Raw genomic sequence first — 71349 nt, 5'->3', positions numbered from 1 at the left:
TTGGTGCACAAATCCTTGCTGCCACTGGTAGAGATGGCAATAACAACATATACCCACTGGCATTTGGCATTGTTGGACAAGAGGACAAAGCAAACTGGTGCTGATTTCTACACCAACTGAAGATTTGTCTTGGAGGAGAAGTTGGACAGTATGGTCCATATACTATAATGTCAGACAGACAGAAGGTATGTCTATCCACCTTGCATTGCCTGCTAAATATGTGTTGACATGTGTATTACACAGTAGCTTAGCTGTTTAAATTGTGTGCACCAGGGGCTACTGTATGCAGTGAGTAAAGTTTTTCCTAACAGTAATCAAAGATTCTGCTTAAGACACATATATGCAAACTTCCAAAATGCTGGCTTTAGGGGGGAAGACCTTAAGAAGTGCATGGATAATGCCAGTTATGCATATAATGAGCACAAATTTAATAAAGCAATGGATGATCTCAAAGCTGAGAGTGAGCAAGCTTGGCAGTGGCTTAGTGCAATACCCAAGAATACCTGGGCTAGGCATGCATTTGACACAAATTGCAAGACTGACTTAGTTGTCAACAATTTGTCTGAGGTGTTCAACAAGTACATGCTAGATCATAGGAAAAAACAATAAGAACTATGTGTGATGGCATAAAGGATAAGCAGATGGTCAGCTGGCATAGGAATAGAGAGAGTGGAAAGGAGGCTAGATGGAAGATCACACCACATTACAGTGAGAAGTTGGAGAGTGAAAAGGAAAGGGCCAGGTACTGCAAACCCATTCAAGCAGGTGTTAACTTGTGGCAAGTAACTAGTGGGGAGCAAACACATGCTGTAAATTTGGAACTTGAAACCTGTGGTTGCAGAAAGTGGGACCTCAGTGGCATCCCATGTAACCATGCCATCTCAGCAATTAACAAGGCAAAAAGGTTTCCAGAGGACTTTGTAAGCAAATTTTTCAAGAAACCATATTACTTGGCAGCATATGAACCTATGATATATCCTGTCCCTGGTGAGCATGACTGGACAAAGACCCAAGGTCCAGACATAGAACCACCAGCATTTAAAATCAAGAAAGGAAGAAGGAAAGAGAAGAGGATAAAGGGAAAATTTGAAGTTCCAAAGCCAAAGTCCACCTCAAGAATGGGGACAATTACTTGTAGCAATTGTGGATTGCAAGGGCATAAATACACAAGTTGCCTTAAACAGTTGAAACCTGAGTTGGCCTTAAGAAAGAACAAACATGTGGTAAGCCCCTTTGAACTACTTCTTCAGTTTGTTGTTTCTGTAAATTACCTTGCTCCCTTGTGCATTTTTTACTTTTAGTATTATTAAGTGTGTTTCCTTTGAATTGTTTTCCAAGCCTGCTGCAAGGAATTCACAAGGAAGAGGTGTTGCTCCTACAGCTCCTGCAACAACACCTAGAGCTCCTGCAGCAACACCTAGAGCTCCTGCACCAACAACTAGAGCTCCTGCACCACCAACAACTACATCTTCTGCACCAACAACTAGAGCTCCTGCACCAACACCAAGAGATGCTCCAGCTGGAGGAAGAACTGGAAGTGGTGCTGGTAGAGGTGCTGGAAGAAGGTCTGGTGGTGGAAGAGGATCTGGAAGAGCATCTTCTAGTGCTCAATCTTCTGCTGGGAGAGGTGCTCATTCTTCAAGGCCTTTCTCTGCCCCAAGGCAGTATGGTGCCTCAACTTCTAGTGCTCCTCCACCAACTGATGGCACACACACTTGATGGATGGCTTGGTTCAATGCTAGTAGAGGTGGCAGACGGTGATGCAAACTCTAGTAACTTGTGCTGCTGCTACAATGTGCTTTATTTTGGTTTGATGCCACTGCAGCAACTTGTGTTGATGATACATTGTAGCAATATTTTGGTTTGATGCCACTGCAAGCAACTTGTGCTGATGATACATTGTGCTTTATTTTGCTTTGATGACACATCAACAACTTGTGCTCATGCAACATGTGTATTATTTAGAGTTTGATGCCACTAAAGCAACTTGTGCTGATGCCAATGGATATCTTGATGGTTCTGTTGGGGATAACTTAATGGTGCATGGATTTATGGCACTTGGGTGGATAACTTGATGGTTCATAGATTGATGCCATTTGGGTGGAATAGTTGATGGTTTATGTTCATTCGTTAATGTTATTGTTTTGCTATTTGGTCATGTGGATGAACCAACCTAAACCTAAGCAGATGGGTTTACAGTGCCTCGGGGTCGATGAAGCCACCTAAGCCTAACCATTAGGGTTTACGGTGACTCGGGGTCGATGAAGCCACATAAGCCTAACCATTAGTGTTTACGGTGACTCGGGGTCGATGAAGCCACCTAAGCCTAACCATTAGGGTTTACGGTGACTCAGGGTCGACGGGGCCACCTAAGCCTAACCATTAGGGTTTACGGTGACTCGGGGTCGATGAAGCCACCTAAGCCTAACCATTAGGGTTTACGGTGACTCGGGGTCGATGGGGCCACCTAAGCCTAACCATTAGGGTTTATGGTGACTCGGGGTCGACGGGGCCACCTAAGCCTAACCATTAGGGTTTACGGTGACTCGGGGTCGACGGGGGCACCTAAGCCTAACCATTAGGGTTTACGGTGACTCGGGGTCGACGGAGCCACCTAAGCCTAACCATTAGGGTTTACGGTGACTCGGGGTCGAGGAAGCCACCTAAGCCTAACCATTAGGGTTTACGGTGACTCGGGGTCGAGGAAGCCACCTAAGCCTAACCATTAGGGTTTACGGTGACTCGGGGTTGATGGAGCCACCTAAGCCTAACCATTAGGGTTTACGGTGACTCGGGGTCGAGGGAGCCACCTAAGCCTAACCATTAGGGTTTACGGTGACTCGGGGTCGAGGAAGCCACCTAAGCCTAACCATTAGGGTTTACGGTGACTCGGGGTCGACGGAGCCACCTAAGCCTAACCATTAGGGTTTACAGTGACTCGGGGTCGACGGAGCCACCTAAACCTAACCATTAGGGTTTACGGTGTCTCGGGGTCGACGGAGCCCCCTAAACCTAACCATTAGGTTTTATGGTGACTCGGGGTCGACGGAGCCACCTAAGCCTAACCATTAGGGTTTACGGTGTCTCGGGGTCGACAGAGCCACCTAAGCCTAACCATTAGGGTTTACGGTGACTCGGGGTCGATGAAGCCACCTAAGCCTAACCATTAGGGTTTACAGTGACTCGGGGTCGACGGAGCCACCTAAGCCTAACCATTAGGGTTTACGGTGACTCGGGGTCGACAGAGCCACCTAAACCTAACCATTAGGGTTTACGGTGACTCGGGGTCGACGGAGCCACCTAAACCTAACCATTAGGGTTTACGGTGACTCGGGGTCGACGGAGCCACCTAAACCTAACCATTAGGGTTTATGGTGACTCGGGGTCGACGGAGCCCCCTAAACCTAACCATTAGGGTTTATGGTGACTCGGGGTCGACGGAGCCACCTAAACCTAACCATTAGGGTTTATGGTGACTCGGGGTCGACGGAGCCACCTAAACCTAACCATTAGGGTTTACGGTGACTCGGGGTCGACAGATCCACCTAAACATAGGCTTCCAATGCATGATATAACATAACCATCTAATAATCCAGTGCTTACATAACCATCAAATAGTCTTCCAATGCTAACATAATCATCAAAACCTAGTGCATGAGAAATCATAATCTGAAGTCTAGCAAACATAACACAGAATATCTGATCCAGCAAACGTAACACACATAACACACAATACTTACTATAGTTCAACATATTATAAAGTACACAACCATTGTTCACAATACATAGTGGAGTTTAGATGCATAGTTCATCCTTTTCTCACAAAAGGATGAAAAGCATATCTACTACATACATACACAACCATAGTTCATCTTAGAGAAGTTCACATTTAGTAGAGCCATACACTACACAACCATCATGCCCAAAAGGTCAGCATTGCCCACTACTCTCATATTCATTTTCTTCACTTCTCTAAGATGGCCTGGATCCCCTTGATCTTCTCCTTCAGCTTCTCCTCTGCCTTAATCAGCTCAGCAATCTGAAGCTCTAGCTGCCCCTTCTCTTCACCATGCTTTTCCTTTCCCTTGAGCAAATCAGCAACCTGAAACTTCAACTCTAGCTTATCTTGGGTGAGCTTCTCCTCAGACTTTGTGAGCTCTGCATTCTTCAACTCCAAGTTCATCTTAGCTTCAGTAAGCAATTGCTTATCAGTAATATGCTTCAACTTCAGGTTCTGGATGACTGTAGCTTGATCTCTTGTCAGGTTCAGTAGCACATTATAATTCTGCTTAAACTTCTCAAACTCTGCATCTTTCTTTGCCATCTGTGCATTCATATCAGCCACCAGTTCACTTCTGCATTCATGCTGATATGTAATGGCAGACTACAGATGTCTGAAATCCACCACCCTATCCTCCTGGAAGCTCATAAGCTGATGCACATCTTGGACTAGCTTGTCATAGTTGGCCTCCAGGTTATTCTTCTCTTCTGTCAGATGGTGGATAGTTAAAGAACTTTCAAGATTATCATTCACCCTAGCACTCTTGCTATCTTCAACCATTGCCCACAGATTCAACAATGCATTTTGCATTGTTGGGGGCCACTGGTGATCAACCCATTCAACAAACCCACAATTCTGCCCTTCCTGCAAAAAGAAAGAAAAAAGATAAAAAATAAACAAGTTAGTGCATAACAAGTGCAAAGCAATAACACTGTTTTGTCCTTTCTACATTGGTAATAATAACAACACTAAGCTACATTGGTAATTGAGATGTACCTACCCACTAAATAACAGCATGCCAAATTACAACACTAGTCAGCTACAGATTTAAACTAGTTTTTGCTAATCACCTACAAAAGCAATCTCAAACTGCAAACTTGGTGAACTGCCAAAGCATTTGCAGTACATACTATCCATTCAACTGAATATTTGTAGCATTTACATACATAACAGCAGGTGCATCCCAACATAAAACTAATAGTTCAATCAATATTTAGTTCCAAACATGAGCAAAAGTAACAGCAACATAATTAAATAGTACCACTGTCATTCAACTACATAAAAATGCCACAATAACAACTTAAAACCTGTAGAAGTCTCAAACTGAATATTTCACATGTGGGCAAAAACAATCCCACTGCAAAATAACAGTACCACTGTCATTAAACTACACAAGCTACTGCTGTTGCAAAAGTGAATAATCAGCCCTAACATATTGACAGTAAAGATTCCACTACCAAGCTAAATATGCCCTAATAATCAGCCCTTTTACTAATGTGAACATACTATATAGCAGATCAGTTATCCTTGTGACATGTAAGTCTCCCTTTATCACTTTTTCTTGTAACTCATGTAAAAGTGATAAGGTTATGTATGTTAGCTTGGAACATGAGGGATGTGCGCATGAGGAATAATATGACATATAATATCCCACTATCAGCCTACAGTTCATACCGGCTCTGCACATGCTAAGAACCTTCTCCCTGTGTCTGTTCCTTCAAATGCGACAAGCCTCTCAGATGCCTTCCCGTGCTTCTCACATACCGACATTGTTTCCAGCTCAAGCCCGTGGTAAACTGGATCTTCAACGCTGAAAGGGACCTGCCGAAGCTCATACAAACAAAATGCCCAAATCAAAACCCAGCGAAATCAATCAAATCAAAAACCCCCAAATCTGTAACACTAACCCTAAACCTAGCTCAAGGAAAGTCACCTGGTTCAGCCCATCCATGGATGAGGTCGAGTGCATGTACGACAGGCTGGAAGTGTCGTCACTGGTTTCGTCTTCGAAAACCATGGCGGGCGGCGACAAGGGCGGCGAGAGAGGAGCGAGCAGAGAGGCACGAGCGAGGAGGAAGAGAGACAGAGCACGGGCCGGTCCGGTTCGAGCCGGACCGCACCTATCGAGCGAGCGGGTGGGTACCCATTCGCCAGCGTGGCAACTGACGCGTGGGTGTCGGTGTCAAAACCGGCGGATCTTGGGTAGGGGGGTCCCAAACTGTGCGTCTAGGCGGATGGTAACAGGAGGCAGGGGACACAATGTTTTACCTAGGTTCGGGCCCTCTTGATGGAGGTAAAACCCTACGTCCTGCTTGATTAATATTGATGATATGGGTAGTACAAGAGTAGATCTACCACGAGATCAGAGAGGCTAAACCCTAGAAGCTAGCCTATGGTATGATTGTTGTTCATCCTATGGACTAAAACCCTCCGGCTTATATAGACACTGAAGAGGGCTAGGGTTACACAGAGTCAGTTACAATGGTAGGAGATCTACATATCCATATCGCCAAGCTTGCCTTACATGCCAAGGAAAGTCCCTTCCGGACACGGGACGAAGTCTTCAATCTTGTATCTTCATAGTCCAGGAGTGCGGCCGAAGGTATAGTCCGGCTATCCGGACACCCCATAATCCAGGACTCCCTCAGTAGCCCCTGAACCAGGCTTCAATGACGACGAGTCCGGCGCGCAGATTGTCTTCGGCATTGCAAGGCGGGTTCCTCCTCCAAGTACTTCATAGAAGATTTTGAACACAAAGGTAGTGTACGACTCTGCAAAATAAGTTTCCACATATTGCCATAGAGAGAATAATATTTACACAAATCTAATCTGCTAACGTATTCCGTAGCATGACATCACACCACGGCCAAGTCTTTATTCGAATCGTTTTACTGTCCCACTTCAGCGCGTTTAGCGAGGCAGTTTCCTTGGCATGTCTTGTCAAAGCAGAGATCGTGTCCCCTTATTCCAGGATTCTCATCAATACGGGCGTGGGTAACCCAACCGTGCCCGTTGGTATGTTTTCTCGATCAAAGGCGAGTCCCAAACGGTCACGGGGAGGGCCCTTGGTATTCAACCTCTTATAAAGAGACCAAGGCCTTACTCCTTTTTTTCAATCTCAAACGAGTTCGCCCTTCGCCTCAAGTTCCAACACCCAATGCTCCATATTTCAGGCGCTTCGGACCTTCGACAATGTCCAGTTCCGACCTTCGAGGCCGATGGATGCCCTCCTCCGTCACGGAGGAGGACGTGCTGAACTTGAGAGAGGTCAGGTTCTTGACCGGCGAAATCTCGCATAGGCTGCCTGCTCAAGGGCAGGTCATTCCCACTCCCAAGCCTGGTGAGAGTGTGGTGTTCATGTCTCACTTCCTTCGGGGGCTAGGCTTCCCGATGGATCCCTTCGTGAGGGGGCTCATGTTTTATTATGGGCTGGAATTTCACGACTTAGCTCCGGAGTCCATCCTCCATATTTCCTCATTCATTGTCATGTGTGAAGCCTTCCTCCGTATTACTCCTCACTTTGGACTATGGCTCAAGACCTTCAAAGTAGAGTCGAAGATGATCGAGGGACGACACGCGGAGTGCGGAGGTGCTTTTATAAGCAAGAATGCTAGTGCTCCATGGCCCGAGGGCTCTTTTCAAGGGTAGTCCAGCTTATGGCAACGAGAGCGGTTTTATATCACAGCTCCCAGGAGCACCAAGTGGGTGGCGCTGCCTGCTTTCCGCTAGGGTCCCCCGCCACGACTAGTGTCATGGGTCAATAAGGGGCTGGACTGGGGGTTGGCAAAGGACGTGGCCCTGTTGCAGGGCCGCATCCGAGATCTCCTAGAAAGAGACATCAGTCTGGTCGTGGTGACGCAGGTTATGTTAATTCGCCGAGTTCTGCCCTGCAAACGTCGTCCCCTCCACCTGTGGGTGTTCAACCCGGAGGTACCACGAGTTCTCCAACATTTTCTTGGCATGACGCCCATGGAGATGTACAAATTGTTCTTCGGACCACAAGTAGTGTGTCCGGATTCGACCGAGGACGCAGGTCTGAGCTGCAACCTCCCGGATACTCAAGTAAGTTTCCCTGTGCCCGGACTCGCAATCCGCATATTTATCATAAAATTGCCCTTAAAAGAGCTGTCCTTTAAACAGGAGTGGATAGCGAAAGCAAAGCTAATCAGGTGTCCGGCCCCCCTCCCCGAGACCACGCCGGGTCCCATGCTAGTCAGGATGTTGGAGGTTGTGCCTTCGGAGGAAAGCGAGGGAGGGGACAAGGAAGCTATAGCCTCCTCGAAGAAGGTTGTCCGGAAGGGAGGAATCAAAAATTCCTCTCCTCAGGGGAAGAAGAGGACCACCTCTGACGACCCGGAGACCATGGCCTCAAAGCAGGGGAAGAAATCTTCGTCAGAGGGTCCTTCGCCGGGGGATACTTCGGCCGAATTATGCCCTCAAGGGGATCAGTCCTCCACCGAGCCGTAAGTAGAGAGGAGTTTTTCTTTTTAAGAAATGAGAGAAATCCTTGCGTTATATCTGAGAAGAGTAATCGAAAATTTACCTTGTAGCTCGGACCTTAGCCCTTCTCAGAAGAGCTCGTCTTCGAGGGATCTTCTTCCGGAGATGATGGAGAGCGGAACGCCTCCCTCTGCCGTACCGCCTTGCGAGGCGGGCGATCCTGAGGTATCGTCGCGGAGGGTTTCTCCAAATTCGGCAGGGCCGAAAGGTAGTCATATGTCCCCCCAAAGCCCTCCGCGTCCAGCCTTCGAAAAGGGCCATCGGACGAGTCCGGCATCGTCTGGTGTGCGGTCCGAGGAGCTGAAGGATCTGCTAGGGCGAGCATCTATCTCAGAGGAGCATCGTGCATTGATGGGTACGGTGATTGAGAGGATTTCATCCGCGGAGAGCGGATTGCACGAGGCCGTCAGGAGTTTACTGACAGGTTTTGAGGTACGCGAAATAATGTACCCTTTTTGGACAGTTGCGCATAAATAAGATGTTCCCTGTGTAGATAGTAGCCCCTGAGACTCTGTGCGTTGTCAAAAGTGACGGCGTGCAGAGGATCATATTCCCAGGTCTAATATGCCGCCTTCATACGTAGGTGGCGAAGTGTCCGGTGGCAAGCCGGACTGATGAATTTGCCGAGCTAAAGCGGCAACTTGACGTGGCAGATGCTGACATCGTGCTTGTCAACAAGCGGCTTGACGAGGCACAAGGTATGTAATTACTCCGGCGGCACCTGGTAAGAGGAGCTTTATGCCAGTATCTTACAATGTGTGCGCTTGATGCAGATGGTGCTACTGCCATGGAGAATCTTCGGGCGGAACTTTCCCGAGCCAAGGAGCAAGCCAGGAAAAGTGATGCGGCTGCCTTAAAGGCAATTGAAGAGCTAAAAGCCGAACAGGCTGCTCACTGCCGAAGCAAGAAGGAAATGGCCGAGATGGCCGTGAAGCTAAAGAACGCTGCTGACCGTTGCAAGCTTCTTGAAAAAGAAGATCAGGCGGAACAGAAGGACCTGGAGAAGGCCATTGCCGATGCCAAGGATGCTCGCTCTACGATGAGAGCTATGAAGGAGGAGCTGCGTCAGGCCGGAGAGATCGCGGCTGGAAAGCCCTTTATGCTGCGGAGGAAGTTCTGTGATCCTAAACACGCTCCGTTAGACCGGATGTGGAGTACGGCGGACACCTATCTGGATTTGGCAGCGAGTGCCGGAGATGCGGCCGAACACTTCCGAGATCAAGAAGATCGCGAAGTGGAAAAGCTCTTTTGGTCGCAGTTCCACAATCCGGAGCGTCCGCTGTCATTAGCCGATCGTTTGGCCGAATGGGCTGAGCTAAATAGGTTGTCCGGACTCGCCATGAAGTATGTCATGAGTCATCTGTGGCCAGAGAGGCCAGAGCCAAAAAGTTATTTCAACTTGGTGCAGCAACTCCTTGGTGCGGTGCCGCATATCAATGCAATGAAGAGGTCAGCGTGCATAGAGGGTGCGCGGATGACTCTTTCCCGTGTCAAGACATACTGGGCGGAAATGGAGGCCACTGCTGTTGCATCCCCAGACTCGGATGGAAGCCGAGTACCTGCCGAGCACTATTTTCAGGAAGTTCTGCAAGGCGCTCGTTTAATAGAGATGCAGTGCTCGAAGGATACTATATTCGAATAGCATATATTATTGTAAAACAATATTTTGATAAATTGTAGAAGCTTTTTATACTTGTGCCTGCAAGTATTATAATACCTCATGTGCGGCCGTTTAACATATATGTATATATAATCTGAAAGATGACAGTCGTCGGCTTCAGCCCCCACGCACATAATGCGGGGGTGTTCGCAGAAGGCGCATTTTCACACTTGATCCAACGTCTTGGTCCTACAAAGGAGGTGATAGCGCAGCGAACTAGGCAATCGGAATATGATGCTTTATCACTTTCACTTAGCCATAGGAGTTTGACAGTGAGGCTACTTATATAGCCCCTGGTGGCGCCTGCGCTCGCCCGAACTCGCGGCGTGTATGTGCCTGGCCGGGAAGCGGCCCTTCGTTAATGCGGAGGAATCCTAAAGATTCCGGTAAGTCATCGAGTGGTTGACCAGTCTCACGCTATATCATGATAGTCAGTTTTCGGCTTTCTCTACTGAGGTGCTCGCCTGGCCGAACCGGGGCACAATCGCAGTAGTTCTCCTGGTGCCGCCTTAGCCGATAGACCGGAACGTAAGGTAGCAAAACACAGGAGCCGGGCAAACCCAACATTTGACCAAAGACATGATTCGGAGCTGATGCATATAAGGCCAAACTCGCGACGCCGAACACTCCCTAAGATATTCGGTCTTTGTGAGGGCGGGCGAGATAACGACCTTAGTAATAAGCCCCTAGTGTCCAGGTACGCGCAAAACTTTGACGTGGCCACATGCCAAAACGCCAGGCTCCTCCTTGGTTATACCAAGAAACCAGGGGATGTGTATCAACAAAAGACAGTAAAAAAGGTTTACGCAGGGTCTTAATCTGAAAAGAATCCTTGGAACGGGTCCCTGCTGCACGTCTGCGCCTGTGTCTCCGTTGTGCCGTATCCTGGACGGGCGTAGCACGGTGTTCATCTGTAAAAGAGAGGAACTTAGTTAAAGAAAGATCGTGCCGAACATGAGTTATACTAAATAAACAAAGTATAAATCGAAATGGGTAAAACTGAGCTTTATTGTCTCTTGTTTTATATGCGCGGAGCCCCTAGTACAGGGGTATACGGCTATTAAGCCTTTATCAATTGTATATTTGTGCCGGACTCGTCTAGCCGTGTCCGTGGTCTTGACGACCTGTTTAGGTGCTTTGGCTGGTGAAGCTGCTTTATTGTGGGGCTGTCAAGGCAGCCGCATTGTCTTCCACGCGGGAGGAACACTCAATGTTTTCCCTTTAATGAGATGATGCCTCGTGGACCGGGCATCTTAAGCGTGAGAGATGCATAATGCGGTATTTCGTTAAAGCGGGCGAAAGCTTCGCGCCCCAGCAGTGCTTGATAGCTACTTGAGAATGGGGCGATGTGAAAAGTTAGCTGTTCACGAGGGAAGTTATCGGGGGAGCCGAACATAACTTGTAGCCGGAGAGAACCCATACAACGGGCATCCGGGCCTGGCGTTACCCCTTGAAAGGAGGTTTTGCTATGGCGAATTTTTGTTGGGTCTATCCCCATGTTGCGGATTGTGTCCTGGTATAACAGGTTTAGACCACTGCCGCCGGCCATCAGGACATTTGTAAAATGGAGTCCGCCGATATTGGATCTAATACCAAGGCAGTCCATCCTGCATTCAGTAATCCTGATGGTCGAAGATGATCGGTTTTAACAACCATTGGCGAGACTCCTTTGGGATAGGCCGTATGGCGCGTATCTCTGTTGGCGCCATTCTGTTCATCACGTGAAGTAAGTTTACTGTTTTGACTTCTTGTGGGAAATCCTTTTGTTTCCTGGTGCTCTGCTTGTGGGGTTCGTCGTCGTCCTCACTTGGTGTGTCGAGCCCCTTGTGTTCGGCGTTGAGTTTGCCGGATTGCTTGAAAACCCAACAATCTCTGTGGGTATGGTTCGCAGGCTTCCCGGGAGTACTGTGTATTTGACATATCTTGTCCAAGATTTTGTTTAAGTTGGATAGCTCATCCCTGTTATCCTTGAGGGGCGGCTTTCTCTGATTCTGCCGCGAGCTTTTGAATCCGGCGTTGACCGCCTTCTCTTTGGGCTGTGTCCACCATGTATACATCATGATATGAGGTGGCTGTCCAGTGCCTTATAGGCGTTGGTTCATGTTCATCTCCTACATCGTCGTCCATACCGTCGGTGTCTTTGGAGTCGAAGTCGAGCACGTCGTTTAAATTATCGACAGTGGCTACGAAGTGGGTGGTGGGTGGGCTTTGAATTTCTTCATCATCCGCATCCCAACCTTGTTGACCATAGTCCGGCCAGGGCTCTCCTGATAAAGAGAGAGACTTTAGTGAATTCAGAATATCGCCGAAGGGCGAGTGCTGAAAGATGTCCGCGGCGGTGAACTCCATGATCGGCGCCCAATCGGGTTCGATCGGTAGGGGCGCGGAGGGCTCGGAGTCTGGAGAGGAGTCCGGCTCCTTGGAGTCACGGGCTTCGCAGAGAATAGGGCTGGTGTTCGGCTCAATCACTGTAGTGATTGCAGCCCCCGAGGCGGTGTCCAACCACCCGTCCTCGATTGGCGTAGTTGGCTTTGAATTAAGGGTCGGAGCTGATGCGGGTGCGGCCTTCAGGGCATTGTTCGGCGGCAGAGCTAGATCATGCCCATCGTGACAACGCGGCGCGCTCGGCTGCGGCTCGAATCCGTCGAAGATCGAGTCTTCGCGGAGGTCCGCTGTGTAGTTTAAACTTCCAAATCTGACCTGACGGCCAGGGGCGTAGCTTTCGATCTGCTCCAGATGGCCAAGCGAATTGGCCCGCAGTGCAAAACCGCCAAATACGAAGATCTTTTCAGGGAGAAAAGTCTCACCCTGGATCATATTGTCGTTGATGATCGGAGGAGCCATCGGGCCTAAAAGTGACGACACAGAGGAACTCTCAATGAAAGCACCAATGTCGGTGTCAAAACCGGCGGATCTCGGGTAGGGGGTCCCGAACTGTGCGTCTAGGCGGATGGTAACAGGAGGCAGGGGACACAATGTTTTACCCAGGTTCGGGCCCTCTTGATGGAGGTAAAACCCTACGTCCTACTTGATTAATATTGATGATATGGGTAGTACAAGAGTAGATCTACCACGAGATCAGAGAGGCTAAACCCTAGAAGCTAGCCTATGGTATGATTGTTGTTCGTCCTATGGACTAAAACCCTCCATCTTATATAGACACCGGAGAGGGCTAGGGTTACACAGAGTCGGTTACAATGGTAGGAGATCTACATACCCATATCGCCAAGCTTGCCTTCCACGCCAAGGAAAGTCCCTTCCGGACACGGGATGAAGTCTTTAATCTTGTATCTTCATAGTCCAGGAGTTCGGCCGAAGGTATAGTCCGGCTATCCGGACACCCCCTAATCCAGGACTCCCTCAGCGGGTCCGGGCGGTCAGTTTCAGCGTCAATACATAGAAATACGAGGTTTAGCCCGATTCGCAACGGTTCGACTCAAATGTGGTACTGACACGTAAAAATTTTCAAAAATGGTATCAGTTCGCCACCACCGCCCCAAATGTGGTACTATCGTGTAATTAACTCTGGTAATTTAGAGCAACTCTAGTAGACCCTGCAAAACGCCGGCCTGCAAAACGCATATGCAGTTCGCGCAAAACAGCTTTTGCGGGCCGGCGCGGGCTGGCACAGATGCAGACCCTCCAAACGGATCCGTAAAAAAGTATATTAGCGGAATATGCTTTTTTACGGGTCGGCTATGCGGGTTCTGCTCTTTGCGCCGCTGCATCCCCGTAAATCTCAATTCCAACATAATTCAACAATCGAAAACAAACTGAATTATTCAAATCAAACATAAAACAATAATCATCCGCATTACAAATAATTATTCAAATCACCGTAGCAAACTTAAAATAATGCAATACAAAACTTGTCATGAATACAAATACAAATGAATACAAAAATTAGTCACTGTCCAGCCCTTTGCCAATGGTGCTCAATGAGATCTTTCTGAAGTTGAAAGTGTGTGTCTGCATTTTCAATCTCCTTGTATGTCTGAAGAAAAGCTCTAACGTGGTTTGGGTCTCTAGCTGGTTTGACACGGCTACCCACATTGTGTGAAAGAATTCTAAGTCCATTCCTCTCTCATCTTTAAGAATCATATTGTGCAGAATAACACAGCAAGTCATGATGTTCTTCAGGGTTTTCTTATCCAAAAACGAGCAGGACCACGGACAATGGCGAACCTAGATTGCAAAACACCGAATGCTCTTTCAATGTCTTTTCGGGCTGCCTCTTGCACCCTTGCAAATTCACATTGTTTTTTTTGTTTTGGGTTCTTTTGCTCTTGACAAATGTGCATCAAGGAGGATATATACCATGTGCAAGATAGTACCCCTTTGTGTATTCATGCCCATTGATAGTGTAGTTGCAAGCAGGAGCATCACCACTAGCAAGCCTAGCAAACAAATCAGAGCGTTGCAACACATTGATATCATTGAGTGTTCCGGGCATACCAAAAAAGCAATGCCAAATCCATAAATCCTCAGATGCTATGGCTTCTAGCACAATTGTTGCATCACGAGACTTGCCACAATACATTCCTTGACAAGCCTTGGGGCAATTTTTCCAATTCCAATGCATACAATGAATGCTACCTAGCATCCCAGGCCAACCTTTCCTCTCATTAGCTGCCATCAATTTCTTTATGTCATCTTCATTTGGTACCCGAAAATACTCGGGACCAAAGACATGGACAATCACTTTCGCAAATCTACGCACAAACTCAATTGTGCTATCTTCACCAATGCGAAGATACTCATCGGCATAGTCAGCCGGAACGCCATATGCAATCACCCGCATAGCTGCGTAGATTTTTTGATATGCACTAAATCCCTTTAAGCCCGCGGCATTCCTTATCTGAGTGAAATACCGGCAATTTGCCTCGCAAGCTTCAACAATTTTCACAAAAAGGGATCGGCGCATTCGGTACCTTCTGCGGAAGAGGTGTGCAGGATATGTAGGATTCTCTGAAAAATAATCTTGCATCAACATCTCGTTTCCAAGATGGCGATTCCACGAAATGCACAGACGCCTGACAGTAGATCCTCGCCTCCTCTTTCGGTACTCGTCTTCATGCTCCTTCACGGCAAGCGCCATGACCAATGTTTGCCGCCGAAAGGTCGCAAGCATGGTCTCCACACCCGAGTCGTCCGAATCGGACGAATCGGATAGCAAGAACTTCTCGCACGGGGTCAACTCCATCTACACGCACGCCGGCGCGTCAATCTACTACACAGCTCACGAAAATCACAAAAAAGGGACTAACCGGTGGCGAGTGATCCCAGGCGGCGACGAGGGTGGGGCGCTCGGCGGTGGTCGATCCTAGCGGCGGCGGCGACTGGGGGGCGGCTCTTCTCGCTGGATCCGAAGGGGCGGTGCTGCGGCTCGGCGCGGGAGGGTGTGGGGCGGCCTCGCGGAGCGATTCCGCCCATAGATATGGCCGGAATCGCCGGCGGTGGGCGGGCGGCGGCGGAAGGAGGAAAAGAGCACGGGCTGAAATGTCCCTCCCGCCAACTGCTTCTCTGTGATGCAGGGCACCGCAGCCGCGAAGGGAAAACCTGCGTTTTCCCGGATTGGGGCCGGAAATTTGCCGCGCCCCTAAAATTTTTTACGGGCCGGGGCGAAATGCGGGATCTAGTCGGGCAGGTTTTCCGATCCGTACCCGCATTTTGACGGTTATTTTGCGGGTCGGGAGTGGATGCGGGGTTTGCTAGAGTTGCTCTTACACCACCTCTGCTCAGTGCGACGACGACGAACGACGCTCGGCTCCAGATATCCTTTGCCTTTCTCGCTTGCTGCCGCCGCTCTACCCAATCTCGGTCCCCAATGGCACGGCCTATCTCGTCCGCCGCTGGGAGGTGTTGGGCGCGTCGGAGGTGATCCCCGTGGTCGGGAACCTCGACTATCAACTACATGGTGAGCAACCAGCACAATCTCTCCTGCATATGTTTGCTACTCCAATTTTCAGAACCTGGGTTTGGTCATAATGCTTTATTCAAAGCATCAATTTTGTGATTTTGATCCTAAATTGAGATTTAAAATGAGGTGTGTTAAATTTTTGTCTCCGTGATGAATTAGTTCGTGTTTCATTGATCACACATGGTGAACAATTGCACCATACATCTAGTGCTGTTGTCTGTACTCTGTACTGCAATGCACTGGGCTTGTCATACGGCCTTCAGAAACTGAAAGTAATCTTAGGAGCAAAGTGAGGCCGGAGATTCTAACTTTACTGTTGAAAATTGAGATAAACTGATGATTCTAACTTTGCTGGTTTAGGGCAGTGGAGTTGTTAGGTGTGGGATTGACGATTCTAACTTTGTTGGTGCAGGGGCCGTGGAGCTGTACAGGTGTGGGATTGACAGAATCAAGTGTGAATGGGTGATGTGTTCATTGAGCTATTTATAGATGGTTTCAAAGGATTAATAATGCACAATGTATTATTCTTTTATCTAAAATACATATGGATGTTCTGAAATCTGCCATGCGATGGGTGTGAAAAAAAGAGATTGTTTTGAAAATATATGTCTTCAATGGTTCTTCCTGTGGAGCATGATCAAGCCACTGTCAAAATTGACTCGAGAATGTCAACATGCTCTTTGCTGTATGTGAAATGAGGATGCCAAGACAAGAGCAGAAGCTGGACATACACCCACCTACAAATAAGATACCAGGAAATTTTCATGACAAATGCTCAAACATGTGTATATAAATTGATTTCCGCAAAAAATAAATATGTATATAAATTGAAAGGCCTGTAGTTCAATCATTCTGACATTTCTTTGTAATCTAAGAGTTTGCAAGGATTGTATTAGTCAAGTTGCAAGTAAATGCAGATCTCTTTGTACTCTGTACAATGTATGCAAGACATTTTTTCTTTGACAAGTATCCGTCATTAATAAGAGAAACAATCTTTGTAATCTTGGCTGAAGTCTGTGTCGTTCCTGACATCACAGTTTTGAAGTATATGCAATTCCACATTTCATTATTTTTAGAATAAGGGAGACAAACTTAATTTTGAAGTCTTTATACCATCAAACAAGAATTACAATTATCTCCGAAAAAATTACAATCTTGTCATGTCAAACCGTCCACAATCTGATCAATGTACAATCAGGAACCCAGATTCAGATGAAGCACTACGAGGTAGAGCCGCTTCACGATGATCTGAAGCACACCCTGTGATATCCAGCATATTATCAGGATCTCAAATTCAGATGAAGCAAGCATTTCAAGAAAGATGATCAATGAAATCGGTGTTGCATTTGTGCCAATGTGTGGTGTTCCAAATGGCACGGCAATGTACCATGTAAACTGAACCGTAGCCACCCTGGCCGAGCTCCTCTTACCGGCCGCGGATGCTGAGCTGGGATGACATGATGGTGCGGATGATCTCGCCTGAGCCATCCATGTCTACAAAGTGTCAGAAACTATCATCAAATCATAGTGCAACATCAGACGCATGTGATTGTAATTTTACAGTTTGGCATACCGTCGTGTAGGTCGTCTCTCCTGGGCTTCATTCGTGTCCAGATGAATACTGTGCCGATGACTGCCATGGCGAGAGGATGGACGCGAAGACGATGATGATTATGTGCCGCGCTGCCATGGATAATTCAGAAGAAGAAAGAAGATGTCATATTCGTGGTGTTTCATACAGATTTATTTTGCTGTTTCAGGATCTGAAACCTGAAATATCACTATGTGAATGTGTTGTTGCTGTCAGCAGAATTCAGACACGACAATGCACGACACTTGGACCAAGAATGTGTGCAGTACTCACTGGATGATCCGCCGCAGCCGGCGTTGAGCCCGTACCCCTCGACGGCGCCGGGAAGGCACCGCCGGACCACCCGGTCGCGCACGGTCGCTGTGCAGGCCGAGCACGCGGTGGCGTTCAGCGACCTCCAGCACTGTGCCGCCGCGTACACCCGCGCGCTGGTCGGCATCACCGACGCGTACGCCGACCCGACGTAGTAGTACCCCCTCGCCCCGGGTGCGGTCCCCGTGACGTCGCGCACCAGCGAGGCGGCAGCGGTAGCGAACGCCGGTGTGGCCGGTGCGGCCCGTACGGTGTCGTTTAAACAAAGGAACATGTCGCTGATGTCGGAGACGGCGGCGGTGAAGTTGCCAGCGCCGTAGCGGAGGAAGCAGCCGTCGACGTAGATGAGGCCGCCATCGGCCGGGAGGCAGTGGAAAAGGACGATCCCACCGTTTTCCATGCCGTTTGCCTACGGCCCACGTTGGTACAGTGTCGTGACGCCGTCGTTATGTCCTGCATGCCCGTCTACAAAAACTGTATAACCATCGGGTATCCGTCAAAGTGTACACATTAACTACCCCACGTGCACTAAATCAACTTGTGGTTGAATGGTTAAAGGAACAGTAGTATCCCCAACCCACCAGGGCACTGGCGGAGCTTCAGCAAGGTTGGATGGGCCACGGCCCGCCCAGCCCAGAGCAAAAACAGTGGAGGGTTCATATTAGACTGGGCCAATTTAAGGAAAATAATGGGCTTTTCTTTGTATCGGCCCGCCCATGTTTGGTACTGTAGCTCCGCCACTGCACCAGGGTTCAAGTCCTGGTGCTTGCATTATTCCTAGACAGGAAACGTTCCCGTCGACGACAAGGTGCCTACGGTGACTTCGTAAATCTCAAGATGATATGTCGGCTCAGTCTCTCGAAGGTGTTCATAAAGGTAGGGTATGCGTGTGGCACGTCAGTGAATTTTCGGGGGATATCCCCTCGTACTTTGGCAACAGTGACAGAGCCTGACCCAAAAACCAAGTCATAAGGGCACCTTCAAAGCTGACCCTAAATCAGACACCGTATACGTGCACACACCGGTCCGGATCGATGTCCGGATACTGATATAGTAGTCGGCCATCCAATGCTATACCTTTAATTATCCGCCAACACGCAAGCACCCTTCCACCATCCGTCGCTGCCTCCACCGTGCAGCTCAGCTTGGATTAGTAGTCCTGACCGACCCGGTCATGTAGGTAGCTAGTCTAGACCAGTATATATACATGTACCTGGCCCTTGTAATCATCACATTGGTAGAGATGATTGTAAAATTTAAGCTACAAATGAAGGAGCGTTTCAAGATAAATGATCTATCGAGTCACCCACATGTGCATTTTTTGGCTTTTGATTTTCAAACTTTATATTTTTTAAATAAAAGGTTCAAATTAAGTTCTGTTTTTATATTTGTATTTCTTGTGACGAGTGCTTTCAACTAAGATCCATCTTGAATACATTTTCAAGAATTTTAAAATAAATATGAAGTTTCAGCTCATGAAACTTAGTACAAGCGACCAATGAAATCATGATTTTTATGATTACGACCAACAAAAAGCTGCCTTAAACTTTTATCCATTAAACTTGGTAAGAGCGAACGAGAATCCCTGTAATCATCACACTAGTAGAGATGATTGCAAAATTCAAGCTACAAATGAAAGAGCTTTTCAAGATAGATGATCTAAGTCTTTTGAGTTACCGCCTCAGGATAGAGGTACAACAAAAGCTGGAGGAGATCACACTATGCCAAGAAGCATACACACGGAAGGTATTTGAAAGCTATGGCATGAAAGATTGCAATACAATTGATGCTTCAATGGAACCTTGTCTTGAGCTGAGCAAGAAGGAGATGGTGAAACTACTCGTCTATAGTGGTAGTGACAAGGAAGGGATTGTTGACAACCCTAAGAGTTCGTAGGGCGTGACATATTTCCTTGGTGGAAGCATAGTAAGCTGGCTATCACAAAAGCAGAAAGTGATGGAATCGATTTCAAGTGAAGCAGAGCGTCAAGGTGTACGGCTAGGAAGGCTACACGGTGATCTCATGGATCGAGATCCGGAACCAGCGGTGCTCAATGTTGACAGTGAGTCTACAACTTTTCTACACCAGGATCCAGTGCGGTGTGATAGGAGCAAGCACATTAATACGATGTATCACTACATGAAGGATTGCGTGGAAGAAGGCAACATAGATGTCAACTACAATTGCACCGATGATCAGCTGGCGGACATCCTAACCAAGGCTTTGGACCGAGAGAAGAACTTGAAGATGCGAAGAAGGATCAACGTCGGAGCGATGACATGATGACGTCGTGTTCAGCCCGGGCGCCTTCTCGTCACTTTCGTCGAGGATGACGATGTCGCCGTCCTTGCGGCTACGGCGTAGAGCGGCAATCTCCTTGAGGGCACAGCGCTGGCGCGCCATCTCCTCGCGGACGTAGTCCTCCCGCGCCCATTTGAGGGCGATCTCTTTGTCGGCGGCCATGGCCACGTGCTCCTTCACGGGGAGCAGCCTCGGCTCGGTCTTTGACCAGATGAGGCGGGAAGAGGGAGGAGAGGGGCCACGACCGCCCTTGTTGATAACGAGGGCGCCGCCATGGGTGCGACGACTGAGCGGCGTCTCATGTGGCTCCAGCTTTACGGGGCACAGCGCCAGTGAGCCGGAGGAGAGGGAGCGCGACGATGAGGAGCTCGCCGTTTCCATTCGCTGAGGCGGCCAGGAGCTGCCGCAGCGGCGAGAGAAGGAGGGGGCGCCAGGTACTCCAGGCGCGCCGTGTTGCCAGCCTCGATGTACTCGAGGACGACCTCGAGGGTGCGGCCGGGGACGCCCCACCATTGGCGCCGCCCGTCGGAGTTGAGGCAGCTGCGGGGCTCGTCGTCGTTAGTGGAGGCGAGCTGCTCCTCGTGGCGTCGGGTGAAGTATGTCGTCCACAGCGCGTTGCTATCGGGGGCGTACCTCGGCTCGTTCCTCGCCACTGCCGGTAGTGAGGACCGGATGCGCGCGATTTCGGCGCGCTGATCAGCTACGGTGGGCACTGGAGGCACCGGGACGCCGCCGGCGCTGAGCCTCCAGGAACTCGGCACCCGCATGTCCGGCAGCGCCGAGAAGTCGGCCTCGTAGAGGAGGCGTGCCTCGTCCTCGTGCAGGTGGCGGCGGCCGAAGCCGTTGGCCGCTGCACCATCGCCTGGGTAGTGCTCGGCCATGCTCGTCGTCGGGGGAAGAGAGGAGAGACGGGTCGACGGTGAGAGGTCGAGAGGGGGAGACGTTTGGCGATGGAGGGTGTGCGCTAACCGGCGAGGGAGGGGCCGACTTTTATAGCGGCGGGGGGCGGCAAGTGATGACCCACAAGTATAGGGGATATATCGCAATCCTTTCGATAAGTAAGAGTGTCGAACCCAACGAGGAGCAGAAGGAAATGATAAGCGGTTTCCAGCAAGGTATTCTCTGCAAGTACTGAAATAAGTGGTAATAGATAGTTTTGTGATAGGATAATTTGTAACGAGCAATAAGTAACAAAAGTAAATAAAGTGCAGCAAGGTGGCCCAATCCTTTTTGTAGCAAAGGACAAGCCTGAACAAACTCTTATATAGAGAAAAGCGCTCGAGATGACACATGGGAATATCGTCAAGCTTGTTTTCATCACGTTCATATGATTCGCGTTCGGTACTTTGATAATTTGGTATGTGGGTGAACCGGTGCTTGGGTGCCGTCCTTACTTGGACAAGCATCCCACTTATGATTAACCTCTATTGCAAGCATCCACAACTACAACAAAAGTATTAAGGTAAACCTAACCATAGCATGAAACATATGGATCCAAATCAGCCTCTTACGAAGCAACGCATAAACTAGGGTTTAAGCTTCTGTCACTCTAGCAACCCATCATCTACTTATTACTTTCCAATGCCTTCCTCTAGGCCCAAATAATGGTGAAGTGTTATGTAGTCGACGTTCACATAACACCACTAGAGGAGAGACAACATACATCTCATCAAAATATCGGACGAATACCAAATTCACATGACTACTAATAGCAAGACTTCTCCCATGTCCTCGGGAACAAACGTAACTACTCACAAAGCATATTCATGTTCATAATCAGAGGGGTATTAATATGCATATAGGATCTGAACATATGATCTTCCACCAAATAAACCAACTAGCATCAACTACAAGGAGTAATTAACACTACTAGCAACCTACTAGTATCAATCCCGGACTTGGAGACAAGAATTGGATACAAGAGATAAACTAGGGTTTTGAGAGGAGACGGTGCTGATGAAGATGTTGATGGAGATTGCCCTCTCCCGATGACAGGAGCGTTGGTGATGACGATGGCGATGATTTCCCCCTCCCGGAGGGAAGTTTCCCCGGCAGAACAGCTCCGCCAGAGCCCTAGATTGGTTCCGCCTCGTGGCGGCGGAGTTTCGTCCGAGGAGATGGCTTATTATTTTTTTCTCATTGAAAGACTCCATATAGCAGAAGATGGCCATCGGAGGGCCATCAGGGGGGCCACGAGGTAGGGGGGCGCGCCCCCACCCTCGTGGGTAGGGTGTGGCCCCCCTGGTGAACTTCTTGCGCTCAGTATTTTTTATATATTCTGAAAACGTCTTCCATGAAGTTTCAGGACTTTTGGAGCTGTACAGAATAGGTCTCTAATATTTGCTCCTTTTGCAGCCCAGAATCCCAGCTGCCGGCATTCTCCCTCTTTATGTAAACCTTGTAAAATAAGAGAGAATAGGCATAAGTATTGTGACATAATATGTAATAACAGCCCATAGTGCAATAAATATTGATATAAAAGCATGATGCAAAATGGACGTATCAACTCCCCCAAGCTTAGACCTCGCTTGTCCTCAAGCGAAAGCCGAAATCGAAAAATATGTCCACATGTTTAGAGATAGAGGTGTCAATAAAAATAAAATACGAACATGAGGGCATCATGATCGTTCTTAGGACAGCAACTTATATAATTCTTGTCATATGATTTCTTATGCTAGAGTAATAATTCAATCACAATTTCAAGTATGAATCGTAAACTTCATTGAAAACTAACAAACTATAATCTCAGTCATTGGAGCAATTGCAATTTATCATAACATAGTAAAGAGTCAATATATAATAGCTTTTCAGCAAGTCCACAAACTCAACTATCATATAGTCTTTCACAATTGCTGGCACTCACGCAGTACTTATGGGTATGGAGTTTTAATCGGACACAGAGAAAGATAGGGGCTTACAGTTTTGCCTCCCAACGTTTTACCTCAAGGGTAATGTCAACAATAATAGTTCATGAAAACTCACATCCAATTGGCCATATATACCAGGATCTTTCCAACATAGTGTGCTTGTCAAAGGATAAAATGTAAAAAGGAAGGGTGAAGATCACCATGACTCTTATGCAAGGTAGGAGATGAAAGTAAAAGATAGGCCCTTCGCAGAGGGAAGCAGAGGTTGTCATGCACTTTTATGGTTGGATGCACAAAATCTTAATGCGAAAGAACGTCACTTTATATTACCACTTGTGATATGGACCTTTATTATGCAGTCTGTCGCTTTTATTTCTTCCATATCACACGATCGTATAAAGCTTATTTTCTCCCACACTAATAAGTCATACATATTTAGAGAGCAATTTTTATTGCTTGCACCGATGCCAACTTACTTGGAGGATCTTACTCAATCCATAGGTAGGTATGGTGGACTCTCATGGCAAAACTGGTTTAAGGGTATTTGGAAGCACAAGTAGTATCTCTACTTGGTGCGATGAATTTGGCTAGCATGAGGGGGAAAGGAAAGCTCAACAATGTTGGATGATCCATGACAATATAATTTATCTCAGATGCAAGAAAACATAACCCATTACATTGTCTTCCTTGTCCAACGTAAACTCTTTAGCATGTCATATTTTAATGAGTGCTCACAATCATAAAAGATGTCCAAGATAGTATATTTATATGTGAATACCTCTCTTTCTTTATTACTTCCTATTAATTGCAATGATGACCAAAACTATGTTTGTCAACTCTCAACAACTTTTATTCATCATACTTTTTCTATGTGAGCTCATTACTCTCCATAAGATCCATATGATCTCTTTGTTTCCTTTTTTTGTTTATTTCTCTTCTCTTTTATTCACTTAGGATCATGGCAAAATAATCGAGCCCTTGACTCAACACTAATCTTTATTATATAGCTCACGGACTCGATTACATAGAAGGATCATAAAGCAAAACTCACAACTAGATCATACTAAAAACTTTATGCTACTAGATCAAGATATTATTAAAAGGATCAAACTAAGAAAACGGTAAAGATAAAAGTGATGGTGATACGATACCGGGGCACTCCCCCAAGCTTGGCAGTTGCCAAGGGGAGTGCCCATACCAGATACTCAATTCTTCTTTGTTGGTGGAGAAGATGGTGGTGATGATGGGTAGTCGCACATTGAGCGTAGGAGGTCTTCCAACTTGCGGATAATGCCCTTGAGTGCGATGATATGCTCCTTCAACAAAATATTTTCATGTGTGAGATACTTGTTTTTTATAAGAGCTAGCTCAATCATCTTGAAAGCTTCGATCTCAGTTGGGGTAAGAAGATTGTGATCAAGTTGAAGGATGTCTTCTGTTGCCAGAACTTGGTCCTCCGTGGCCTTCTTGATCCCTTCATCCTCGTTGATCTCCGCGGGTTCTTCTCTCTTCAGCTCTATCTTCATTAGCCAAGCGTCGTTGCCCTCATTGTTGGAGGAGGAGGGAGACGACATGATGCTTAGCTTTGACAACCCTGGCAGAAAACAGCTCGAAACAAGAACAAGAGATTTTTGCGTGATACGGGAGTCAAAACCCCCGGGAGATTATATAATGAATTTTTACCGACCAAAATACGTATTGTGCAAGAAACGAAGTCCAGAGAGCGCACGAGGTGCCCACGAGATAGGGGGGCGCGCCCAGGAGGGTAGGGCGCGCCCTCCACCATCGTGGAGCCCTCATGTCCTTCCCGGACTGCTTCTTATTTTTCTATTTTTCTAAATATTCCAAAACGTAGAAATATTGCTTTAAAAACTGTTTTGGAGTCGGTTTACTTACCGTACCACGTACTATTCCTTTTCGGAGTCTGAAACATTCCGGAAAGTGTCCCTTATGTATTCCTCCAGGGTTACGGTTTCAATAACATTGGTTACAACATTTATGGGATTACGTGAGATATAATGTTTGATTCTTTGACCGCTCACCACCTTCGGATTTGTGCCTTCGAAGTTGTTGATTTTTATGGCACCGGAATGATAAACCTCCTCGATAACGTAAGGACCTTCCCATTTAGAGAGAAGTTTTCCCGCAAAAATTCTTAAACGAGAGTTGTATAGCAATACATAATCACCTACATCAAACTCACGCCTTTGTATCCTTTTATCATGCCATCTTTTAACTTTTTCTTTAAACAACTTGGCATTTTCGTAGGCTTGGGTTATCCATTCATCGAGTGAGCTAATATCAAATAACCTCTTCTCACCGGCAAGTTTAAAGTCATAATTGAGCTCTTTAATAGCCCAATATGCCTTGTGTTCTAGTTCGAGAGGTAAGTGACATGCTTTTCCATAAACCATTTTATACGGAGACATGCCCATAGGATTTTTATATGCAGTTCTATAGGCCCATAATGCATCATCAAGTTTCTTGGGCCAATTCTTTCTAGACCTATTGACAGTCTTTTGCAAAATTAATTTGAGCTCTCTATTACTCAATTCTACTTGACCACTAGACTGAGGGTGATAAGGGGATGCAATTATATGATTAACATCATACTTAGCAAGCATTTTACGGAAAGCACCATGAATAAAATGTGAACCACCATCAGTCATTAAATATCTAGGGACTCCAAATCTTGGAAAAATAACTTCTTTAAGCATTTTAATAGAAGTGTTATGATCAACTCTACTAGTTGGAATAGCTTCTACCCACTTAGTAACGTAATCAACATCAACTAAAATATGTGTATAACCATTAGAGGCAGGAAAAGGTCCCATATAGTCAAAGCCCCAAACATCAAATGGTTCAATAACGAGTGAATAGTTCATAGGCATTTCTTGACGTCTACTAATATTACCAATTCTTTGACATTCATCACAAGATAAGACAAACTTACGGGCATCTTTGAAGAGAGTAGGCCAATAAAACCCAGATTGCAATACCTTATGTGCATTTCTATCTCCAGCATGGTGTCCTCCATAAGCTTCGGAGTGACACTTGCGTAGGATCTGTTCCTGTTCATGCTCAGGTACACAACGTCTAATAACACCATCTACTCCTTCTTTATAAAGATGTGGGTCATCCCAAAAATAATGCCTCAAATCATAAAAGAACTTTTTCTTTTGCTGGTATGTGAAACTAGGTGGTATGAATTTGGCAACGATGTAATTAGCATAATCAGCATACCATGGAGCAGTATGAGAAGCATTTATGACATTTAATTACTCATCAGGAAAGCCATCATCAATAGGTAGTGGGTCATCAAGCACATTTTCTAACCTAGACAAGTTATCTGCAACGGGGTTCTCAGCTCCCTTTCTATCAACAATATGTAAGTCAAATTCTTGTAGCAAGAGAACCCATCTAATAAGTCTAGGTTTAGCATCATTCTTTTCCATAAGATATTTAATAGCAGCATGATCAGTGTGAATAGTTACTTTAGAATCAACAATATAAGGTCTGAACTTATCACAAGCAAATACAACTCCTAAGAATTCTTTTTCAGTAGTAGCATAATTTCTTTGAGCATTGTCTAGGGTTTTACTAGCATATTGAATAACGTTTAATTTCTTATCAACTCTTTGCCCTAGAACAGCACCTACAACATAATCACTAGCATCACACATAATTTCAAAGGGTAAATTCCAATCAGGTGGCTGAACAATAGATGCAGAGATCAATGCTTTCTTAAGTATTTCAAATGCTTCTACACAATCATCATCAAAGACAAATGGTATATCTTTTTGTAATAAATTAGTCAGAGGCCGAGAAATTTTTGAGAAGTCCTTAATGAACCTCCTATAAAATCCGGCGTGACCAAGGAAACTTCTTATACCTTTGATGTCCTTGGGGCATGGCATCGTTTCAATAGCATCAACCTTGGCTTTATCAACTTCAATACCTCTTTCAGAAACTTTATGCCCCAAGACAATACCTTCATTAACCATAAAGTGGCACTTTTCCCAATTCAAGACAAGATTAGTTTCTTCACATCTCTGCAAAACTCGATCAAGGTTGCACAAGCAATCATCAAAAGAAGATCCATAGACGGAGAAATCGTCCATGAAAACCTCACAAATCTTTTCACAAAAGTCAGAGAATATAGCCATCATGCATCTTTGAAAGGTAGCAGGTGCATTACATCAACCAAAAGGCAAACGTCTATAAGCAAAAGTACCAAAAGGGCAAGTAAAAGTAGTCTTTGATTGATCCTTGGCTGAGACAGGTATTTGAGAGAAATCAGAATAACCATTTAGAAAGCAAAAATGTGTATGTTTGGATAATCTTTCTAGCATTTGATCGATAAAAGGTAAGGGGTAATGATCCTTTTTAGTGGCCTTATTTAATTGAGGAAATCAATTACCATCCTATAACCTGTAATAATTCTTTCAGGAATCAATTCATCTTTATCATTAGGAACGACAGTAATACCTCCCTTCTTAGGGACACAATGGACAGGACTTACCCACTGACTACCAGCAAGGGCATAGATTATACCTGCCTCAAGGAGCTTTAGTATTTCCTTTCGCACCACTTCTTTCATTTTAGGATTCAGCCGTCGTTGATGATCACGAACTGGTTTAGCATCTTCTTCCAAATTTATTTTATGTTGACATAGAGTGGGATAATGCCCTTAAGATCATCAAGAGTATACCCAATAGCAGCATGGTGCTTCTTCAGAGTTTTCAATAATCTCTCTTCCTCATGCTCTGAAAGGTTAGCACTAATAATAACAGGATATATCTTTTTCTCACAAGATAAGCATATTTAAGAGTATCAGGCAATGGTTTAAGCTCAAACACAGGATCACCCTTGGGTGGAGGAGGATCCCCTAGGATTTCAACAGGAAAATTGTGTTTCAGAATAGGTTCCTGTTTAAAGAATACTTCATCTATTTCCCTTCTTTCATTCATAAACATATCATTTTTAATGGTCTAGCAAATATTGTTCTAAAGGATCACTAGGAGGTACGGCAATAGAAGCAAGACCAATAATTTCATCCTTACTAGGTAATTCTTCTTCACGGTGTTGTCTACTAAATTTAGAGAAATTAAATTCATGAGACATATCATCTAAACCGATAGTAACAACATCCTTTTTGCAATCTATCTTAGCATTAACAGTGTTTAAGAAGGGTCTACCAAATATAATGGGACAAAAGCTATCTTGTGGGGAACCAAGAACAAGAAAATCATCAGGATATTTAGTTTTCCCACACAAGACTTCAACATCTCTAACAATTCCCATTGGTGAAATAGTATCTCTATTGGCATGTTTTATTGGGACATCAATATCTTCTATCTCAGGAGGTGCAATATCATGCATAATTTCTTTGTATAAGTCGTAAGGTATTGCACTAGCACTAGCACGCATATCACATAAGCCATGATAACAATGATCTCCTATTTTAACAGAAATAACAGGCATGCCTACCACAGGTCTGTTTTTATCTTTAGCACAAGGCTTAGAAATTCTAGCAGTCTCATCAAGGAAATGAATAACATGCCCATCAATATTATCAGACAAGAGATCTTTAACAATAGCAATATCAGGTTCAACTTTAATTTGCTCAGAAGGTGTATAAGTTTTAATATTGCTTTTACGAACCACAGTTGAAGCTTTAGCATGATCCTTTATCCTAACATGGAAATGTGGTTTCTCAACATAAGAAGTAGGAACAATAGGATCATTATAAGTGAGAGTCTTTTCTTCAACTTTAATAGGTGCAGCTACTTTTACTTCTATGGAAGGATGATATTTAAACCACTTCTCCTTGGGGAGATCAACATAAGTAGCAAAAGATTCACAGAAAGAAGCTACTATCTCAGAGTCAAGTCCATATTTAGTGCTAAATTTACGGAAAACATTGGTATCCATAAAAAATTTAACACAATCAAACTTAGGTGTCATACCTGACTCCTTACCTTCGTCGAGGTCCCAATCTTCAGAGTTGCGTTTAATTCTTTCCAATAAATCCCATTTGAATTCAATAGTCTTCGTCATAAAAAGAGCCAGCACAAGAAGTATCGAGCATGGTGCGATTGTTATCAGAAAGCCGAGCATATAAATTTTGAATAATCATCTCTCTTGAGAGCTCATGATTGGGGCATGAATATAACATTGATTTAAGCCTCCCCCAAGCTTGAGCGATGCTTTCTCCTCCGCGAGGCCAAAAATTATATATATAATTGCGATCACGATGAACAAGATGCATAGGATAAAACTTCTGATGAAATTCCAATTTCAATCGTTTGTAGTTCCATGACCCCGTATCATCACATAGCCTATACCATGTCAATGCATCTTCCTTCAAAGATAAAGGGAAGACCTTCTTCTTAAGGGCATCTCCAGCCGTTTGCCCCCCAGGAGGCACCTTTTTTCGCCTCATGGGGGGCTGCCGGCGAGAACTTAGGCCTTGGGGGCCAAACCACTTCCACTCGTTGCCTCCCCACGAGCAGCGTTGGACTCCCACAATTGGAGCGTCATTTCGTCGAGCACCTTGACCGCGGCGGCGTCGACGACCTCCAGCCAGCGAAGGAGCGCGAGCGTCGACGGAGGCCTGGCGGAAGACCACAAGGATATGAGCACGAGCAGCACTGGGCTCCCACGGAGGCAGCAGCATTTCATCGAGCATCTTGACCGCGGCCGCGCCCGCTGCTCGCCGCCTCAACGCGCCCCGTCAGCGGGCTGCACGGGGACGGGGCGGGCGCCCAGGACGCGGTGGCCGGCGGGCGTAGTAGACGCGTCCCGCCCGCGCCGCGCTGTCCAGGCCACAGCTGCGCCCTACCTCATCATGGCGTCCTCCACTGTCTCCTGCTCCTTCCCGACGACGGCGTTGCCGAGGCACCGCGCGAGGACGACGGTGTGAGCAACAAGGAGGAGGAGGAGGTTGCTGGTCGCTTGCCTTGTAGACGGGGCCGAAGCCGCCGCGGCTGAGCAGGTTGCCGTCGGAGAAGCCGGCGGTGGCGGCCTCCAGCACCGGCAGATCGATGAAGAGCGTCCACTGGTCGTCCTCCTCCTTGTTGCTCTCCCGACGACGAGGGCAAGGACAATCGAGCCCACAGCCGCGCCCATCCGCCCAGGCAGCGCCGCGCCCCCCCCCCCCCCCCCCCGCCATGGCCACACGCAGCGAGCTCCGGCCCGGCCACGCCACAACCACACGCCGGCGGACGAGCTGCCACGGCTCCGGCATGCCGCGGGGGCGGAGTCGGGTGCCCGCCCATGCCGCGGCTCCATGCAGTCCAAGCAAAGCCTTCCACCCGAAGAAAGCAACACAGCCGCGAGAGCGCAAGCCAGAGCACGGCGGGGGAGGCGACCTGGCGGAGGGGGCAAGCGCGAGCCAGAGCGAGGTGGGGGAGGCGACCTGGCGAAGCAGAGGAGGGAGTGAGCGCGAGCCGGTGGGGGAGGCTGCGGGGGCGGAGGCGAGCGCGCGGGCGGAGCAGGCGGGGCGGCGAGCTCGGTGGGGCGGGATGGAGAAGGCGGGGCTGGGCGAGGGAAAGATTCCCACATGCACGGGTGGGCCTAGTAGGAAAAGGAGGAGAGAGAGTGAGGAGAGAGGCCGACATGTGGGGGTTTTGCATGCAAAAAGGAGCGCCGGCGCCCCCAAGTGCCTCCCGGCTTTTTGGGTTTGGATCGGGACCGCCGGACGTAACTTCGGCCAAATCCGGCGCTATTTGAGCTCTTGGGGTCCCGGGGGAGAACAATTAAGCGCCGGCGTCCAAAAAGTGCTCGTGGGGGGCATCCTGGGGGGCCGGCTGGAGATGCCCTAACAACATCTCTGGGTACACCTGCAAGCTTAAATAATCCACAAACTTCATCCACATATATTAGGTGCTCATCAGGCTGCGTTGTTCCATCTCCTGCAAAAGGATTAGTTAGCAGTTTTTCTATCATACCCAAAGGAATTTCAAAGCAGACATTTTCATTTTCAGTAGGTTCAGTAGGTTGAGGAGCAACTCTTTGCTCTACTGGTCGGGGTGAAGATACCCCAAACAAGCCCCTCAGAGGATTACTTTCCATAGTAACAAGTGACAGTAAATTTCAGCACACTATATAAATTTTCCTTACCAAATCCCACCTACCAAAGGCGCTTCACTCCCCGGCAACGGCGCCAGAAAAGAGTCTTGATGACCCACAAGTATAGGGGATCTATCGTAGTCCTTTCGATAAGTAAGAGTGTCGAACCCAACGAGGAACAGAAGGAAATGATAAGCGGTTTCCAGCAAGGTATTCTCTGCAAGTACTGAAATAAGTGGTAACAGATAGTTTTGTGATAGGATAATTTGTAACGAGCATCAAGTAACAAAAGTAAATAAAGTGCAGCAAGGTGGCCCAATCCTTTTTGTAGCAAAGGACAAGCCTGGACAAACTCTTATATAGAGAAAAGCGCTCCTGATGACACATGGGAATATCGTCAAGCTTGTTTTCATTACGTTCATATGATTCGCGTTCGGTACTTTGATAATTTGGTATGTGGGTGAACCGGTGCTTGGGTGCTGTCCTTACTTGGACAAGCATCCCACTTATGATTAACCTCTATTGCAAGCATCCGCAACTACAACAAAAGTATTAAGGTAAACCTAATCATAGCATGAAACATATGGATCCAAATCAGCCCCTTACGAAGCAACGCATAAACTAGGGTTTAAGCTTCTGTCACTCTAGCAACCCATCATCTACTTATTACTTCCCAATGCCTTCCTCTAGGCCCAAATAATGGTGAAGTGTTATGTAGTCGACGTTCACATAACACCACTAGAGGAGAGACAACATACATCTCATCAAAATATCGGACGAATACCAAATTCACATGACTACTAATAGCAAGACTTCTCCCATGTCCTCAGGAACAAACGTAACTACTCACAAAGCATATTCATGTTCATAATCAGAGGGGTATTAATATGCATATAGGATCTGAACATATGATCTTCCACCAAATAAACCAACTAGCATCAACTACAAGGAGTAATTAACACTACTAGCAACCTACTAGTACCAATCCCAGACTTGGAGACAAGAATTGGATACAAGAGATGAACTAGGGTTTTGAGAGGAGATGGTGTTGATGAACATGTTGATGGAGATTTCCCTCTCCCGATGAGAGGAGCATTGGTATGACGATGGCGATGATTTCCCACTCCCGAAGGGAAGTTTCCCCGGCAAAACAGCTCCGCCAGAGCCCTAGATTGGTTCCGCCAAGGTTCCGCCTCGTGGCGGCGGAGTTTCGTCCGAGGAGATGGCTTATTATTTTCTTCTCATCGAAAGACTCCATATAGCAGAAGATGGCCATCGGAGGGCCACCATCGGCGGCTATGGGCTGCCCTAGGTCGACCTAATCGCAATTAGGGCCTTGAGGTTCGCAACCCTGTAACAAGAAGAATGAACGGAGAAAAGGTGGTAGATAGGTTTTGCAATTGTGTGTTGTTCAATCAGTCTTCACCCTTAGGTATATAAGACGCAGCTAGACTTCATGTGCAAGGAAAATGCTTGGATTCACGTCAAAAACCCTAGTTTGAGTCCAATTTGGATGGTTTGGTCCGAATTTTCTAAAATTGTACGGTTCAAAACTGGCTGCACCTTGCAAGTCATTCTTAGGCAGTAAACGACCTCGTATGGAGACATGCCCAAAAGCAATTTTGACTGTTTCAACGAGACGAATAATTGTCATGTTGAACGTTTTTCAATCCGAGGCCATCTTCACAGCCAAATCACTACCGCAAAATAGTTAATAACTCATGCTACCCATTAGACATAGTCATATGAGTGTGACCTTGTGTTTTCATTTTCACTTTCATGAAAATTTCAGCACCAACCAAAATCACCGAATTTCAGTGATTTCCGTTGGCATTTCGGCTAAAGGGCTGAAATATTCACTTGAATTCAACTAAATATTTTGAATTTTCAAAAAATATTTGAATTCCTGTGTATTACTAAAATTGCTGAAATATTTTGGCGGAAAGATAAATATTTTAGTGTCTACTAACATTACTGAAATTCAGTGAATTTCATCAAAATCTCACTGAAAGTGAAAACCACTTGGACGTCATTTTTTACTCATAGTAGGGTCACACTGCGCAGGCTCTGAATTTTGCATACGACTTCGTATTAAGATGATTTTTATATCAAAATCGACTATTTCAACGAGATGAAAACAACCCATGTAGATGATTTTCTCATATGAGGCCGTTTTGGAGGCGTAATAGGCCGAATGGTACTCTGAATACAAAATCTTAGTATTTCAAGTATAACTTCGGCCCTCGAGATGAGTTCAGATGACAATGACCCAAACTTTAAATATGTTCATGTTGCCAATATGAAACTTCATGTAGAGCGCCTCTTCATTTGATGCCATCTTAATAATCTTTTCTTTGGTGCCAAATCTGATGTCAACAGGTAGATGAGCTGAGCGTGGTGATAACCTTCAGACCCGCCACTAAAGGAGGCAGAGACGCTCCACAGGATGTAACCAGATCCGCCGTCCACTCGCCGCCCGCCTCCCATCAAAGCCGGATCCGAGAGACCAACCTCACCTGTTTCCTGCCGACATTCATCTAGCCCGACTGGTGCAACTCTACCACACTCCGCAACCCAAATCCCTCCGTCAATTGGTGCCCACAGCCGAGACAAGCACACTACACAGGTCCCCCGTGGCCAGATCCAAGTGGAACTCCGACAGGGGCAGGTCAAAGGCGCCAGATCTAATGGCCATCGGCACCACCGTGAAGGCGCTGGACAGGGTTGAGCTTCAGGTGTAAATTGGAGTCAAAATATGAGAAGGGTTGGCTTGATTGCCTAGATGAGGATGGAAGGTTTTTTCCCTCTCTCTCCTTTATTTTGCACTGATCTGAATAATGCAAATTATATTTCAGTTTGAGATCTGGAAATTACTTCTTGATTGCAACTTGTGGCCTAATTAGTGTTATCCTCACATAATTATCTCTTTGTTGCATTTTTGTGGTTACCTAGCACCAGTGCTTCGTAGAAGAAATAAATTTAATAATGGGTACTCCTATATTTTACTTATTGCTTTCCACCTATATTACTCCCTCTATTTAAGACCTTGAAGACATTTCAGACAATGTGCAAAACAATATATATTAAGTTGTCTGAAAGGACTTACAAAAGTGAACGGAGGGAGTAGCATATTTCATTTCACTACAATCTCCTCTAACCTGTAAGCAGGCTGAACAGCCATGCCTTTCCTTGCTAATTTAAGTAATTGACAACAAAGTATAGAATCAAAAAAACTATAATGACCCTTGTTGTTAAGCTAAAGATTATAAACCGTTGGACATTTATCAGCTTGACATCCCGAATACGTTGGCACGATGCACATGAGCAGAGTTTAAGGTCCTGACTATCGAAAGTTCAGATTATATATTATTGCCAAGGAGCTCCAAAAGTACCATATGGTAGCAATCAAAGATTGTTCTTCCACATAACATCCATTAAATCTACTAGCAGCTAAAACCAAAAGCGCCATTCGGTTCCATGTAGCATTTGATAAAGTTCCAGTCACTAATAACGGACGATGGGCAAACCGCGGGACGACTCAGCAGAAGAACATGGACGATGCCACATTGGGATGCAGACGAGGCAGCTCCGGCACCGGCGCAGCCTCAGCCTGGGATGACGTCTCCGACATGCCGTCATCGAGCCTGGTGAACTTGGCCACATGCGCCGCGGCAAGGTGTGCATAGTACTCCCTCCGTTCCTAAATACTTGTCTTTCTAGAGATTTCAACAAGTGACTACATATGGCGTAAAATGAGTGAATCTACACTTTAAAATATGTCTACATACATCCGTATGTTGAGTTTATTTAAAATGCCTAGAAAGACAAGTATTTAGGAACGGAGGCCCTCCGCTTCCAAATACTTGTCTTTCTAGGCATTTTAACAAGTGACTACATACAGAGCAAAATGAGTGAATCTACACTCTAAAACATGTCTACGTACATCCGTATGTAGTAGTCATTCAAAATGTCTAGAAAGACAAATATTTAGGAACGGAGGGAGTAGATGGGAGCAACTGAGAGAGAGAGCGAAAATCAGATGATCAGCCATAAGTAAATTGCAGAAAACCACCACAATTGGGGACCCTAATTCACAAAACCACCACCTTTCGTTTTTTTTCAAAAACCCACCACCATTGTACTGACAGTTTTCAGAAAACGCTAATCACTCAATTAAAACTGTTTAAGTGAAAATCTGACCAGTGGGTCCTGATGACATGTCCACGTGACGGCACAGCTGGTCAACCCCCTGGTCAACCCTGCCCCCCCCTGACTTTTCCCCGCGCGCACCCCGCCCCCCCCCCCCCCCCCCCCCTAGCGCTTCCGTGTACATGCACGCCCTGCGGCTCCGGCCAGCCAGGCTGCCGGCCGACGAGCCTCCCAGCACCGCTAGTTCCTGCGCCACGCAGCAGCACGCTCGGCCGCTTGCCATGTCCTCCGGCCACAAGCTGAATATGGATGCAGGACATGCCCAAAAGCTCCTGTTCCTGTACGGGCCTCAGGCCGACGAAGCAGCCGTCGCCGGACTGCAGGAGGCCGCCGGGAGCAGACCACGACAGGGGTGAGACGAAGAGGTTCTCAGGGGAATCGAAGGAGCTCCTGGAGCCTGCGCATGCTACTGGACTACAGGACTAGGCAGGGAAGCACGACCTGCTTGAGTTCGTCGGCCATGGCGGTGGTCGTGCTCGGAGCTCTTGGGGGATGGCGCTACAGTGCGAAATAGAGCAGAGAAGATGGGGGGAAACTGAGAGCAGCTCACTTCGATGTGGTGGGAGAGCTCAGTGGGTACTGGGAAGGCTTGGAGGCGGCGAATTGACGGCGAGGAGCGGCCGGTGCAAGCAGCGGAGAAAAGCTCGATTCGGTCGTCTCCGGGCGTCCCTGCTCGAATCCGTCGGCGAGGGATATCAGCGCGAGGAGGCGGAGCTCATGGACATGGTCTGGCGGCGATTCGTTAGCGGTGGCTACGCGGTAGCAAGGCAGTGCTCTCCGGGGGCGTCCTACCGCACCATGCCGCTCGGCTCGGCCACGACTACCCACCTCGCCGGCTGTGGCAAGCCACCTCCAGCTCGTCCCCGCGCGCTTCCCCTCCTCCTCATGTATCCTGCTCCATGCTCCGCTCGCCGCCGGCTACGGACGGAGCCGCGCGCATGACCCGGCTGTGCCACGACCAGCCACCTTGCTGGCTACGGCCATGGCTGCGCCGCCACCTCGCACCGTGTCCGACGCCATCAGTCGGCGAGGACTCCGCACCGATGCCAGCTTTGCCTGAACCCCTGGATGAGCAGCTCGAGCTCCGTGATGGAGACGACGACGGCGGCGCACGGGAGGTGTTTGTAAGAATGCTTGAAAAAAGAGGAAGGAGCAAGCACACTGATGGGTGGGTCCTACGTCTAACTTAACATGGAGCGAAACTTTCTAACGGCGTGTAACGAGCACCGTCTTTACCCGGGCCACGTGGCACCTGTCATTGGGACCCACTGGTCAGATTTTCACTCAAACAACTCTAATTGCTTGTTCAGTGTTTTCTGAAAACTGTCAACACAATGGTGGTGGTTTTTTGAAAAAAAAACGAAAAATGGTGGTTTTATGAATTAGGGTCCTCAATTGTGGTGGTTTTTTGCAATTTACTCGATCAGCCATGCATGCCGTTTTGACTGATAAGTTGTTGCGAGATCAATCAAGTAATGGCAAATCATGCTTACTTACCTACTCAGATGGCTGTGGTGCTCCTCTGATACCTGAAACGAGTACACAAGCATCAAAATGTCACAAAGAGTGCAACGATGATCATCGACCAGAGGCAAATTAAGGTAACAACTGAATCTTTTGTAACTGTTTCAGTGCACATACGTGTAGGACAGGGAGTGCACGAGCTCCTGCAGATCGTCAGTAGAGAAGCCTATCTCATCATGGAGCACATGGTAGTGTGTTGGCCTTGTAGTCCCCTGGAATTAACACACGAGCATAGAGGACTGACTTAATTAGATTCAAATAAGCATTTGCAAAGCAGTGAATTACAATCACAACTCACACAAGGTATAGAGAGAACATATGATAATGCCAGCATGAGCACACATGTAGAAATCATAGTTCCTGGGATGGCAGATTACTCCATCAACCACAGTACCTAAACAAGGGGAAAGTAGGACTATGATAAGAATGTATGTGTACAAAAAGCATAGAAATTGAGCTTGTTTGATCCATACAAAATTGCAAATAATAGTTCTCTGGTAGCTAGGTGTGTAGAGATTCTTATTAAGTGCTTTTGATTTCGTGTGAATGCGTATATACAAACGGAACAAGCTAGCAGTCCCGATGATTGCCGTCCTCCACTAAAATTGAAAGATTGAAAATTCAGAATTTTTTTTGAAAGAATGTAAAGGTACTTGGATAAAAGATATAGGTTACCAGGGGGGACATTATTCACTCCATTCCGCAAGAAAAATCTTGTGTGATGATTCTTCTGTGCAACTATCACTGTGAACTTGGGGAACCAGTTGCCACCAAAATGCTTGTCGCCAAAAAACTTGCATGCCTGTAGTATCAATTAGAATTACATCATTACATCAAGAACCGGCGCATGAGGAAGAATTGGATGTCATTTATGTTACCTCCATGATCTGGCCTAGCTCATCATTCAACACCTGATCGAACTGGCTCTCACTAACCCCATCCCTAATATCAAGACAACAAAACTCCTTAGCCAGCATCAGGGTGCCAAAGTAAACTTATTGAAGACGTCAAGTATTAGAGTCAGTTTGTACTCTTAGGACTATGAATAAAATGTGGGGAGTGTTCTGAGGGACAACACACAATTAATAAACCAATTTCTACACGACAGTTATGATTATTTTCAAAAAAGAAAAGTTATGATGCTGAAGTACAAAGTACACTATCAGTTAGCGTTTGCACACATTATCCCAGGAGGACAACTGACCTGAAAATGATAATTTGTTCCGGCTTCGGTTTATTGTTTTTTCCGAGGAAGGCAACTAGTGAATCCCTGAAATGTTATACCCCAGTGAGCAAAAAGAAGAAAAAGAAAAGCATACGGTTAGGAAGCACTGTTATTAACATTGTTTAAATTTCACTTATCTAAAACCTATGCAGCAGAGACTCACTTAATGAGGCCATGATCAGTATCTCCATCTTGCTTAAACAAGGTTTTGATCATTTCCTGCCTGGGTGGCAGAGTGCACACAGAAGCTCTGTATTTTGAGATGATTGGCCACTCCAATGAACTAACAACCTAGGTAAAAGCCAAAAATACCAGGGTGAGTCAGCAAATTATCGGTTGGAAAATCTCTCAAGGACTATCAGCTGACACCTAAGTTTCTTACTGCAGGAAACTGAAAACAGAAGCATGATATGTTACTTACTGCAGCAACCGATGGCACGTCACGTCCTGGTGAACCATGGGAAACATCCATACCAAAGATGATGGTTGGAATCCTCGACACGTGAGGAATAGCATGGGTTATTTCCTTTTTCAGCAATGAATTTAACCCGCCAAGCTGTTTGGCAGGACAAATTTAATAAAAGCAAAGCATTCAGTTTTCAGCTAACAAATCCAAAGTACATTGAAGATGGCAATGCAAATCACACTCCAAACCTTGGCATTTATCTTTAGCAGCACATTTGTGAGGTACTGATCTTTGACGTTGGGAGGAGGAACCAAGCATTGTGTAACAATGCCACGTTGTGCAAGGCATTCACGCTTCCATGGTCCTGATAAGAACAAGAAACGTTTGGATGGCAGGTAGAAGCATAATGAAGCTTACTTACAAGGCTGAGTTAGCAGAGCATACCATATATGTCAGAGTTCTTCTCAGGAAGAAAACACAGGAGAAACTCTGGATTATTTCCTCCGAATGCTATATTTACCTGCCGAAACATATCCTCCACCCTTTTTGCCGGAGATTGATGTTTCATTTTATGAATCTCCTGAATTACAGCGCTATATTTCTCCATACTCTGCAAATCAAACTGGCTAAGACATTTGAAAAGGCTCAATATTAGGTGAAGCAGTGAACTTACGATTCCCTTCTCGCTACCGGATTGGAGAAGGTGCTCGACAAGATGTTCAACATCACGTCGTGTAGAAAAATTAACAACTCCCCATGGCCAGGTCTTCTTAAACTCAATCGGCCGAAAAAACCTCTGAAGAATTGAACCAGGAAAGTTACCGCATCGACGCGAAAACAAAGAGTTTACGGTGCACATGTGTGGAGTTTAATCAACAGAACAGGTATGCTCGATTGCTCACATTTTTATTGAAATTCCACCTCCCATTAGGTGTATATAGTTGTCTACCATCTGCAGCGCTTAACTGCACATTACGATATTTAATTAGATGCAAAGCAGAAAAGGGCATGCGCACAGTACGCATTCAAAAACAGCCAGTCAAAAGAACAGGTAGGGCTCTGCCAACCTGTGGTGCCTCAAGGACTCTACCCTGAACCTGGGTAAAGTCTGGAACTATTGATATGCCGCATTCCTTCATCATTGGCTCGGAATCATAATCATTGGCACGCAACTCCTATCATGATAGGTAAACAAAATTGAGAATTTATTTTTTGTCTTTTCGATGTTTTTAGGAGATGTTGTGAACATATCTACCGCAGTTTAGCTGAATTCAGGGTATCAGTGTAACTTACACCATACAACTTCGACATCCTCTGATCCGGCCTCTGCCTGGATGCCTCCACCAGCTTTGACCTTTGCGACGTGGACAAAGACCTTTTATACCTTTGCAATGGCACTAGACGGCAAACCTGTTGCAAACATGGAAATGAGCACACAAAAAAAGAAGACATATCTACCAAAAGACTGATTCAAAACAAGAATAGGAAGCGAGGGACGGACCTCCAGCGGGAGGTATGTTGGGCGGTTTGGCTTCCCCACATTTAGACATGGCATATGAGCAGACTTCTCCAGCTTCATCGACCAACGGTCCATGAAGTAATCATAGACAGTTACATCCACAGTACCGTTGCCATCTTTTTGCTTTAGTGGGAACCTAGATCAAGAATTTATATATGAATTATATTGAAATGAGAGCAGCTGAGGCATGTGCCCTGAGCTCGCATATCATGATTCAAATCAAGAGTAACATCTTACGTCTGGTTATAGCAACTGTTTTCGGACAATCCGACAATCCTAAATTCCGCCTTCGTGTGAGTGGTTTCAATCCTTAATTTATTCAGTGCCCGTTTAGCCTAAAATTATGTCATGGACGACCAAGATTAGAGCAGGGAAACATTGTAGTGTAGAAATGAACAATTTTTGATGGGCTAAGAATATATTAATAAGAAATCACTAAGTTTCAGCTTACTTTGCCCCAGTCAATGCTAGAAGTGTCCTTGACACCCTGGTTGGAGAGCAGAAATGCAATCACAGGCCCAGGTTCCACTACCATAGTGGTGGACAAATCTGCAAAAATTCAAAAATCTATATATCATGCACCATCAATGTTGTAAAAAAACATTTTACCACGAACCTAGTGCAAATTAGGCCTCTAGCTAGGCTATAAACATACCACAATTGAGTAAAAGCCCACTTTGAGTGGGTCGAATGCTAGAATGAAAACCCTGACAACCTAGAACACCGCCACCCAACTTGATGCAATCGGAATCTCTACGGAAAAAAGACTGTCGGACTAAGAGGCGATTCCTGCATGCAGCCAGCCAACAAGAAATCTGAGTATAATAAGAACCTAAGAACGAGTGACTAATCATAGAGTTTGCAACATTAGATAAAAGATAGACGAAGTTGTTCATAAATAAACACAACAACATACTGTCTTGCAGCGTGCTGCCTCAGAATGATGTCAAGAACCCGAAGAACCTCCTGCGAGTTCTCAGAATCCTGACCGCCACCAAGGACGAGGGCAATGGCACTGATCGGAACCTTTGCTGTGAAGGTAATATCCACCTTGAACCTTTTGCTCTGTCCTGCCTGTTTCATTCTTTTCTTGTCGCTTGGTCCTGGACTGCCATCTGCTCCCGGGCTCTGGCTCGTTGCAATCCTGCAGGTAAATGGCAAGACAATTCCCCCAACCAACAAGAGAATAAGAGATCGACGAGCTCAAGAACAGATAAGCTTTCCCTGGTGAGAAATAGGTGATGGATTGGAGCTGATGAATGCCTTACTTTCTGGACGAAGCATCGCCATCTATGACAACGTCAAAATCATTGGTGGCAAATGGGAGAGGCCCAGAGGTGAAGAGGCTTTTGTCGCCATCGTAGGCGAATTGCTTGCCATCAAGCAAAGAGGCATAGGTCTCGTGCAGCTGCTTCATCACCTTTCTGCATACTCCTTGCCCGATTACCGGATGATCGTCTTCATACTTGAGATCCACCTGCGGTCGATATGATCCAACAAAATTGAAAACCAACTGTCAAAATGTAGCCATGCATGGAAATTAATTTCAAGAACTGGAATGGTGATGGACTAGCTATGTAATGTAGGTAGGACGAGGCATGTTCTCCTACATTGTAGTGGTAAAAGAAGTCATGTGTTGGATTCCCAGAGACTTTGAAGTGGTTCGTGAGTAGCTGTATGGTCTGCCCTCTCTTGCCAAGCTCACGTGGCCTCGTGATAGGAAGCCTCCGAGGCGTGGCCGTCTTATCGCCCTTTTCAGTGTGGGACATTGGTGACTTGCTGGGTCCGCCATGGGACTTGCTTGGATTTGGATCACCCTTGCTACTCATCTACAAAGAAAAACACAGCAAGGAAATCTGACCAAACAAGGCTATATATATTAAGTTGGGCAGGGAATTAACCAGGCATTAATTGTTCCATTCTTTTTTCAAGCACAAGCACTACCTGTGTGCAGCGCTCCACGATTAATTAGTTCCATATGTGTTTTTCATATATTTTTTCCATGAATTCAATTAATTATATGAAGCACACTGATAATGGGAACAATCCAACTTGTGTGGCATGAAAATGATTTTTGCTATGATGCATGCATGGTATGCTTCCCACAAAGAAATTAAGGAGAAATTAAGTTAGGGGCACTGCTTGTATCTTAACTCCGATCCAGGTGAGATCTAGATCGAGCATAGAAAAAGTATGGACACAATAATACTAATAATCAGGAATCTGGAAAATATTACGAAACAAGGAAACGATTGATTAGTACAACATCACCATACTTTGCACCGAGAAGAAAAGAAAAGAAAAGAAGAAAAAACGCATCACCAAACCAGCCTAAAAACCCTCGTGCACAAAAGAAACCGGCAAGCAAGCACTAGCGAATAAACTGTTTCATCATCACTCAGAAAATTAAAGCCCGAGCCCTAACTTTGTATGACGGGCGAACCATGAAGAAGATGAACTAATGCAGCGGCAGAAACCACACGATCTGTCGATTCCGCTGTGGGGAGAAACCTCAAGAACCGCCGATCGATCTAGCGAATGTCTTATCCCTACCAGCGGTGACTAGGATGGATCTACGAGCCGTCGATCGGCTGGCAAGGAAACAGAGAGAAATGAAACAAACTATACGAAGCAAACTAATAATAATGGGAATAACACAATTTGTGTCGCATGCATGAAGATGATTTATGATGCATGCATCATGCATGGTATGTTTCCCGGAAAGAAAAGAGAAATCAGGCTAGGGGTTCTGCTTGTAACTCCGATCCAGGTGAGATTTGGAGCAAGCAAAGAAAAAGTTTGGGCATAATAATAATAATAATAATAATAATAATCAGGAATCTGGAAACTAAGGAACAAGGAAATGACTGATTAGTACTACAACATCACCATGCACTTTGCAGTTTGCACTTTGCACTAATAAGAAGAAAAGAAAAGGAGAACCCTAAAAAAAGGTATCACCAAACCAGCCTGAAAACCCTCGTGCGCAAAAAGAAACCGGCAAGCAAAGAGCAGCAGCGACTGTTTCATGATTCATCATCACCCACAAAGCTGCAAGCCCATGAAGAAGGTGAACTAATGGAGCGGCAGAGACCACGCGATCGATGGATCGGTCGGTCGATTCCGCCGCAGGGAAAGCCACCCATCGATCTACCTACCGGCGGCTTGGTTGGACGGATCTACGTACGGTACGAACCCTCGATCGGCCGGCGAGGAAACAGAGAGGAATGGAACAACACAGCGCAGCAACCCGGAGGCTCGGGCAGATGGGTTAGGGAGGAATCCAGGAGTGAACGCGGAGGGAGGGTCCGTAGATAGGTATGCTCACCTTGGCCGGCCGGCCGAAATGCGATCGGCGATGAGGACTGGAAAACCCTCTCCACCAGCAGCGGCGGGAGATGGAAAACTCTCTTCTCTTCTCTTTTTTTTTCTCTTCTCTTCTCTTCTCTTCTCTTTGGCTTGCTGGCTGGCTGGCTTCTCACACAGTCACTTTTCTCTCCCTTGTATTTATGGGCGGCAGCTTACGTCCAATCCAATTCCAATCCAAGCAGAAAAAGAAGGGAAAACCAGCCCCCTCCCTTGGCCTTCCTCACCGTGGACCGACCGACCGGCTGTGACCAAGCGGGCGAGCGACCTCATTTCGTCTCGCTGCGATGTGGGCCTCAGCGTAACGGGCCCGCGTGTCGGCCCCAGTACATGTATGCACGCATCTGGACGGTTCTCTCTCTGATATAGTGCTTTCTCCACTTGTTACATCTGCTTCCTCCAACCCGCAATCATACTCTAAGAGCATCTTCAATAGATGGTCCAAATATAAAAATAACTAACTTTTGGACCGTCTGAAGCAAAAAACGCTGCTTCAACAGATGGTCCATCTGAAAAAAAAAAATTAAACCGCGGCCTCCTCGTCATATATGCAACACCTCGATCGCCGATGCAAATATATATCATGAAATACATCTGGTCCAAAACCAGCCGCCGCCCGCGAACGCCAAACCGTCACTTTATTTCCGTTCCCGCCCGCTCACCCGCAACCCCCCCGCCCGTCCGCCGTCGCCCTGCCGCCTCCACACCCCGCCGCCGCCCCGTCGCACGCCGCCCGCAGCCCGCCGACCGCCGCCCCGCCGCCCGCCGGCTGTTTCCACGCCGTGTCGCCGCCCGCCCGCCCCGCAGCTTCGCCCCGCAGCCCGCCGACCGCCGCCCGCCGACCGCCGCCCCGCCGCCCGCCGCTGTTTCCACGCCGTGTCGCCGCCCGCCCGCCCCGCAGCTTCGTCCCGCAGCCCGCCGACCGCCGCCCGCGCCCGCCGCTGTTTCCACGCGTGTCGCCGCCCGCCCGCCCGCAGCTCGCCCGCAGCCCGCCGAGCCGCCGCCCCGCCCCCGCCGCTGTTTCACGCCGCCCGCCCGCCGACACCGCCCCGCCGCTCCGCCCCGCATGCCCGCCGACCGCCGCCCCGCAGCTCCGCCACCGTCCCGCCCGCCGACCACCGTCCCACAGCTCTGCCACCGTCCCGCACGCCGTCGCCGCCCCGCCCGCCTCCGTCCGCCACCGCTCTGCCCGCCATCGCCGCCCCGCCCGGCTCCATCCGCCACCGCCCCGGCCGCACGCCACTCCCGATGGCGCCGAAGAAGACGTCGAAGGGCAAGTCGGGCTTCTTCGACGTGAGGCAGAAGCCATTCGGCAACTGCGGTGTGGAGTTCTCCGACGCGCGGAAGGCGTTGGTGGATCGGCACGTACCCCTCCGCCCACGAGGCCGCGCGTGCCTACGCCGTGGCGGTGTGGCGTGCCAAGAGGCCTTGGTCCCACCTCAACTTTCCAGAGATCGAGAGTCGGGCGGTAGCGGAGATGCTTGTACCGATGGGCATCAACATGAAGGAGATCACGACGAAGAAGAAGAAGATGAAGAAGCCGTCGGTTGTCGTCAGTGCTGGCGATACCGATGAGGAGGAGATGGCGAGGTTTGCTCGGGAGCATCCGGAGTACGTCCAGGCCGAGCTGGAGTACTACTGGAAGCGTGAGGCGGAGCAGAAGAAGAAGGGGCCGAAGAAGGAGGATGAGGCCGGTCCCATGACGGTGATCCCCATCGAGTCCTCTTCCGAGGAGGAGGAGGAGGAGGAGGAGGAGGGGGGCGACGACCTGACGAAGGAGGAGTTCTAGGAGCAGTTCCGTAGCTCCGATGAGGAGTAGTTTATCTAGCAGTTTGAATAAGTAGTAGTTGAAGTTGATGTATGAAACTATGTTGAATTTGATGTTTGAACTATGTTGAATGGACTAGTAGTATGTCGTTTTACATCTTCATTTTAGACCATCTATTGGATTTGCTCTTTGGACCATCAATTTGAACCATCTGTTGGAGATGAGCTCTTTTCGGAGCTCCAAAACGCATTTTTTGGCGGTCCAAATTTTACATCTTCGGTTTTAGACCGCCAAATTTTGGACCATCTATTGGAGATGCTCTAAGAGTTCAGGTTTGTTTCCCAATATCAGTTTCACGATTAACTTGTGTGTACTTGTGCCTACAATCAACACTGGTTTAGATGGATTTGGCAAAGAAGATGATGCCTACACAACTCAACTTCATTCTTGTGATAGAACCCGAGTGGGTATTTCCGGCTCATCTAATGCCTATAAAATTAAACTCAGATCTCAGCAATCTCTTCCTCCTTTCTTTTACCATCCCTGCAAGATTGGAAGCGGAATCCCTCGCTCAGTAATATATTGGTGTCAATCGCACAAAGCACTCGGTGCACGCATATGAGCGTAGTACCCTAACCTTAGAGAAAATGACGATCCCATGTGTTTCGCCGTAGGGTCTGACGGACGACACGACAGACATGTCTCGCCATTGATATAATATAAAAGCATAGACAGTATAAATAAAAGAAAACAAATGTTCCTTCTACGGACAAATATCATCGATTTTCACAGTACAAGGTCGCTTCGGAACCAGGGCACAACAGGGATATTGAAACAGCAATCGTACAGGCATCGGAAAGCAGCTGACAAACTCTAGGCCATGCATAATCTAGTCCATCCTGCCCTTGAGCACCCGCTCTTGAACTTCGGTCGGTGTCCTGCAAACCCAAAGGACAAGACGTCAAGGAACTAGATCAATAGTCGGTTAACGGGAGTGGCCAAATGGTCTAGACATGGATGCACTACAGCTTCAAGGTTTCTATCCATGCACTCTTGTCCCCTGTTTCCCCTACTGATACGTGCAAGGTGAGTACCACATCAACACTAAAAAGAGTTTGATTCAGAGAGCCGACAAGAGAAACGAGCAGTGAACTTACACAATCAGAACATAGCCTCCCCACCCACTGAGGCAGTCACGGTCAACTGACGACAACAGAGCTTGTGATATGGTCTCGAAGAGTTCCTCAGGTTCCTTTTGCCATGGAAAATAGGATGGGTATCAGGCAACTTGTATCACACAAAATAATAAATAAAAGTTTGCAAACTAAAGTACATGGCAATGATCGCCGATGAAACAGTATAATATGGCAGGCCCAAAAGAGAAATGTGAAGTTTGATGCATCCCACGATTTCATCTCACAAGAACAAGCAAATAAAGCATGTTGCACTGGCTAAAATTGGCAAATACAAATGCGTACCATGTTTGGTTTGTACATGGATTCACAAGCACCATATAGAGACTCTGAAGCTGTCCCTGAGACAACAAAATCCTTAGCAAGTTCCCTGCATATGAATAAATATATACAATTAGCTAACAAGAATGACTAGACAAGAGTGGAGGGCATCAACTGTTCCTTTTCTAAAGCTGGCAATCATTTTCCCTTCTCACCTCATATGTAATGAAACAAGACCTTTGGTGCTTTCATCTATTTCATGGACTACAATACTTAATTATGTTTTCCGCTGGGTATGTCTACGGTTTGTAGATCTCTCATAGTTCACCAACGCCCAGCATATCAATTATATGGGACAGAGATATTGTTTCAATTGTGTGCAAGTGTACTCGTTGGTGAATCAAATGAGCACCATTCTGGGTAGTGATATGCTCTCCCAAAAACAAAATTCCCCAAATGTTTTTAGCTACATTGCTACATATGTGGGTATACAAATCAAAATCCCCAAATATTCAGGTTTTTTCACTTTGGCGATGGAAGCAAAATCAACTCCCGTCATGGTCATATGAGCCAATTTGTTGATGATTTACTGATTTTCCAGACTCAGGTCACTTTTGGCAAAGTTGACAGACCAATATATAATTTAGAAAATTGTAAAGAGAACATTTTCTTACCCCATGAACCAAACCAGGCATAGTATTCAACAGAGTAAACGGTGGCAATGAGAAGCAGATAATCAAGTGGAATAGCATGTGTGAAATAGATGAAAAAAAATATGTGCAGAAGGCAAAAACGCATACTCGAAGAAACTGATACCTACTTTGCACCAATGCAGTCCATGGTACAAATAAATGGCTCGTCGTCCTGTCCAAGTCCAGCAATAATCGGCTGGCAGAAGTATGGCCCAAATCTGGAGTGTGTCATTAGCACACAGAAGTTAGATTAACCTCTCTCCGTTACCAAATCACATATAATGAAGACACATGGTTTTAGATAAGACATAGGTCAATAGTAGTATAGAAAGGCTAAAGACTGAGTACTTTACTGTGTAGGTAGAAACATTACAGAATCATGCTTATCAATCAGAAATTCTGGTTCATATCTAACAGAATTAGCCAGCTAATTACCAGGACTTTCATTGTTGGAAAATGGAAGCTCTGGGCCTATAATTCTAGTTCTAGAAATGTCCAGATTTACTTTATACGCTATCTATAAATTTTATTGATGCTCAGCTAATCAGAAACCCCACTCCTGGATTGTAAATAAGAAAAAGAAACATTTGCATATATTTGAGGTTCACAACTAACATGTTCAAAGTACCCTGCTCAACTCTTTAGTGGAAAAGGACAGAGGCAGGAATCTAAAACGTGCATGTACATCGTTGCATATCCAGATGTAGCTCTTAACTACAAGTAGTACTAGTACACCCTCCAAAAGGTCACTGGACTGTAAAATAGTGGATAGTACGTTTGAGCAAATTAGCAAGCTATAAGCCCTGTGAAGATTAATATATTTCTGGCTCTAAATGAACCACTTGATAATCAAGGTAATGGCACCTGATTTGCAGTTGTGTTCTTACTTCTTAGTATACGCCTATATGTTTATATAGGTCGTAAATATTAGACAAACCATAAGCATACTTGCTGCAAATGTCTATGCTGAATCATAAAACTAGCTGCCTCTAATCACTCTTTGGTTTGTATAACTAAGAAGATCTTAAGCCACCTAAGAATAAATGGAGCCTAGAACAAATTGTTGCGCCTATATATTTTACCACTATAACACTAGACAGTTAACATCCTGATTTGCATATTTCTGCACAGTACTAGACCCCCCCAAATTGGCATTCAACTTATATATGCGCGCCATCCGGTTTACTCCACTAGTTTCTCTTCGATTCGTGTTGGGGTTGCACTAGTGTTTAAAACACTCAACTCTTCATATCGTAAAAAAGAAATATAAACTCACCTCTTCTCGTAGAGCATGGAGGAGACGAGGCTGGCGAAGGTCTCTGGCTTCATGTCTCGCTCCTCCCGCAGCTGGTACAGCTTGTGCTTGAACACGAGCCGCTGGTACCTGCGCGCCGACGCCAACAAACAAACAAACAAACAAACCCTAAGAAAGACAAATCGAGCAGAGGCGAGAGGGCGGGGGGATCTGGGGAGCGGCTCACAGCGTCTGGGCGTCGGAGGCGAGGCCGGAGAGGCCGATGTAGAGCTTGCCGTGGATCTTGAAGACCCGCTGGAAGTCGGTGGCGACGGTCTGCAGCTGCACGCCGAGGCGGCGGTCGCTGGCGATGGCGAAGCAGTTCTTCCCCACCATCGCCACCACCGCGGAGCCGTTGTACTCGAAGATCTGCGCGGGGGCGGGGGGAGCGGGCCGTCAGGCGGGCCGGGAATTCGAGATCTGAAAGGAGGCGGCACGGGGGAGGTCAGGGGCACTCACCGACATGGCCGGAGTCGCCGGAACGGGGGCCGCCGAGTTCGATTGGGGGAAGGAGGAGGGGAGGGGGTCGCCGCTGCTGCTGGTCGGGGGAAGTGGGCTTATGCGGCTGCGGCCGTGGTGGGCTTCTTGCGGAGCAAGATGAAGAAGAGCCGGTCGGTTCGGTGCCGCCGGACCGGACTCCCCTGCTGCTCGACTCGGGCGCGGCTTGCGACCGATGGACACACCGAGTCACCGAGTCTTTTTCTTTAAATTCTATATATATAAAAAAACAATCTTTTTTTCGAGTGGCCTGTCTTCTTTTTTATATTACTCTGAAATCCTCTCCCGTGACTGTTATATGATTTCTGAAATCTGACTGTTTATGTTCTAACTAGTTTCGGCCTCCTTTGTTTTACAGGAAATTTACAGGGTAGGATTTTCAAAGACAACAAATCCTTTGAAGCCTTTTGGTCTGTAGTTTTCTTCATAGGAGAGAAATCGATTCCTTCACATTTTAAAGATAAAAAAACGTTAGCCGAGACTTAAATAAATGTACGAAATTTATCCTATCTCTACTCTTATAAAAAAAAACGAGTTGGTGATGATGGTGTGTCTGCCATCTTGCAATATAGACCGTCCGATTTATATCTGACGGATAGAAATCAAACTATGGCAATTTTGCAAAAAGATATCCACATCCTTCTCCACATTTACAGATAAGGTCTTCCCTTGTTCATCTTTGTCTCCCACAAGATAAACAACTCGTGTAAATGCATTTTATGTTCCGTGCAACGCATGGGCCTATTGCTAGTTTATCAAATGATATCTCTTTCTTCATAGAAATTGAGATGCAATTTTTTAATGATTTTTTATTCATATGATATTCCTATCCTATGAATCAAAAGAGCACTTCATATGGGCATATGTGTTTTAGACTTTTGAAAAGGCGAAAAAGGTTCTTGTGCTTGGAGTTGAGTCATGTGGATGTCCCACTTTTTAAAGACATGTAACGATGTGCTTGGTTCGGTGGAAAAGTCGCGGCTTCCGAATCCAACGCTCGGTATTCAACATTAGATACCCAGACCATGTAGTAGGTATCAGCGTCTTTCGATATATCGATTCACAAAACGGAAAAATGGTCGGAGCGAAGCTGATATATCGAAACATCAGAAATCGGAGCTTCCCGACCAGAAAGAATATGTACCTGAGTGCGAACCAAACACGTCGTAAGTTTCTTTTAGTCAAGATGTCGCCGGTGCAGTATAAATGTGTATGAGAAAACAACAACTTGGAAAAGACCAGAGCTAAAATCCATAAAATCTCGCAATCAACATATGGTGGGAAGAATGTCATACGGAAACGAATATTTATTGAAAATTTTGTGGAAACCACATTTGAAAATTTTGAAAAAAATCTAAAAAAGTAGGGGATGTTAAGAGGGTGCTGTCTTATTGATACACAAAATTTCAAGTCGAAACACATTATGAGATATGAGCTATAAAAAAGATAAATTCAGCCCTGAATAATGACATTATTGTTCGACACTATTCAACGCTGATTTTATCTTTTTCATAGGACACATCTCGTAATGTGTTTCAACTTGACATTTTGTGTGGCAATAAAACATCATCCTCTTAATATCCCGTATTTTTTCAGGTTTTTTTTAAAATTCAAAACATCTCCTTCTCGTGGTTTTCGCCAGTTTCCGTATGGTATTCTCCCCATATGGTGATGGTGTATGGATAGTAAGTTTCCACACATCCATGTTCATGGTTAGTTCTTTGGTGATACTTCAGTCCTTTAGATCTCTTTTTATAGACTCCTCCCATGTTAAGTTCGTTCTACTCCGACCTCTCTTGACATTATCGGTAGGCTTTAGTCATTCGCTACGCATAAAGGCTTCTGGAGGCCAACGTTGAATATGCCCAAACTATCTCAAACAATGTTGCACAAGCTTCTCTTTAATCGGTGCTACCCCAAGTCTATCTCGTATATCATCATTCCCGATCCGGTCCTTCCTTGTTTAGCCACACATTCATCTCAACATACACATGTGCATTTCCGACAAACCTAACTATTGAACATGTCGCATTTTAGTCGGACAACACTCAGCGTCATAAACATTGTATGTCAAATCGCCCTCCTATAGAACCTGCCTTTTAGCTTTATGATACACTCTTGTCACAAAGAACTCCAAAAGCTTGGCGCCACTTCATCCATTCGAATTTTATTTGATGATTCACATCTTTATCGATATCCCTATCCTTCTGCAGTATACCACAATATCGAAAGGTGTTCTTCTAAGACACCACCTACCCATCAAGGCTAACATCCTCCTTCTCATGCCTAGTTGTATTGAAACCGCATCTCATCTACTCGGTTTTAGTTCTACTAACTCAAAAACCTTTCGATTCCAAGATTTATCTTCATAGCTCTAACTTTCTATTAACCTCATGTACTCGACATGAGAACTGTTCTGAACATTCTTCTAAAATTAAACAAGTAGATACTAGGTCCACAATTAATTATCAGCAAATGCACTTTTGATTTCATCATTTGCACTAAGCAGTAAGCATTGCAACAAAGTTATCATCTGTTCTAAAATAAGTGTCTCAACTTTGTACTAATTTTAGTACAAAAGTTCAGAGTACAAAGTTGTACTAAAGTTCAGACACTTATTTTGGGACAGAGGATTTTGTAACATCAGTTGCATTCCTCTGATTTCAGTCAGCAGATTAGAATCGTCAGGTGAGCTTGAAAAGTTGAAAGAATGGTCGGAACAATCCATAAGAGAAGACAACGAGTGGATGGATCCTTTTGAAGCTTGATTACTTTGTTTAGAAGAAATATCAAATATCTGACATGGAGATACAATCCCCGCATTGCATGAGTGAAGGTGTCCACATTCAGTACAGCAATCGGACTCTTGATCATGACAGCTTATAACGTGTCAAAATGACAACCATTTTCCTCTTGGGCGATGCTAGGCGCCGGCGCGCCGGCCGAAAGTTTCATCCGGTCGCACCCCTGCCCTTGGATGCGAGCCCGCGTGGCCATTGGATGCAGCAAAAAAAAAAGAAAAAAAACGATTCGTCCCGGGCTTCGTCTACCTCGGGCTAGATATGCAGCTCCCGCTCGGCATCCTCGTCGTTGCGCCTCTAGTCCCCTCTAGTGGCCGTCCTAGTCGCCGGTCCCGACACTCGCTGTTCGTCCTCGTTCGCTAGTCCCCATCCTCGACAGCTGGCTGTCCTAGTCGCTAGTCCCTATCCTCATCGGTCGTCTTCGTCGTCGCCTCGACCTATGCAACAGCCGCACCTGCTGTTGCAGCTCTCAATGGCGACCGGGGTAGCTCCGTCGCCGCCCCTCGCCGTTGATGCTCACTGCAGACAACGACGACGGCCACCCGGTCAGTCGACGCCACTGAAACCGTCGCAAACCCCCTGTGTTGCAAACGCTGGAAAAAAAGCTTCGACCCCTGGATGGAAAAGCTTCAACCCCTATATGGAAAAGCTTCAATCGGCACTGCGAATCAAGGGGAGATGCAACCGCTCGCGCAAAATGCTTCAATCTTAGATTGAAAAGGTTTCAACCAGATGATAGAGAGAGCTTCAATCAATTGCCATGGATGCAGCTCCGCCTTGCAACCAACGGTCGCCAATGGTAGCAGCCCTCCCGCTACCAACGGTTTCCGGCATGACCACCGTTGCAAAACCAGAAGACAGTTGCAGCAAAAAAATAAGGCTGCTTCCAGCAAAATTAAAATACGGTGGTAGCAAAATTTGGTATAGTCCAGCAAATCAAAAGGTAATGGTAGCAAAAAATGTGTCTGGTTGCAGCAAAAATAGACACTGGTTCCAACAAAAAAATAGAGAGGGAAAAACGCATTGCATGCGCCGTTGTCACCATGGTCACCATCGAGGGCGGAAAAGCCAGTTCCAGCAAACCGTGACAATGGTTCCAGCAAATTACCAGGCTGATTGCAACATTTCATCAATCTTGCGATGGTCGCTTCCAGCAAACGTGGCCGGCTTTGGCAAATTGCAACACCGGTGCAACAAATCCGCCGGTCGCTGGTAGCTTTTCCATTGCCGGTTGTAGCAAAAAAGTGCATTGTCGGCGGCGGCAGCCGCAATCTCCCCGTCGCCAGATGCAGCATATCCGATGGCCGGTTGTAGCATAAATGGTCGATGGTTGTAGCACAGCCAAGCGGGGAGGATTTAGGCGGGCGCCATGACCACGGCGAGAGGAGGACTAGGCGGATGTGGTGCATGACCATGGTGGATGCGCTCGCCGGAATCGAGTGGTACGCGGCGCATTGTTTCCGCTGGTTACGCCGGCGTACTGGCTCGCTGGAAGAAAAGGAGGCTGAGGTAGGGGATAAGGCGCAAGAACAGAGAGAAACAAAAGGGAGGAAAACTAATTTGGTGGGCCACCATGCCACGTGGCTGCCTAAACGAGAGAGATAACACTTCATGCGTGGACGCGACCGGCGCTTCGCTCGGCTGGCACCGGCTGTCAACGTTTTTCTATATTTTTGCACAAACTCGGTAAAACTTTGAGATAGTTTGAGTTTTCCACAAAGTTGGAAGTACATCTATATCTATATCTATACCAATATAAAAAGACCTAAAAAGGTAGGTAGACCGTCAAATCATGTTATCTAGCGGTTCAAATCGTTTCAATGTTGAGCACCAAACACGTTTAACGCTCTTAAAAAGTAATCCCAAGAAATATGCCATGTAATTAATATCCTACCATTCCGGCAAAAAAGTAATTGATATCTTACCAAATACGAACGTGCAACAGATATATCTTACCTAATATAACATGTAACTAATATTCTACCTAATATAAACGTGCACGCACATTATTACTAGTTCTTTGAAGGACGGAAGGAGTAGAAAGATAGATAGAAAGAAAATAGATTAATGGTGGTGATGAAATATGTGGTTTCTTCTACACGTTACACAGGCGGAGGGGATGGATAGGAACAGGATAGGACCCCGCGCAGTTCGCCGCGGCGAAGGTCACGGTGCGCTTGTCGAGGTCGTACCCGACGTGCATGTTCTGCTGCGCGATGTTCCCGAGGATAGAGGCCGGGAGCCGCTCCGGCACCTCCGACACCGCCAAACACATGGTCCCCTCCTCGACGACCACGAAGGTGTTCTCCGCCTTGAGCGTGACCGCCGCGCCGCCGCCCAGCCCCAGCGTCACGTCAGGGACCATCGCCTTCGCCCGCCTCTCCCCTACCTGGCTCACGTCGAAGCACAGCGTCAGGAGCTTGTCGGGCGACGGCGCCCGCGGGAGCTTGATCCGCCGGCTCAGCTCCTTCACCATTGGGTCCAGCAGCGCCTTGGCGAGGAACGTCAGCGTGGTGCCGGAGTCGACGATGACGTGGCGGTGCCCGTCCGGCGCCACGAAGATCGCGTTCCTGATCTTTACGGACTGGGGGTCGACGGTGTAGTATGTGTCCACTAGGGATGGGATCAGTGGCGTGGTCACCGCGCCTGGCTCTTCCACCGTGGCGCGGGCACCGAAGTTGAGCGCGGAGGAGGCGTTCACGGAGTAGGGCACGAGGCAGTAGGAGAACCTCCGGCCGCCGAGCGATTTGTGGGCGCCTAGCTGGGTGACGAGGGAGAGGGCGCCGCCACCGAGGCCCACCACGCCGTCCGCTTCAAACGTGCCGGCTGTGGCCGTGGAGCAGCCGAAGTTCACGGTGGCCACGCGCTTCCTCCGGCCCCGATGGCCGCGGGCGGTGCCGGGGACGTGGGCGAAGGTGAAGGTCTCGGTGGAGATGAGGCCGCTCGTCCTGGAGCCGTCTCCGTAGGAGTAGATGTACTTGCAGTTGGAGCCGAGGGTGCAGGTGGTGCCGTCGGGGATAGCACGGCATGCGCGGGACTTGCAGCCCACGAGGCCGAACGTCGTCGAGTTGTCAGGGTCGAACACGACGACGCTCGGAGGATGGACAGGTGCGGCGCCGGTGCTGTTCCTGCAGTTGAACCAGATGAGGTCGCTGCCGGTGTCGGCGATGGCGAGCATCCGTGTGGGTGGAGTGCCGATGCCCACGGCCATCAGGTACTCGAACGACCTGTGGACGGCCTCGGACACGGTGGCGTCGTCGATGGCGCGGGCGCGCGCCGTCGACCGCCGCACGGCCGCCAGCACGCGGCCGTGGGCGGTGAGCGATGGGTCGTGGAACGGCGATCCGACGGAGTCCCGGTGCATGAACTCCACGCTAAACCCGTTGGCGCCGCGGCTGCCAACGTACTGTTGCGCCGGGCACGCACAGAGCTGTGCCGCCAGGACGACGCCGACGAGCAGGAGACCGCGTGGTATGACTGTCCCCGGCATTGTGTCCTACTCCCTCAACTCCCAAGGATCTGCTCTACATCTGCTGGGTGCTGCAGCTATGGAGATCGCGGGGTATTTATTGATTTCCAGCTAAAAGATCGATGATGACGATTAAGTTAATTACCTGCCAATCTTGTACTACTCTACATACAAGGAGATATCGATAGTTGATTTGATTGCTTGGTATTGCGGGGTATTAATTAACTGCCAAGAAACGCTTAATGGAACAATCTCTAGGCAACGGGCTTTGCTATATCTTCTCATGAATTGCCATGTGCCTTGCATTCCAGATTGCCCACATTGTTACCCCAATTCTCATGAACACTGCAGGTAACGGTGGGTGTTTACCAACCGGTATTAAATGTTTGGGGGTTTTGGTTTTGTTTTTGTTTTTCCTTTAATTTTGTGTTTTTCATTTAATTCTTTTTCGTTTGCTGGTATTTTACGATACTACATATTGTACACGTTATGCATATATATATATATATATGGGCTATTCTGTTACGCGTAACAGAATATTATTCTGTTACCCTTCTTGAACTGACGAATTCGAGGGGTTGAAGTGATGCTCTCATTTTTGTCGAACTGATCGTCTCTTTTATGAATTGATGCTCTCAGTTTGGACCTGTGTTATTGGGCTAATGGCGTTTTCATCCCCGCGGCGTAGTCGCCACAGCCCCTGTCGCCGTCGAGGAGCTCGAGCTGCTCGCCCTGAGGGCTTTCGTGGGCGCCGAAATGGACCGCCACGACCTGGGCGCGTCCGGCGAGATCGACAAGACGCCGCGCGAGGCCGGTGCATCGGACATGGAGTTGGAGCCGACGGCGGCGGAGCCGCCGTGGCGCGAGCAGGTGACGGTCCGTGGGATGGTGGCGGCGCTGCTCATCAGCATGGTGTACACAGCGATCGCCATGAAGCTTAGCCTCACCACGGGCTCATCCCCACGCTCAACGTCTCCGCCGCGCTGCTCGCGCCTCGGCTCAAATCAACATGGTCGCATCAGTAGCAGGCACGGGCGAGGTAACGTGCTGAATTGCGAGGCATCAAGGGCGCCACGGTCAAATTAAATCCCCGCGGATCCAGCACGTAGTAGGAAGGAGAAGAGCTCCGAGAAACGCAAGACCAACAACCGTCTCCAACATGATGGCACCGTCGACTTGCAAGGAAGGAGGGATGCAGGTAGGAAGTGATGGAGTGCAGTGATTGTGGCGTCTATCTCCTCATCCACCGCCATCGACTGCCCCTCCGTGACTCAGTGGCCATCCCATCAGGGATGTCGATCTTGTGGGAAGAAGGAGAGAGGCTTGGAAAGGGGAGGGGCAGCAGAGAGTTAGGGATGGGATAGAGGATGCAGCAGACGGCGGCTTCTCGCGGCTGTCGGCCGAACCCCTTGCAAGAAAGTGGTGGCACACCGCAGTGCTGTGCGGACAAATGCGACCAAGAGACGGTGGGTGGGGATGAAATCGGAGCCGAGAGTGCATCGGTGACAGCCAAAGGCAGGCTATGACGATGACTGGTGGGTGCGGGTAGCGACTAGCGAGGGATGGATCGACGGTGGCCTGCTAGCCTTTCTCTCATCCGCTCTCTTTGTTTCTCTGGAAGAACTAAGAAAAGGAAAGAGGAGAAATTGCCGGTGGACAGCGGGCCCCTGCTCAGCCAAGACGTCTGCCAGCAGCATGACAGGCATGTGTGGCTACAAGGTGTGTATGTGTTACTGAATTTAGCTGTTCTTGTCAAGGCCTAATTCAGGCACAACAGCTTAGACTGTCCTCTCCGTTTATGTCCAGGCCTTCCTCTGCATTGTACTGCTCATTGCTTTCACAAACATGACTTTACTTTGTATTCCTCTCTGCTATTTTGTCGATTTTGAAGTTCCGGTTTTTTCTGTCCTTGAACTTACCCAAGTTTTTTCCTAGTAAAATGTGCACTCTCTTTTGGAAACAGAGTGTATGAGCGTTCACACAGAGAGTAATTGAACTTTTGAGCACTTTTTTTATATAAACATCCTTTTTTTTCAAACCCTTGTTTATTAACTTCATGTGGAAGTGCCACATTTTCTTTTGCAGGTGAAACTTTTTTGCTGTGCAGGTTTTGGACTTATCTGTCTTTCTAGTTTGAACTCACCCGATAATTCGAATTGTACTTTTACCATTCGAATTGCATGGCGTTTCCTTTTGCTTGAACTTTTACGATTTGAATTTCTGTCATTTCTTTTATTCCGAACGGACCACCGAAAAGTATTATGTGTTTTTTTCCAACTCTACAAATTTTTCAACTTTGTTCCGGACTTCTCTCATTCCACGACTTGAACTTTTACCATTTGAATTTCCGTGAGGTTTCTTTTTGTTTGAGCTTTTTCCTAAAACTTATCTGATATGTCATGTTGAACTTACAACTTTTTAAATTGTGAACTTATTGTGTTTTTATAATTACAAATCTAGCAAGTAGTAGGAGATTCACCCAACAAATGGGCTAATTACATGGAGCAGCCACATTAATAGCACTTGACCTTATAGAAGTGAAAGTTTTTGGTTTTAAGTCATATTTGTTTTCTTGTCCGAACTTATGGTACCATCATCATCGAACCTATATGGTTCGTGTAGCTGAACTAAAATAAACTTTTTAACCAAATAAATGTGTTATGTTTTTTCTTTGAGCATATATTCCTCAAGTCAATAGACGAACTGACATCGTTTTATTTTTTGAACTTATATGCTATTAATAATTAAACTTTTTTTATTCTTGCACGCACATCAAGCAGTCATGTATACCTTATTTAAAGAAGTAGCAATCATCTCATCATATACAGAAATTTTTTCACACACATAATACATGTACATTAATAACATATAAACCACATCGACTGCATATTTTCATACATGAATGACATATACAACACACCGACTGCACATTTTCTTGCTATATATTAGAAGCCTCTTCAGATTTAAAGGTTTGTAACGGGCATAATAAATTAACCAAAAACCGAATTACGAAGGTCAAAGTTCTTGAATTACAGACCAAAAAACAAACAAACAAAGGATAAATAGAGGATTGCCAGGGGTCTAAGAGAGATCAATTGCAATACACTTTCACTCCATTTTTCACTCAGTAATAGCATGACTGAATAAGAAGTTCAAAACTGGTGCAGTAGCACTTTCACTCCATTTTCCTTTCAGTATCGTTGGACACGAGCTCCTTGAGAAAGCTTGCGCGGTCAGTAGCACATTGGTCCTGCAATTGTGTCGACGTGGAGAAGGAGCCTCCAAGTCAGCCCACAACTGGGTAACTTCTCTGCACTACAACAAATCAAAAGCAGTAAATGTACACATTTTGGACATACAAGCATAATGGAAATTTGTAGAAATAACATGGTGTATCCTGATACAAACTACTGGTGCTTTTGGAATTTTCGAACAGAGAAAAGAATTGCAGGCGGCTCAAGCGTCAAGAGCAGAAGAGCATGGGCTCACCGGGGAAGGAGGTAGACAGACGACAATGGTTAGCCCAACGCCTGGCTTGCCGACATGCTTCAGTTCGGGCTGGATTCATCAAAGATGTCAAGATTATAAGCACTGTAAGAACAACCAAGATTGAGAGAATACACTAAGCACCATGTCTAATTCTTATGTTAGTGGTTGGTCCAATAAAATTACGAGGTCAATGCTTCCATAGAAGTAACAAGATGCAAGCTTACACTAGTAGAAAAAGGGTCAAATGTGAAGCACATTAGTGCCGGTTTGTATTTGAGCCGGTACTAATGGTACCATTAGTGCCGGGCCAAAATCAAATCGGCACTAATGTGCTTCACGTTTGACCCTTTTTCTACTAGTGACTCTAGGTGGCAAAGGGGTGGTGGCAGGCTGGCGTCAGGAAAATTGAAATCGGTACTAAAGGTTCGTGCCACCACCCCTTTAGTACCGGTTCGTGCCATGAACCGGTACTAAAGGTTCAACACGAACTGGCATTAATGCAAATCCGTTCGAACCGGCACTAATGGTACCATTAGTACCGGGCCAAAATCAAATCGGCACTAATGTGCTTCACGTTTGACCCTTTTTCTACTAGTGACTCTAGGTGGCAAAGTAGTAGCGGAACAAAAGAAGGCCACCATCAACAGTGAGTACTACCGCGACACCTAAACTATGTGTTGGCCACACTTGCTTTACATAGTACTACAAGATTTTTTTGAAAAAAAGTACTAAAAGATTTGTGAACACGAGAGCATACAGAAGTTGTACTGAGGGAGTAATTGATAAGAAAAAATCGTATGCTAGAACGTAAACCTGGAAAGGGAAAAATAAGAGCAAGAGATAAATCTTGAAGGCAAGCACTTCATGATGGCGTATACTTAAGTTATTTTATTTATTTTTTGAACTGGTATTTTTCCAACATTGAACTGATGTATTCTTTTGTAGTTGAACTAGTTTTTCTGTCGATGAAGGGAAAAATGACATAAGCAAGCAGAACCATGCTTTTTTAACCTCCTTTAGTGCTTTTTTGGGAGGAACTGAATCCAACAAAACATGTGCAGAACATTTTTCAAAAGCATCTAAGTGCCACAAACCAAAACAACAATGTAAAGCTATGAAAATCCCATCTTATACCTGCGAACCACCATGAGATACAAAACCAGCAGCAATGAAAACCACTGATCTTCATTTGTTTTTGTTGGACACGCACTGATCTTCATTTGTTTTTGTTTATTATGAACTGATGTACTGACTGTATATGTTGATGCATATGAAGTGTGTTTTGATGATACAATACATGTTGAAATGCTAGATTAGATCAAATTTGGAAAATTTCACAACCAGAAAATGTGATTTTTCATAACTTTTTTCTACACAAAGTATGTTCACCGACAACATTTGCATCACAAAGAAATTGAAGCAGTAGTAAACATGAACACAGACAGTGTGTGTGTGTGTGAGAGAGAGAGCACACAAGGGAGAAGATTACCATCCTTGCATCACCGAGTGAAAGCACCTTGGTGGAAGAAAGTTGAAGCCGACAACCATGTACTGCTGCTCGCGATGAACTCGACCTCCCTGATGCCATGGGGTTGGACTGAACACATCTCGACTGTGCATGTAGAGACTACAATTTACACACCCATTGCTCAGATTGCAACACATAGTTACATATTACATTTAGGTGATATCTCTGTACTTACAAAGTTATTAAAGGTGAACTATAGCAAATGTTTATAGTCCAAGTGTCCATATAAAGATTATCTTTTTACTTAAAAAGTTATCCGCAAATTCTCTAGTGGACCTATCATTATTGTCAAAAATAATCAACATGAATGATCTCCACCAGTCACCAATTTACTCAAACCATCCACACTCATATGAGCTTTCCATTCAAGATTTCCTGTCCTATCTTCTTCTAAACAAATTGAGAACTTGAACCACATATTTTTGGAAGCTATACTGAAATGCTAGCACATATACTACTTTACAGTAAGTAGCTTTCAAACAAAACATAATTGTAAGTTGCAAGAATTTGAATAGGAGGCAGTCCAACTCAGCTGCATGCATAAGGTCTTCAGAGCATCAGAACAAGTATAGTCACCCGCAAGCATAAGGTCAACCAGAGTATCAGAATAAGTACAGTCAGCTTCAAACAAATTTTGAGAGATTGAGGAAGTACAGGGGGGATGCCGGACCTGGAACAGGAGCTAACAACCGAACCGAATATAGGGGCGGAGCACGGGGGTGGCCTACACGTGATTCATTGAGCGACCGGAGGTGGAGCTAGAAGTTGGACTGCAAAACCATGGAAAAGCTCGATTCCGTCAAGCACAAACAGGTGAGCGAAGCCGGGAGCGGACGGTCGGTGACGGGACTTGAGCTCAGAGGGCCGCGTGAGGCACGTCATGCTGCAGAAGGTAGGAGGCAGTGGTCGCGGCGCCTCCCTCAGAGATGGTCGACGCGCGAGATTTATGCCATGTCCTGAGCCTCGAGTGCCTCGCGCCGGGCTGGGCCGCTATGCTTCACCGGCAGGAGGTGAGGTGCGGGAGAGGGCGCGAGTGTCACCGAGACTGATAGGAGGAAGCGGGGGCGTGGCTCAGGTAGGTGGCGTGTTTGGGCGCCGGGGACGACAGGATCGAAGGCGCGCTGGGGATTAGGGAAGGAGGTGGCTGAAATCGTGGTGGCGGCGGGGGGAGGTGACGGGAGGCGCGTTGGTCGGGGGAGAGGTGAGCAGAGGTACGACCGCAGGGGGAAGGTGGCCGGAGGCGTGGCTGCCGGGGGAGAGGTGACCAGAGGCACGGCCGCAGGGGGAAGGTGGCCTGAGGCGCAGTCGCAGGGGCAAGGTGGCCGGAGGCGCGGCCGCCGGGGGAAGGTGGTAGATGGCGGCGCGGCGGTCGGAGGAAGGTGGGCACGATGGTACTCGGGGTCAGGGTGGGTTGACCCAATCCAGATTCATTTTTTGTTCGCGTACCGGTGGAGAAAAACGCAGCCCATCCTATGTAGGGCGCTAGGGTAACAGAATATTATTCTGTTACTAGTAACAGAATAGTCCAGCCCTATATAATATATATATATATATATATATATATATAGGACAACACTATTCTAATCCCAGAATTAGAATAGTTATTTGGATCACATCCAGCCCTATAAGGGCCCAACAGCTCCCTCCCGAACTTCCTGAACTTGCAGATAAAAAAAAGAAATGCCCCACGCCCACCACTTCCCCTCCCCGATCCAGCGACTCCCCCCACCCACCCGGGGCAAGCGCCACCGCCCTGGCTCCGGCGCGCGGCCATCCCGGCCCCCACGACTGTCCTCCGCCGCCGGCGAGCCCCTACGGATGTCCTCCGCCACGGCCACCACGCACATTCGCCAGTCGCCGCGCTCCAGCCACCTTCTCCCACCAGCGCAGCCTCCCACCATCTTCCACGGCCACCGCGCCTCCCCAGGACCTCCACTCGCTGCCGACGCAGTTCCCCGTCGCCTCCGTCCACTGCCGCCGTCGTGGATCCCCGTCTTCACCGCGGCTCCCCAACACCACCACCCGAGCAACCGGTGCGGTCCAAGATCCCGCGCCAGCGCCGCCCTCCATGGACGCGGATCCGGTAACCAAGGCCGTCCACAGGCGCGGATCCGCCCAGGGCCGGCGAGCCCCACCCTCCCAATCCTCCTATCTGCCTCCCCCTGCAGCGTGCTCTCCTTCCCAGGCGTGCGTCTGGCGTGAACTTCCTGCTACGCCACCGCGACCTTCCCTCCCTTCTGGCGCGGCCTGCCCTTTGGTCCGGCGTCGCCCTCCTACTCCTCCTCCACAGCTCCATCCCCACCCTCCCTCCCCCGAACAACTTCCTCCTGCCTACTCACTCCATCTTCCTCCTTCTCTCTTCTCCCCACTTCCTCCTCTCATCTCGTCTGATGGTCAATTTTTTTTCCAGAAAAATTGATCCTGTTGCTCCCTGTAATGTTCAAAGCTTCGTGATTTCTTTGGGATTTGCTACACTGTAATTTGACTAGAGGTTTGCATATGTTCAGATGAGAGGTTGCACACACAAAAAGGGAAAATTTTGGGTGTAGAAATTGACACTAGTTTTACCCTGACTTGTGTTTCTTATTTTGTTTATGTGAGAAAACAAAATTGTGTTTTAGAAGTTCATTTATATTTCCCCAAAAGTTCATATATTACTACCTGTATGTATTTTGACATTTCACAACATCAACATTAGAATTTTGAAGAAAAAATCGTGTAGAAGTTCATGTACAAAAATTAATGAACCTCCCTATGCCGATGGGACGTGACTAACACCCACAACTCCGTCTGCACTGCTCCTAAGCACCTCCACCAGCGTAATGTGTGTACTAGAGTGTTGTGCATACTACGAATTGGTGTATTGTGTACGTGTATTCTTGTGTGTAATTTTTTTCTTTTCAAAAGCATGTGAAGTTCATGCTTCAAGAAAATTCGAAGTTCAGAGGTATAACATATAGATGAATTTCATCCAAAAAAAAGAATTGCCTAGGCCATTTCACCGAGAACAAAAAATGCATAAAAAGTGTCACACGAAAAATAAAAAAGTCACAATAATATACAATATATTAAGTTCTTAGAAACTAGAGAATTCTTTTTTAGTAACTTTAGTTGTTTTTTAAAAAAGGGACTCTAAGAAGTTCAGATTTAGAAAACTAAGCAGTTCAAGGTGAAAACAACGGGAAGTTCAACTAGTACAGGAAATGCATTTTAGATAGGAATATAAGAATAGAAAATAAAAAGCTTATAAAGTTTGTTGCAAGAAGTTCACGTGCTCCTCATGGTGAAGTTCAAGATCTCTAGTGCGGGACATCCAACCTTTAATTACATGTAAAAAACAGGCGAAAAACGACGTTGTTTTTTCCATTTTTAAAACTACTCTCAAACGACAAAAAGTTGTAACGTCTGTCTATATGAAAAAGATGCTCCTATTCATAAGCTTTCCAACGGTATATTATATGTTACATTCCGATGTACAGTTTAAAAGTTTCATGTATACCAATTAAAACACGTTTTTGTGTAATGAAAAAAATATTTTGAACCGTCACAAGTATGAAAAAATGATAAACGCGGGAAAGGTGCGTGTTTTCAACAGCTTTTCATTGATATATCATTTTCTCAATTCTGATAAGTGGTTGGGGAGTTACGGGTAAAAAATAACACGTGAAAAATAGAGTGAAGTCCAAAAAGAACTGATCCAGAAGTTCAATCTCTTCACGAAGTGCTTTTTCAGAGACTCTGTTATTTCGATGAAGGCAGAACGCATGATCTCAGAAGTTCAGATCGATAACTGCCAAAAGTTCACGTAGTACACGGTGTGCATTTTGTATTAAAAAAGAATGAAAATGAAAAGCCTAAAGTTTTCTTGCTAGAAGTTCAAGTGCTCGGCCAGAGAAAGTTCAAAAATTCTTGTGATAGAGGTGAAAACAACACAGAAGTTCAATTGCTGCAAACGAAAATACGTCACAGAAGTTCAACGTGAAAACAACAGGAAGTTCACCTACTACACTGAATGAATTCAGATGAAAAACTTTCAAAATCGCCGCGAGTATGAAAAAATGATCAACACGGGAAAGTTGCGTGTTTACAGCAGCTTTCCATCGGTATATCACCCGCTCAATTCCCGTGAGTGAGATGGAGAGCTACGAGCAGTGGATGAAGATCTACGAGAAAAAAAATCACGTGAAAAACAGAGTGAAGTTCAGGTACACGCGCCGAGAAGTTCAGGTTCTTCACGCGGTGCATTTTCGAAGAATCTGTTTCGCGATATAGGCAGAATGCATGATCCTGCCGTTTTCGAAATTACTTGAAAATGGTGATATAGGAATCAGAGAAAACCATCAACATGAAAAAGTTTTGCATTTTCCGTAGCTTTTCAGCGGTATACTATTTGCCCCATTCCGATAAAGTTTGTAGAAATTACGGTGAAAATACGTTTTTCACCATTTTCGAAACTGACTTAAAACCGTAAAGAATTGGGAGAAACAATACATACCAAAAAGTTTCGCATCTGTTCAAGCTTTCCAACGCCATATCATTTGCTGCATTCGGATGAACGGTTAAAAAATTAGCTCGAAAATACAAACTCGGTAGGACTTGGACCATTTTCTAAATTACTCTTAAACCATTCAAAATTAGAAAAAAACTTTCAAGATGAAAAAGTAGTGCATTTTCATAAGCTTTCCAACGCCGTATCATATGCCTCCATTGGATTAGCCGTTTAGAAATGACATCGAAAAAACGAACTCAGCTGTTCGGTTTACGAAAATTTACGTTTCTTCAAATTACTCTTTAACTATAGGAAATTAGAGAAAACTTTCAACATGTGGAAGGAGCGGTTTTGCAGCAGCTTTCCAATGCCATATTATATGCCTCATTCCGATAAACGGTTTAGAAATGCGATCGAAAATACGATTCACGTTTTTTGTGCGAAGAAAAAACGGTTTTCAAAACTGCTCTTAAACCACTTATATTTTGTCAAAAATTTAAGTTGGGTCATGATACTGATGTCCATAGCTTTCCAACGGTATATGGCAAGCCCCATTTGAGCAATGTTGGCGGAAGTTCAACCTAGTTCACAGGGAAGTTCAACGTACTACTAGCGGGGCAGGTCAGGTTGTGATCAGAATATTATTCTGATCCCGTGATCAGAATATCATCGAATGTCTCGCACCACCATATTCACACATACACATGCATGTACGTATATATATACAATTTGGTATATACAATTTCTCCTACATGGAGACATTAGTGTGGTAGCGGGTAATGGAAATCTCCTTTAGGATCTATGACTTGGTCGAGCAAAAATCCCGCTATTTCCTCTACAATTGGTCGTATGCGATCCATTGGTAGGAGCTTCTGCGGCACCTCATTGAACTGTTAAGAAGGAGATCAATATGCATGTATTAGTTGTGTGACTAGATACCGATAATGATGTAAAAATTGTGTATAGTGTGTTCTGGCAAACGTACCTATATCTGTCTATCAGATGTGCTCCTTTCGGACGTCATCATGCGAATGTTCTCGCAAACGTAGTATGCACATAAATCATTCCCTGGCTCCTGCTTCATGGCCTGTACGAGAATAGAGTTCAATTAGATAATAATTAATCAAGTCTGATAATTAATATTATTGAAACTATAGAATCAAAGAGATTGCATGGTAGCTAGCTATAGTACTACTTAATTAATTACGGTGGGTCGATACCAATACAGTTTATCTCTGAACGGGCCTGGAACGTCTTCGATGAACTTTTGCCAAGCCCTGCCGGCCCGCCGGAAAGAAAATGAATAAAGGAGTTATTAATTAGTTGATATCAGGACATATATATATATATAATGAGATTGAAATTACCTGTTGACTATCCCCTTCACGATTGAGTACTCTTTAGCTTCTTTAAGCAGTGAGTCCAGTACTTCAACTTTTCCTTCTTTAACTTTAATGTCTACCAAGATCCAGCGGAACCTGCATGCGCACTTTAATGTCTACCAAGATCTAGTGGTATCTAGCTAGTAACAAAAATAGAATTTATAGTACAAGACAGTGTGGACTCACTGGAAGTTGTAAGGAAGTAGTATATCTGCATTGGTATTGAGGCGCTTCAAGAACTCTAGCATGTTATTCTCTACTTCTTGTTTATAATGTTCATATGACCATGTCTCTTCATTAATGGTATTTGGGTCAATGAACCCAATGCCATGGCGTCCAACTTTTCTCATTTCCATGTACCATTGAAGCAATTCATACATTCTCGTTGGGAGGTTCTTGACCTCCTCGGGCTTGACCAAAGGTTCGCCGCGGACATATTTCCGTTTTATTTCCTCCTCTCTAAGCGGAGACATGGGCTCGATCTCGAGGAATTGTCCAACAGTCATATCGAGCATTTCAGCCTGCATTATATGCTCCTCGGTTATTACCAGATTGCCCAGCTGGGGAACGTTAACGGTTTGCCCACATATATATAGGGCGCCGGTACTCTTACGTGTTGTTGGCACAACAAGCAGGGTATCGATTGCGTCGCCTGTTCTCTCAGATGGGGAACGGTTTTCCCGCATTTTTTGCCAGCTGCTTGGCTCGAGCTCGAGCTCGACTCCTTCTGTACTCGTGCTCGATGTGCCTTCCTGATTTGGCGCTCATAGTCTGAGTCAACAGGCTTGGGAGCTGGTGGCTAGCCATACGAATAAAGTGGTCAATCGTTTCCTCAGGCACTTTCTCCCTTGGCGGCGGTGCCGGTTTCGGTCCAAAATGGGCGTCCACTTGGGCCTTCACTATGGCTCTGTTTTGCTCCTCGGTCATGCCGTAAGGCCTCCGAGGAAGAGGAGCGAGGCTTGGACCATATTTATATCGCTTGCCTCCGCCTGTACCTCCTGTACTACCTCGACTCTTAGCGCTACGCACGATAGCTGCGGCAGCCCTCTTCCCCGATTGCTGAGGCGGCGGAGACGGCTGACGTGGCTGAGTTGGAGCAGGAGGAGTTGCCTGACGTTGTACCGGACTTGAAGCAGGAGGAGTGGCCTCACGCGGTGTCGGGCTTGAAGCAGGAGGACTGGCCTGACGCTGTGCCGGACTTGAAGCCGGAGGAGTGGCCTGTTGCTGTGCCGGACTTGGAGGAGGAGTGGCCTCACATCGAGGAGGATTCGGATGACGACGCGGTGTCGGTGGCCTTCGAAAGATGATGCAATCCTTTCTTCATAGGATGATACGATGTATGGCCTCTCCCAGTGTGTGCTCCTCGCACTACTAGGAAAAACCTTATACACAGAATCTTAGCAGCAGCGCGGTTTAAAAACAAACGCTACTGCTAATTAGCAGTAGCGAGCTTGAGGAAACCGCGCTACTAATAACCTGATAGTAGTAGCGTGGGTTTTTACCCCTCGCTACTACTAAGTGATTTCCACCGTGCCTCCCGAGACCAGCCATAGTAGTAGCGTGGGTTATAAACCCACGCTACTACTAAGTCGATAGTAGTAGCGCAGGTTATAAACCCCACGCTACCACCTGCATCTGCTCCCACCCCACCAACCATCCCACGCCATGTCTAAAAAAAAACACTCAACGCCCGATCCAGATCCCCAATCCCGTCTCCGCTCCCACCTCCTCTCCTCCTCTCCCAAGTCCCAACCCGCCATGGAGGGGGAGCCGCCCGCGCAGGGCCCGCCCCCCAGCGCCGCCGCCGCCTACGGCTCAGGGCTGTAGGCGGCCATGGCGATCTCGCGCCTGCGCATCCTCCCCCTCCCCTCCTCCTCGTCGTTCTCCTCCGCGCCCTCGCCTCCCTCCCCACGCAAGCCACCGCAAGAGGCGGCCTCGACCCCTCGCCAGGTTCTGCTCTCTCCCTCCCTCTCTGGATTCCATTTCCTGGGGCCTGTGTGCAACGACGCCATGCTAGACGGACCTCGATCGATCTCGGACGGGTAGCTAGCTTGGTGGGACGCGGATCCGTTAGTTGGCTCGATTTTGTGGATTTGGGTGGGGGATGCTGCCGTTATTCACGAGCCAGCTAGTGCGGCCATGCCTGGGGCTCAATTCGTTTCGGTAGAACCTGTACGGATTGGGAATGGCGTTAGTTTTGAGGAGCAGGAGCACCTTGGATGCATGATGAGTGCCTTATATTTCATGGGCGGTGGCTTCGAGGGACGCCATGGCGCCCAGCTGCTGCCGTGGCTCTCCTTCCTCCGCAAGGCCGCGGAGCGCCGGGGCGTCCAGCTCGCCGTCCAAACCTGAATTTTCCATGGACCATGTTAAATTAAAGCTGTCAACTCAAGAAAAAAAATTTGGGTCCCGGTGATTTATAAGGAAGTCAATTAAAATATTTTTCATTGACCATTTGTAGTAGTATAGATTTCTTAAAGGATTAAACAAAAATCTCCTATGTCTAGAACTAGAAGATATCTTAGAAAATTAGGATACAGAGCTAGAAGGATGCACAACTTTAGGAAAGAACGATTATTATATTTTTAAGGTTGTAAAGGTTGTATGTTGTGTTGGCTAAGACTAAAGATTGTAAATTCATCATCGTACCAATGTCGTTCTCTTTGCAGATGATTCTAGAAACTATATTATGCTAGGAGTGCCTTACTGCAGCAACTAGCAGCAAGGCCAGCCACTGGTTAAACTGGAAAGTTGTACTGACTTTCAGCAAGATCATGCGATGATCTTAGTATGCTTCTGTTTCCAAGTAAGAAATAAAGTTTGTCAAAGTATGGATGTGGGCTAAAATGGAACCCGGTGGACAGATATTTCCCTAGAAAATCCGTTGAATATGTGAATCTAGAAGTACTGCTGATTGTAGAGATTGATTCTTTGAATTTGTGAATCTAGCGGACAGATTGCCTTTCTGCCCGCTTGCTCGCCAGCGGCAGTGTTGCACACCGAGGTACGCGCCTCCCCCGTTGTCGTTCCTCTTCCGTTCGGGAACTCGCTGGTCGATGCGCATGCACGGGGCCAATGTTTGAAGCGTAGTACAACTGTCCAGTTCAGCGATGGTGGCGAGCCGGTTAAATTTGCAAATCTAAGTTTGTTTGTGCTTAAAATTCCTGCCTGTTGAGGGTGTAGCTTTCGGACGATTAGTTACCATGGGCTGCACCATTGTCGAGGAAATCGTTAACTGGTAGCTGCTCGGTCGGCTGGTGAGTAGGGGATTAATAGGCTAATCGGCAAGTTAATCGGCCATTTAATCAATTAATCAGATGATTTATCGGGTAATCGGCTACTCGGGGACCCTATGAGTAGGGATTAATCGGCAAGTTAACTGGTTAATCGGATGAATTCTTGAACAGGGGGCTGCACTACGATATGTGAATTACTAATGCTGACGAAACGGCGAGTGATTGATTCTACTGATGCATCTCTTTATGGCAGAAAAGCTCAACACTCTCAAGGACCAGCGCAGGGGACTGGAGGCAGGTCCGGTAGAAGCTCTGTCCAGTAAGCATTTCTTCACCCTTGGGCAACTTTGCACAAATGGACTGTGTATTAAACTCCAAGTGCTTCTTTTTGTTATGGATGGTCCGGTCTATGAACCATGTGATCAATGTTTGATTTCATATTGCTCTATCGTTGTCCTTTGCTGCATTTAACGGACTTGTAAACTATCTCTGCAACACAGAATTTGACCATGGAGATGACTAACATGGCTTCTCTGTCTTATGCTCTATTTGTCAGTGAAAAATCTTGCACATTGACCGACATAATTAAGAGGGACTAGAATGGTGAAGGACCTCTGTTGTATCAGCTAACAGTAACACATCAGCAGTACCTAATGATGTATGGTTCCAACCCTCAAGCCCACGATGGAACTGGTTACTTGAATGTGAATGGCCAACTCCATGCCGGCTATCTTTTAATCTTACTGTGCTTTTGCATTATCTTCTTCAGTGAGAAGTTGTTATATTTGAAAGGGAACAGGGCAACGTGTTGCACTCTTGCTTTTGTTAGAGCACTATATTTTATTGTTAACCATGCTATGGTCCAAACTCCTTTTTATTCTCTCCTGTATTTAGAGTAGAAATATTCTTAATTTAGTGTTTCTTGAACATGGCCAGGGCAATGGATAAAATCTACTCTGGATAGTTGACAGAGGGAGTACATGCTAAGTTGACTTTTTTCCTGCGGATTTGCTTATCGTGAAGATGCTTGCAAGGATGCAGAGGGAGCGAATCATTTGGAGAGATAGGATGCCACTGTTTGGTGTTTTTATGCATTTTGGTTTGCTTGTAACTGTGTTTGCACTAGCTGGGAGTAAGTGACTTCAAGAAGTGTAGGTGTTTTAATTGAAGGCATGTAAAGCCATGACAATATGTATGCTCTTACAGGATGTGCTCTAATGCCGCTGGTTTATTATAAATCTTGGATTAGTAATGATGTGTAATGTTGTTGGTTTATTGCAACTATGTGTTTGTTTTAGTTGGAATTGTATGCATAGAATGGAATTGGTGGATTTTTTTAATTCCTAATTAGTTAATAGTAGCGTGGGAAAACACCAGACGCGCTACTACTACTTCGTTAGTAGTGGCGTGGGTTTGCGTCCAGGCTACTACTAACTTTTTAGTAGTAACGTGGGAAAAAACCTGAGGCGCTAATACTATTTGATTACTAGTAGCGTGGGTTTGCACCTGCGCTACTACTAAAATGTTAGTAGTAGCGTGGGTTTACCCGCGCTACTACTAACGCGATACTAGTAGCGCGGGTACCCGCGCTGCTAGTAGCCTTTTTCCTAGTAGTGTCGTGCTGTCCAGGAATGTCAAGCTCTAGCCCCGAATATTGGTCCACCACCTCATCAACCACGACACGAGCATAGCCGGCTGGAATCGGGTTGCAATGGAAGGTTGCTTCAGGGGGATTTGTATAAGCAACGGCGTCCGCCACCTTCATGGATATGTTCTTCATTTTAAAGTGTAGCTCACAGTTGGTGTTCTCCATGATGTCATCCACAGGGTATCTATCCAGCAGTGGGTCCCCTGGGGCGGAACCAACGCTGCTTCTCGGCATAGATGGGATGGTGCTATCCAATGCTGGATCATCCGGTAGCTGCTGCCGCTACTGAGACCCCCTTTCCTGACTAAGTGAGTCAATCTGCTGCTGCTGCCGCTGGAATTTGACTG

General features: G+C 46.6%; 3 protein-coding genes, 1 long non-coding RNA gene and 1 pseudogene across 4 annotated transcripts; 1 reads left to right on the top strand and 4 right to left on the bottom strand.

Annotated features, from left to right (window-relative positions):
* Window positions 1-36628: 36628 nt before the first annotated feature.
* On the bottom strand, window positions 36629-44322 carry LOC125519427 (protein argonaute 4B-like). The gene is made up of 22 exons (XM_048684238.1): window positions 43924-44322; window positions 41499-41717; window positions 41157-41365; window positions 40805-41032; window positions 40544-40677; window positions 40340-40437; window positions 40126-40223; window positions 39871-40024; window positions 39663-39779; window positions 39437-39544; window positions 39272-39334; window positions 39043-39165; window positions 38814-38979; window positions 38618-38733; window positions 38385-38519; window positions 38127-38254; window positions 37943-38008; window positions 37617-37680; window positions 37414-37540; window positions 37059-37132; window positions 36856-36950; window positions 36629-36743 (listed from the first exon to the last, which is right to left on the bottom strand). Exons 1-22 carry the CDS (start codon window positions 44320-44322, stop codon window positions 36716-36718), a joined length of 2949 nt encoding a protein of 982 aa, XP_048540195.1. The 3' UTR covers window positions 36629-36715.
* Window positions 44323-44502: 180 nt separating this feature from the next.
* LOC125523757 lies at window positions 44503-45073 on the top strand (annotated as a pseudogene).
* Window positions 45074-45763: 690 nt separating this feature from the next.
* On the bottom strand, window positions 45764-49091 carry LOC125523756 (proteasome subunit beta type-3). The gene is made up of 7 exons (XM_048688822.1): window positions 48922-49091; window positions 48650-48831; window positions 48445-48552; window positions 47297-47386; window positions 46501-46585; window positions 46180-46274; window positions 45764-45960 (listed from the first exon to the last, which is right to left on the bottom strand). Exons 1-7 carry the CDS (start codon window positions 48925-48927, stop codon window positions 45912-45914), a joined length of 615 nt encoding a protein of 204 aa, XP_048544779.1. The 5' UTR covers window positions 48928-49091; the 3' UTR covers window positions 45764-45911.
* Window positions 49092-53795: 4704 nt separating this feature from the next.
* LOC125524904 (aspartic proteinase CDR1-like) lies at window positions 53796-55285 on the bottom strand. The gene has a single exon (XM_048689933.1). The coding sequence runs from the start codon at window positions 55249-55251 to the stop codon at window positions 53857-53859; it is 1395 nt and encodes a 464-aa protein (XP_048545890.1). The 5' UTR covers window positions 55252-55285; the 3' UTR covers window positions 53796-53856.
* A 2891-nt stretch (window positions 55286-58176) lies between these two features.
* On the bottom strand, window positions 58177-60772 carry LOC125520673. The gene is made up of 3 exons (XR_007288786.1): window positions 60209-60772; window positions 58720-58788; window positions 58177-58545 (listed from the first exon to the last, which is right to left on the bottom strand). It is a non-coding gene; the product is annotated as an uncharacterized LOC125520673 (long non-coding RNA).
* Between the last annotated feature and the right edge of the window lie 10577 nt (window positions 60773-71349).

Source organism: Triticum urartu, chromosome 7, assembly GCF_003073215.2.
Source record: "Triticum urartu cultivar G1812 chromosome 7, Tu2.1, whole genome shotgun sequence".
Lineage (NCBI taxonomy): Eukaryota > Viridiplantae > Streptophyta > Magnoliopsida > Poales > Poaceae > Triticum > Triticum urartu.
Note: the sequence above shows the minus strand (reverse complement) of the source record. Positions and strands in the feature narration are given on the sequence as shown.

What these genes read in the sequence shown, in the direction of transcription:
- LOC125523756 (XM_048688822.1), bottom strand. An exon ending in GCCTCCGACGCCCAGACGCT is followed by an intron (nt 48,553 to 48,649) that starts GTGAGCCGCTCC and finishes GTCGGCGCGCAG; the next exon opens with GTACCAGCGGCTCGTGTTCA. An exon ending in GGAGGCTATGTTCTGATTGT is followed by an intron (nt 45,961 to 46,179) that starts GTAAGTTCACTG and finishes TTGGGTTTGCAG; the next exon opens with GACACCGACCGAAGTTCAAG.
- LOC125519427 (XM_048684238.1), bottom strand. Translation starts at nt 44,322, where the DNA reads ATGCGGGGCGGAGCGGCGGGGCGGTGTCGGCGGGCGGGCGGCGTGAAA. An exon ending in AACAGTTGCTATAACCAGAC is followed by an intron (nt 40,025 to 40,125) that starts GTAAGATGTTAC and finishes TTCTTGATCTAG; the next exon opens with GTTCCCACTAAAGCAAAAAG. An exon ending in GTGCTCATGCTGGCATTATC is followed by an intron (nt 36,951 to 37,058) that starts ATATGTTCTCTC and finishes TGTTAATTCCAG; the next exon opens with GGGACTACAAGGCCAACACA.
- LOC125524904 (XM_048689933.1), bottom strand. Translation starts at nt 55,251, where the DNA reads ATGCCGGGGACAGTCATACCACGCGGTCTCCTGCTCGTCGGCGTCGTC.